Source organism: Lissotriton vulgaris, chromosome 10 (assembly GCF_964263255.1).
Source record: "Lissotriton vulgaris chromosome 10, aLisVul1.2, whole genome shotgun sequence".
NCBI classification, from domain to species: Eukaryota; Metazoa; Chordata; class Amphibia; order Caudata; family Salamandridae; genus Lissotriton; species Lissotriton vulgaris.
The window spans coordinates 45,835,814-45,907,902 of record NC_141698.1 but is presented as its reverse complement, the minus strand read 5'-3'; the positions used below and the strand labels follow the sequence as shown (position 1 = coordinate 45,907,902).

At 43.6% G+C, this 72,089-nt stretch overlaps 1 protein-coding gene across 1 annotated transcript; it reads right to left on the bottom strand.

The window, feature by feature from the left end:
• Positions 1 to 31,099: 31,099 nt before the first annotated feature.
• LOC147684542 (extracellular calcium-sensing receptor-like) lies at positions 31,100 to 61,472 on the bottom strand. The gene is made up of 6 exons (XM_086939701.1): positions 61,306 to 61,472; positions 57,095 to 57,386; positions 44,304 to 45,131; positions 39,259 to 39,486; positions 33,828 to 33,951; positions 31,100 to 32,019 (listed from the first exon to the last, which is right to left on the bottom strand). The coding sequence occupies exons 1-6, from the start codon at positions 61,470 to 61,472 to the stop codon at positions 31,100 to 31,102; spliced, it is 2,559 nt and encodes an 852-aa protein (XP_086795827.1).
• Positions 61,473 to 72,089: the final 10,617 nt, after the last annotated feature.

The window sequence follows — 72,089 nt, the reverse complement described above, 5'->3', positions numbered from 1 at the left end:
AGGTATCAAATCAAATTGAAAAGTAAACAAGTCATTATAATTTGCTGGCGAACATTCCAAGGAAGAGGTTGGCCACAGTTTTCAATAATCACTTGCTTGCCTTGTGACTTACTGCTCATCAGACATAGCCCAATGACAGATTGTATCGATTTATAACAAATACCATTGCACAGTTCAGGCATATTTACAAAAGAATAAACTACCACTACAGATCTAGTGAGATACAAATGCTCTAATTGACTTGCTTGCCAGATCAGTTATGGCCGGGCATAAGAATAATAATAACCTTTTTTTTGTGAAATTCGAAACCCCACATTTCTGCTTTATCTACGTGTTTTAAACAACTAATGATACTTTTAGCCTCGTTAGGGTCCTTATCTGAGGATGCAGGAGTTTACAGTGGTCCACCCTTCTTGGTTTACAGATAAACATGCCAGTCAGTGCTACGTATTATATTTTCAGCGTTTTAGACCCCATGATTATTTATACTGATCGGGGTCACATGACCAAAGGGGTGATTTATCTGTGATGTCCTTTGGTGAACATTTCAAATCTCGCCAATGGATCTGTGGATGGATCTTTAACTCAAACTAAGGTATACCATTGACAGTTTGATAGCTTATCAATACCAGTAATGCTCAGAATCTGCCCCTGTGCGACCGGTATTTTTGCATTTGGGATGCATCATCCAAAATACAAAAATCGCAAATTAAGAATTCGCTAAATTGCGATTACTTGCATTTAAGGAATCTCAAATTGAGATTCCTTAAATGCAATACATCAAAGTTAAAAAATTAGCGATTTCGCTAATAGGAGTGGCAAATTACCATGAAGTTCAACTTCCTGGTAATTTGCAAAAACTTTGAAAAATGCACTTTTGTGCGCAACACATGTGCACAGATCAAATTCAGGGGTGCAACAGGGTGTCCTTTGAACACCCCTGCACCCATGAAATCGCATTCTCAATTCGCTAATTGCGATTTGCAAATTGAGAATGTCTTCCCATTAATTCCTATGGGCCTCTAGGCCCATAGGAATGAATGGGGAGGTATTCCTTATTTGCGAGTCACAATTAAGGAATTTTGAGAATTCGATATTTTTTGAGCAAGTTCTTCTTACATAGCATTTTGCTATTGCTTATTAGTGATTCCTTATTTTTCGCTAATAAGGAATCGCAAAATGGATGCTTGATGCATCTGGGGGTAAGTTCGCTCAAAACTCACAATATAAGCCCTGTTCTCATACTCATACATACTCGACTCATACAATGGAAGAGTTAGGTTTTGTGGCCTTAATAGATATTAAACAAAGTGAGTACATCTCAACTGCTCCGTCTCATATGCTGGTGTTAAATTTAAATGTTCAGCTTCTTAAAAGATACATTCAGTGGCCTTCAATGAAAATCTAATAACAGTACAACTTTAATGATCACACTTGTAATCTTTGGCTTTGGAATAGAGAAAAAGAATTACGCAAACAAGCAGAATCATAGCATTTCAGATAAAATGGGCCTTTCAAAATGAGGGCTTTAGTAAGTATAGCTAACTTAACATGAACACTCCCTAACTATGAATCATATACAAAGGAGTAACAGAAATGTTAGCCTGTTGCTTTACTTCTTGATCACAGCTTAGCCAATCAGTATGGTATATATGTTCAATGTAAATACAAATACCTGAAAAGATGAGAAATTTGCTTCAATTTGACTAGTCTTTTGTTTCTCTGTGTTTCTCTGTGGCCAAAAAGGCTCTTTATTAACTTGATAACGTTCATTAAAAATTGCCACAATATTGCATTACATTAAGTAAAGATATGTAGTGGCCCAGTAAAGGTAAGCAGAGAGCAATGAACTGACACAGTGGTCAGCAAGAGGATGCCACAGACAAAGAAGAAAAGAGTGAAGGGAACCTGTAAATGTATTCAATTAAGTGAGAGTTAATTAGTGAGACAGCCTAAAAATCCAGTGAAAAGAGTCACAAACTCACTTTATAGGAGCAACCCCAGAGAACTAATCCAAGTGAATGTGACAACATGTCACAGGTTAACATAGTTTAGTTTTTTGCTGGCTTCCTAATCTGCAACAGGATATATGTGAGACATTTGTAGAAATAGAAATTCAAATATCACTTGAAACATGATAAAGGTTTTGAGTGTATTCTAGTTGCAATAATCAATAACCATTAATCATTATCATTAAGCCTGCTCATTACAATATAGAAACTGAAAGAAGTGGCGTTATTTTATTTAGATACACGAGATAGTTCAAATTCATAAAAATTGACTGTATTAATTCTTTGATAGCCTGAAACAGCATAAGATTCATGTATTAAAAAGTGTAAAATATGATGGAGCAAATGCAATTGATTTTACACACCCAACCATTAATGGAAGAGACATCATTCAGGTGACTTATTAATGACAGCAGCCTGCAGGTACTATTTTGTCACTACTGTTTGGGGAGACAATGGGTCCTTCACTGTACTCATGGAACACACAAAAAGACATCCAGATAGGATCCAAAACACTCTTATGCCTTTGGTATTAGTGCTCAAGGATTACTACCTAAGCATTTATGTCCTCTCAGACTAGCAAAATGGACACGTGTATTGGGCACATTCTATCTCTATTCACAGGTTCCATGTGACATTAGCATGATCTCAGTTGTGGATGGAACACAATTTGCTGGATGGCAGAATAGAAGTCTAAATTGACATACGTCATCCTCTACCAAACATAACAGAATAACTTTTATCTTCTCTCAGGATTCAGCAGTGGCTGCTGTATGTCCAGTGTCAGAACCAAGAGCTCTCTAAACTCTCTTTCCAACTGTGTGCAGGAATCATAAAAACAATAGCAAAATCTGTCCTAGAAATATATTTGGGACTCCTTACCCGTCATGTGGAGATTAGTAGGTAGGTCTTCATTAGAGGGCTCAATGCTTCTATAGGTGATGTGGATCTTTTACAGATAGACAGATAGACGTAGGAAGATGACCCTCTCACAAATAATAGAAACCTTTCCTGGCACCATTCTGGAGGCAGCTTTTATTCTAGGTTCCTCACCCACCCCCTTCTGTGCACATGCAGCTGATTACAGTGACATCTTGTCATGTTCCCTTGACAGCCCCTCCTCATTCCAGGATTTAATGACTTGCTCCATCCTCCTAATTGGTGTAGAATATGCAAAGTAACAATTATAATTAAATTACAGGCTTTGTAGATGTCGTTTACAAATAAGAGGTGCACATTGATGTGTGCAGGGTAAAATAGCTATATGTTGTAGCATCGCTTTCTCTAAATATTATTTTCCACACTCCAGGTATGCTATAGCTTCATTACTGCCTGTATCCATACTGAATCCATGCAAAAAGAACAATTGATGGACAGAATACTGATCGATTTCAAACATTCACCCCAGTACAGAGATCCGGGCCTAAATCCTCTCTTTGTTTGCTCCCTATGCCGTTCCAGTTTAAATCAATCAATCAATCAATCACTACATTTGTAGAGCGTGCTACTCACCTGTGAGAGTATCAAGGCGCTGAAGGGGAGGGGGGCGGAGGTGCCACTACTGCTCGAATTGCCAGGTCTTGAGGTGTTTCCTGAAGGTGAGGTGGTCCTGGGTCAGTCGTAGGTGTGCGGGGAGGCAGCTCCATATCTTGGCTGCCAGGTAATAGCACGATCTTCCTCCGGTGGTGGCTCTGCGAATCCATGGGATGGTGGCGAGGGCGAGGCTGGTGGAGCGGAGCTGGCGGGTGGGGGTGTGGAACGAGAGGCAGTTGTTGAGGTATTCGGGGCCCATGTTGTGGAGTGCTTTGTGTGCCTGAACGTGATCCTCTTCTTGAGGTGGGCGGATGTGTGGTTGCGGCGAGAGATGTCGAGGATGAGTCATGTGGAGGCGTTCTGTAGGCGCTGAAGCCATTTCTGAGATTTGGCTGTGGTTCCTGCGTAGAGGGCATTCCCGTAATCCAGTCGGCTTGTGACGAGGGCCTGGGTGACCATCTTTCTGGTTTCGGTGGGGATCCATCGGAAGATCTTACAGAGCATTCGCAGGGTGTTGAAGCATGAGGACGAGACTGCGTTGACTTGCTTGTTCATCGTGAGGGAGGAGTCCAGGATGAATCCCAGATTGCGAGCGTGGTCCATGGGTGTCGGTGCGGTGCCCATCGTTGTGGGCCACCAGGAGTCATCCAAGGCGGATGGGGATTGTCCGAGGATGAGGACCTCCGTCTTGTCCGAGTTGAGCTTCAGACGGCTGTGCTTCATCCATTCTGTGACAACTTTCATTCCGTACTGGAAGTTGGCTTTGGCGGTGAGAGGGTCTTTGGTGAGGGAGAGTATCAGTTGGGTGTCATCGGCGTAGGAGATGATGTTGATGTTGTGTTTGCGTGCGGTGGTGGCGAGGGGGCTCATGTAGATATTGAGGAGGGTCGGGCTGAGTGAGGAGCCCTGGGGTATGCCGCAGATGATCTTGGTGGCCTCGGAGCGGAAGGGAGGGAGGCGGACTCTCTGGGTTCTGTCAGGGAGGAACGATGTGATCCAGTCCAGGGCCTTTCCTTGGATCCCAGAGTTGTAGAGGCGGGTTATTAGGGTGCGGTGGCAGACGGTATCAAAGGCTGCCGAGAGGTCCAGGAGGATGAGTGTGGCTGTCTATCCGTTGTCCATCAAGGTCCTGATGTCATCGGTGGCTGCGATGAGGGGGGGTCTTGGTGCTGTGGTTGGCTCAGAATCCAGACTGGGATGGGTCGAGCGAGTTGTTAGCTTTGAGGAATGAAGTCAGCTGTTTATTGATGGTCTTCTCGATGACTTTAGCTGGGAAGGGAAGAAGAGAGATGGGGCGAAAGTTCTTGTGGTATTTGGGGTCCACTGTTGGTTTCTTCAGGAGGGCATTGATTTCTGCGTGTTTCCAGCTTCCAGGGAAGGTGGCTGACGTGAAGGAGCTGTTAATGATGTTCCGGAGGTGGGTGTCGGCTTTGTTGAAGTTATGATGAGGGCATGCGTTGGAGGGGGAGCCGGAGGGGATGGTGTTCATGACGCGGGTGGTGTCTTCAGTGTTGATGGGCGTCCATGCGCTGAGGCTGGTGGTGGGGGTCGTTGGTTCGGGGGCTGGAGGCGGAGTCTGGGGTCCGAAGCTTTAGTGTATATCTGCGATCTTGCGGTGGAAGAACGCGGTGAGGGAATCGCAGATGTCTTGCAAAGGTGTGATGTAGTTGTTGCTGGCGCTGGGGTTGGAGAGCTCTTGGACGATGCTGAAGAGTCCTTGCTGATGTGGGAGTTGTTGTCAAGCCGCTCTTTGAATGATGTCCTTTTCTTGGTGCGGATCATCTGGTGGTATTCGCGGGTGGCGCTCTTGAGGGCTGTCATGTTTTCTGAAGTCCGTTCGTGGCGCCAAGCTGTTTCGAGAGTTTGGCAAGCTTTCTTAGCGATTTTGAGGGCGTCTGTGAACCATGGGGTTTTTCTGTTGCTAATCTTGCCCGGGGGTTTCTTCAGTGGAGCGAGGTCGTCGGCGCCGTTGGTGATCCACTGTGCGAGATTGTCTGCTGCGCCGTTGGTGTCAGGGGTGTTGGCAGGTGGGTTCTGGCTCAGTGATGTGGTCAGCTGGTCTGCGGTGACTTTGCTCCAGCATCTGCGGGGGATCTGTAGCGTGTGGTGGTGGGATGTTGTCTTCTTGAAGGTGAAATGGATGCAGCTGTGGTCGGTCCAGTGTAGTCGGGTGGAGTGGCTGAAGGCAATGTGGCTGCTGGCAGAGACGATGGGGTCGAGCGTGTGGCCGGGGTAGTGGGTGGGGGTGTTCACCAGTTGCTTGAGTCCGAAGTTGTCGAGGTTGTCGAGCAGGGCGGTGGAGTTTTTGTCGTTGTTTTTCTCCAGGTGGAAGTTCAGGTCCCCTAGGAGGATGTACTCTGGTGAGGCTAGGGCGTGTGGGCTGATGAAGTCGGCAATGGTTTCGCTGAATTGTGTCCGTGGGCCCGGCGGTCTGTATATGAGCGTTCCTCTGAGGGTGGTCTGGGGGTCGGTGTGGATTTGGAAGTGTAGGTGTTCAGTGGCGGTGAGTGTGTCTTCGGCGTTGGTCGTGATGCTGATGGTGTTCCAGTAGATGATGGCGATTCCTCCTCCAGTTTGTTGACAAGGTCCTTCTGGGTGATTTTGTAGCCGTCCCGGATGGCTATGGCGATGTCAGGGGCCGAAGAGGCGTTCATCCAGGTTTCTGTGAGGAAGGCGACATCTGGTGCTGTTGTATCAAGGAGTTCCCAGAGTTCAACGGCGTGTTTGTGGACAGAGCAGGTGTTGAGCAGGATGCACTTGAGGTGGTTGTTATTGTCGTTGCTGTGTCCGGGGTGCAGGTTCAGAGGCAAGAGAATTTGCATGCTTGGCAGGTGAAGGGTCCGTGGGTGCGTTTCGGGTGGCTTGGTGGCAGGCGGCAGCTCGTCCTGTGTTGAGTGCAGTGAGGTTGGTGGTGTCGTACCTCAGTCGGGTACCCTGGCAACGGCTGGGGCCAGGGGTTCCGGCGCTGGGCGCGTTCGAGGCACGGACGGGCGCAGACAGGCTTGCTTTTTGCGCGTCTCCGCTGCGCTTCCGTGCGGTGCCCTCCATAAGAGGCGAAGTGGGAGGGAGGAGCAGCTGGGAGGCGGGAGCGGGGTGGCCAATGGGCGACTGGCATGGGGAGACATCATCTCTGTACGAGGCACATTGTTGGAGGCGCTTACCTTACCTTGACCTGCACCAGGACCTCGCCGCACCCGCTCCGCGGGTGCCGCATCGCCGCTTTCCGAGTGGGGCAGAACCTTTGAAGTTTGCTGGGAGTAGAAGTGAGCAGGACTTGTGGCTAAGGGCTCCAGCAGGGCTGCGAGCGTTGCAGGGACTCCATTACCCAGGAGTCCCTGCATGACCGTGTGACAGCTTCCGGTCCGCTCTCCCTGTTGGCCCGCCCCCCGCCCACTGGAGGGCTTCTTAAACTCCTGTCACTCCCTATATCCTTGGGACATCATCTCTGTACGAGGCGCATTGTTGGAGGCTCTTACCTTACCTTGACCTGCACCAGGACCTCGCCGCACCCGCTCCGCGGGTGCCGCATCGCCGCTTTCCGAGTGGGGCAGAACCTTTGAAGTTTGCTGGGAGTAGAAGTGAGCAGGACTTTTGGCTAAGGGCTCCAGCAGGGCTCCGAGCGTTGCAGGGACTCCATTACCCAGGAGTCCCTGCGTGACTGTGTGATAGCTTCCGGTCCGCTCTCCCTGTTGGCCCGCCCCCCGCCCACTGGAGGGCTTCTTAAACTCCTGTCACTCCCTGTATCCTTGGGACATCATCTCTGTACGAGGTGCATTGTTGGAGGCGCTTACCTTACCTTGACCTGCACCAGGACCTCGCCGCATCCGCTCCGCGGGTGCCGCATCGCCGCTTTCCGAGTGGGGCAGAACCTTTGAAGTTTGCTGGGAGTAGAAGTGAGCAGGACTTGTGGCTAAGGGCTCCAGCAGGGCTGCGAGCGTTGCAGGGACTCCATTACCCAGGAGTCCCTGCGTGACCGTGTGACAGCTTCCGGTCCGCTCTCCCTGTTGGCCCGCCCCCCGCCCTCAGCAATTCTTCCCTATATATAGGAATGTCCCTCCCGCAGCGCGGGACGCAGCTCGGGGCGAAGACCGGGCTAAGAGCGGGCCGTTTGAGGCCGTTAGAGGCTGGGAGAGACTGGACTGGGCCACTCTCTTTTGCCCTAACCCTCGGTAATATCTGCACTGCCAGTTTGAATATCTGACCAGCCACCATGTCAACCCATGAGTACAAAGATAGGGCAGCTAAGTCCAAACTGAAAAATGGTACACTAGATGACTTTATCACCAGGACCCACACAGCCATTGACACGGAGATTGCCAAAATGCAGCACAGAGTGTCCATCGAATTAGACGCTGCAAGAAGATTATCACAGGAGTTAGCAGAGGCCAAAAAATCTTCCCTGGGGTCTATAGCTTTCGCTAAAACACCTGACCGTCCAATTGGTTCTGCTCCTACCCTGATCTTAACCGAGGCAGATATTCACCAGCCACTAGTACTCACTACATCTATACCAAAGGGGGGGTCGTCACTAGTATCCACTAATTCTTTAAAATCTTCAATGGTCGGGGCAGATGGGGAAGAGAAGGAGGGTTAGGGCGGCCCCTTGGGAACGGCGCCAACACCCAAATCCATGGAATTGGGCGGGGAGAATTCTTGTACCGTACAACAAGGGCCACACAATAAAAGGAAGCGTAATAACATAACAGCATACGCAAGGAAAAAAGCCAAGATTGCGAAGGCACAGCTATCCACCAAGGCACCATCTTTGCTACCCCTAGATCCATCCCCAGTGAGTAACACACAGCCACCTGAACTAAGACCAGAACCCAGCCCTGAATCACTGGCAGTAACTCATGAAAATAATAATCTCGTAATAGAGAGCGAAACTAGTGGGGTTCCACTTTGCATCATAAAAGGGAAAGATGTAGAATTTTTGACTGTTGTGTGGGAAACACTCAAAAAACTGTTAATTCCCCTTGAAGTGAGACTTTCACATATAGGATCTCAGCTCTTGGAGATGGAAAAAAGTATTTCGAACCAAGACAAAAAACCAACCTATACACAAGATAAGGATCTTATGGCCAGTCTAGAGAAGCTGGTAAAAAGCCTGCTGACTCCCCTGATGGAAAAAACCCAAATTATTAACCTAAAACTAGATCAACAAGAGTTCTTAACATCTAAAAATACGGCTCTACTGGAGAGTCTTGTAGATAATAGTAAACAACCTGCTGCTACTGGGGGTAATAACATTACTACAGTAAAAAAGAGCGCTAAGAAAAGCCAGCCACAATCTCAGCAACCGAAAACTGCAGTATCTGCAAATCCTAACGGTATTTCCCCACCCTTATAGTGCCAGCTACTTTGTCTAAAACTACTGTGGGATCTCAGCTAAAGAACACTTTGGCGGTAGCAACACCAGTAAATACAGCTGCCCCAGCCCTGCTAAATGCTGAGGGGAAAGAAACTCCAGTTAGCAAACCCTTAGCCCCTAGTAAAACACCCCTGCCTGGTAAACAAATCTATGTAAATATACCCCCTGAGGCTGCTCCCCATATGGCAATTTTGACAGGTGTTCCATTAATCGCAGCGAAGAAATATGAGAAAATGGAGGACCTTCTAAATAAAACAAAATTTTGGATAAATAATAACAGGCCCCTTTCCCAAGACCCTGCTACAAAAATTTTAAGTGTGCGGAGGGTCCCCTGGGTTGGGCCAAGCAAGAAAGATCTGGAGGGAGATTGTATCCTGATTAATTTTAGAGACATCTGGGTTAAGGATATGATCTGCAGCAAAGCAAGGTTCGGTAGGATGGGGGACATCCAGTGTGTGGGACTTGAATATTTTTACCCAAATCTTTATCATACCATCTCAAACCCCAACCACCGCGGGCAAAGATCACACGGCAGTAATCACTCGGGTGGGCGCATAACTTGACCATGAACCAAGGCACACAAAATTATTGTGGCCCTTGGCATGAGATAAATGGCCCCTTTATGGGACCACCGAGTATGGGTCCTTTTACACAAGTCCCGTATAATCCACGAAGACCAAAGTATCAGGGTGAGGAACACCCAGGATGGATCTCAAATAATAATATCCCATTGAGAAACCGCTTTGATCCATTAATGGGTATGGACGGTGTAGATTGACCATCATCTAGGTCTGAGGGAAATGCGCCTTCCGCGCTAGACTTGGGAAAGAGTAAAAACACAGGGATAGCCTGCAAAATTAACCAAGTTGCGGTGACTGGTGATTGTGATACTGTGAGTATCGGCCCCCCCATGTGTAGAGAATGATGTTACTTGTGGAGGAGATACCATCGTGGGTCGTGAGAATCACACACTACTGTCTGGACAAAACCTTTCAAATACAAGAGACACCCTGGGAAGCACTCATGGGAAACCAGGGCTGTCTCTAATATCTTGGAACATTGCTGGACTTGCAGGAAGATTGGAGGATGATGTGTGGTTGGATTATGTAGGAGCCCAGGGGATCCTGTGTCTAGAGGAGACTTGGACTAGGACTGCCTATGACATTGAGGGCTTTCAATCATTCAATGTTTTGGCCATTCCATCGACATCTGGGAGGGCAAAGGGTGGCATAGTGACAGCGTTGTCCATAAAACTACAGAAGTTGACAACTTCGAAACTGGTGGACACAAATTGGTATCAATTGTTGTTATTAGAGCATCTTTTTCCAGAACCTGTGTTGTTAGTCAATTAGTATCACAATATCTTTAATGGTCGTGATACATCGATAATCCAAGGTCTGGAGGACGCAGTGGGTAAAGTACGAAGCGAGCATCCTTTATCGTCTATCATTTGGGTTGGCGATTTTAACTGTTCGTTGTGCAGTTTTGGAGATTCGAATGTGTGTGGACTGGAGGACTTAAACACACAGCCCTTGATCCACTTCAAACACACACCCCAGGGGGATGCTTTCAACAATATTATTATCTTGAATGACTTGTGTGTGGTGGAACCTTGGTCAGCCCCCAACATACCGCAAACACCAACTTTCCAGGGTACAAGGGGAGAGATGAGTACCATTGATTTTGTCCTGGTATCCAGTAGCTTTCTTAAATATGTTGACAAGCTCGAGGTGGTGGCCAATCCCGCAAGTGACCATAACCCCCTAATGTTGTCATTGTGCCTCCCAGTACAAGAATCACCAAAGACCTGGGACCAGTCAATTAAGTACAGCAAGAATCAGGGAGTTAGTTTAAAATGGGGGAAGGTAAATATGACAAAATTGGAGGAAGATATTTTTGTTAGCTGTAAAACGGAAATGGAATCATGTCTACTCCCGGCACCTGACCCCCATAAGGTTATTGAGAGTTTTGAGAAATTGTGTGGGCATGTAGCAAAGCACCTTAGGAAACCCAAGGGAAAGGGTGGCTAAAAGGCCTTTAGATGGTTTGACTCTGTGTGTTCTGCCACACACCAATCCCTAAAACTAGCCTTTCGCCAAAAACCAAGAAACAGGGAACTTGTAAGAACTAGTAGAAAGACTTATAAGGAGGCTATTGTAAAAAGAAAGCAGGACCTAAAAAACATTGCTTGGGAACACCTTGAAAAGGCTGCAGAACTAAAAGACAGTAGACTCTTTTGGGAGGTCCTAAACCGCCCCCTTTCTAAGAATGACAATAAAGAAACTATAGTTATGCAGGTCACCGCTGAACAATGGGGACTACATTTTACCAAGATTTTTAATCCTAATTCTATTCCAATAACGGCAAGTTCGGATAGTACAGGGGAACTGGCGTCATCTCCCTCGGCTTTGACCCTCAGCTCTTCACCTACACTGACAGAGATTGAGGAAGCTATAGGGAAGGGTTTATCACTAAAAGCTCCAGGCCCAGATACTGTCCCCTTGGACCTTTTTAAACATAATGTTAATTTGTGGGCACCCTTATTATTGAATGTATTTAAGGCTGTTGTGGTCGGGCGCATCCCTGGTTCCTGGAAGGAGGCAATTGTAGTGCCGATCTTCAAGAAGGGTGATAGGTGCGACCCATGTTGCTATCGTCCTATATCCCTAATAGATGCTTCATGCAAAATCTTGGGCAGGGTTATCCTAGCCAGATGAGAAAGCTGGGCAGACTCAACAGGTCTCATAGTTGATTCCCAATATGGATTTAGGCGAGGAAAGGGGACTGTCGAGCAGTGCCTGAATTTGGCACTAATTATAGGCAAGTACATGAAGGCAAAAAAGTCTGCAATACATCTTGCCTTCATTGACCTGTCAAGTGCATTCAACACTGTTTGTAGACATAAGTTGTGGCAGATGATGGATGACATGGGCTTCGAGGAACCATTGGTCACATTGCTTCGGAGGCTACATGCAGCAACAACTGTATCAGTTAGATTTGGCCCTGGAGGCGAAATGACAAAATCGATTCCATCAACTGAGGGTGTGCGTCAAGGATGCATTTTGGCGCCTTTTCTTTTTTTGGTATACACAAACGGGTTAGAAAAGTACTTATTAGACCAGGGTTGCGACTTTCCAAAAATTTATGGCAAAAGTATTCACATGCTTTCCTATGCAGACAATACTTTCTTAATGACCTTAACTGGGAATAGCATGCAAGTATGTTTAGATGCCTTTAATGCTTTCATGCTGGACCTCGACTTAAAGGTAAACTTTGACAAATCTTTTGTAATGTGTTGTGGTCCTAAAGGGTCAAACATCAGGAAGTTTGTGGTAAATAATCGCACAATTGGAAAGGTGGAGAAATTTAACTATCTAGGTAATTTGTTTAATAGCAAACTAAGCTGGACTCCAGTTATGAAGGTTCGAGCCCAGAGTGCGACCCGGGAAATAGAGGGCATCTTCCGTTTTTGTAGCAAATTGGGCCAAAAACATGTTAAGCACCTCAAAACCCTCTATACATCTAAATGTCTATCGGTGGCCACCTACGGGGCAGGGGTGTGGGGGACTGAAACACCAACTGTGATACAGGTGGTGGAAAATAATTTCATTAAACGGGTTTTATCGGTCCCCAAAGGTTGCTCAAACATCTTTTGCCACAAAGAAATGGGAATGGTCAGTGTTTTTGATACTATTCGTTTGTCCCCTTTATTGTTATGGGGCAAAATATGGCGATCTGAAGACTTGCAACTTACTAAAGATATCATCATGGATTGCATGGCCTTAGAAAATACAAAACAGATCCCTTGGCTGTCCTACGTTTGTAACATGTTAAATAAGATTGGCTTGGGTTCCTTTTATGACAATCCAGAAAAAATAGAGGGAAACCAAAAGGCGGACATAAAGACAATGTACTAGAAATCATTGAATTCACCATCTTTGGACGATCGATGTCAATGTTCATGTTCGTAAGCCCCAACCTCAGTTCTATTTAACATTTACTCTCAATGTTCAATGGCGATTCTTACTAACAAGGTTTAGATTGGATATTCTGCATTTTCTGCTTGCTTTCCCGAAACAAGGGGGTTGGTGTGAGAGGCTGCCCCCTTGTCCATGTAATAACAGGGTTAGCCAAAGCACCATACATGTGGTCCTCTTTTGCTCCTTATACCAAGAGCCAAGAATCCGGTTTATTAAACCAATTCTGAAGGGGCGGCAACCTTGCACTTATAAGGAAGGGTATGATTACCTGTCATCACTATCCTCTGTTGAAACCTGCTGTGCCATGTTAAATTTTATCAGAGTTTCGCTAAAGATTAGGAAGGGCTATGGCTAGTACCAATATGTATATAATGTTCTCTGGCCAAAAATGATGCACTTATATTTTTATAATGGTCCTTTTATTATGTCTTTTATGAATGTTGGTAAATTGTGTACTTAAAATGCTCTTTTCTTTTATGAGGTACGATGGTTTGTATGTTCAGTACTTTTATGATCCATTTTATGAATCGAATAAAGTTTTGAAATGTCAAAATGACTGGCATGGGGCACAGAAGGCAAAAGGGGCGTGACGGCAGGGGAGTAGCGGCGGGAAGTGGAGAGCGGGGGTGGGGGGCACAGAGCGGAAGTGCGCAGAACGGGCGGCAAACAGGGGGCAACCAACAGTTAAACAAAGCAACAATCAGCAATAAAAAATAAAAGGAACAAACAGCAGAGACAGGTACCGGGGCACACCAGCGGCGAACCCTTGGCAGCAGCAGCAGGGGCAAACACGGGCAGTCACAGGCAACCAGGGGGAGCCATGCGGCGTGGGGAGTGACCAGAGGTCAGGTCACACTCACTGCCGTGCGGCGCCCTCCATAAGAGGCCAAGTGGGAGGGAGGAGCAGCTGGGAGGCGGGAGCTGGGTGGCCAATCGGTGACGGGCATGGGGCACAGAAGGCAAAAGGGGGCAGGCTGCAGGGGAGTAACGGCGGGAAGTGGGGAGCGAGGTGGAGGGCACACAGGGCGAGGGCGGAGAACGGGCGGCAAACAGAGGGGCAACCAACAGTTAAACAAAGCAACTATCAGCAATAAAAAATAAAAAGAACAAACAGCTGAGACAGGTACCGGGGCACACCAGCGGCGAACCCTTGGCAGCAGCAGCAGGGGCAGACATGGGCAGTCACAGGCAACCAGGGGGAGCCCTGTTGCGTGGGGAGTGACCAGAGGTTAGGTCACTTTGACCCTGGTCCCCATTGGGGGAACAATGGATAAAACCCAGATAATTGTGACTGGGGTGAATGTTTGCATTGTTCAGCATTTCGTAGGTCATTTGTCCCCATATTGTATCCACACAGTTGCTGTCCCTGTTAGTTGGTGTGCAATATTCGGGGATCCATCGAGATATTTATTCATCCTTTTCTAATTTAACAAATGCTGCACTTCCTTCTGAGTACGAACCTAATTTTTTTTTCTGAAACCATGTAATATATTTTGACTAACAATTCTGATTCCTCTCTAAGCTCTCCAAACTCGCATACCACTCAATCAATGACTTAAATGGCTAATTTGCACGGAACATGTTTGCATATCTTCAAGTTGCTGCTATGTAACCTTATTAATATGGGGGAAGCATTTGCCAATCATGAGGTACCATCACACCTAAACTTGTATGGTCTACTGGTGGTATGGCCAATGACCCAGTGATTTAGGTTTGTGGTCACAATCATTGAGGTGGATATTGCTGCGTTAGCATTTAGCTTCCTGTTCATGCCCTAAGCACTTTACAATAAGAGACCCTTAAAGTGTATGGCCTATATACCTCACCTACACAACAGATGTTTACAATTCAAAGCTTTGAAACTTTAACTTGCTGTACAAATCCTTTTTTTCTTTTTAGCTCCTCAAATATAAGCCAAGGATAGTGGTAGGGTTTTTATCTACACTTGAAGCAGTATCAGTACAATCCAGCTAATATGGCATACCATTAAAGTACATCTGGACAATGGTTCCAACTATAAAGACTGACGGATTTCACTGCAGTTTTAAATTAAGAGGTGGTTCACCTTCATTGTTTTTTAATTGTAAGTTTTATTTAACTGATCAATAAACTACTCATTCATTCAATTCGACTAACAACAAATTTCTGTATTACATAGCATTAGTAATTGACCAGTAAAGCAAATGATGTCTGCTGGGCACTGGGATGTCCTCTGCCAGCCACTTTCATCTAATGACTCTCTCATTCAGGCATTGGTACTAATCCGCCTAGACTACTGCAACACCCTCTTGGTCTCAGCCAATGAGTCCTTATTGAGCGGGCTGCAGGTAGTCCAAAACACCATTGTGCGCCTTGTCTCGAATGCCCCTCCAAGAACGGCCTCTTCCCCAAGGCTGTGAATGGCAAGGGCCCAATTTATCTTGCAAGGAAATTCAACCACTACATTCCCACAAGGTCCCTGCACTCAGGAACTAAATCTCTTCTCCTTGTTCCTGTTAAAAAAATCAAGGATGGGTGGGAAAGCTTATTCTCACCCTGCCCCGATCTATTGGGACCAGCTCCCCACCCACCTGCGACAATGCTCTGACCACCTTCAATTTAGAAGGCTCCTCAAAAGTGTGTTATTCTAACTTTTTCTATGTTTCGGCCAACTGCTGCACGTCGACAGCACAGAGATACCCCTTCAGGCGCTCTACAAATAAATAAATAAATAAATGAGTCAAAGCTTATTTTTTTAAACACTGTTTTCATCTTGCAGTAATGATGTGCATTGTCTCCTTATACAAGATGTCAGCCAATCTCACAATATGAGTGGTTTTGTGAGTGTTATTTCACATTGTTTCTGCTCTGGATCTGCCAGGGACTGCCAGATATAATATTTCATGTGCTGGTATGCTTTAATGGTCTGGAGATGTTGCTTCCATCTTCATGTCCTCTTGCCTTGAGGAATGCAGATCTTACTGGTTCCGTTACAGCCAGGCTTCTTTGCCAAATAACATTGCTCAAAAAGTGGCCACCAAGAAATAATTGTAAAAGTCTTGTGGATTTCATTTTGACTCTCCAAAGGATGTCTTAGAATTCAGCAAATGTGCGGGACATGATCAGTTCAGTAAATATTTCTGCAACAGTTTGTTCATATTCCAGACTGGCAACTATCAGCATATAATAATGTTGTATCCTAATAAGTAGATATGTGGCGTGAATTGACGCCGGACAAGATGGCGGTGTCCTGCTGAAGCCTCGGGAGTTGGCACACTGAGCAGCAGCAAGGATGCGATTTCCCTCCTTAAGAATGCTTTCTTTCCTGCTAAAGGACCTTCTGAAAAGAGCGCACTCTAGGTTTCGCCAGCAACAGGCTTTGGCAGAACATGAAAGCCTCATTTTAGTGAAGCACTCCTGTACCTCACACGAGGCCGCCATGTTACGAGCGAGAGATGCACGAAGAAAGAGGACAGACGCATTATAAAAAAACAAAGGGGCAGATTTACAAGCCCCTTGCGCCTCTTTTATGCCGCCGTTGCGTCACTTTTGTGATGTAGCGGCAGCGCAAAAGATGCGCCATGGTGTGGGGTATTTACAACATGACGGATCTCCCAAATGCGTCACATTGTAAAGCCCTGCACCAGAAGGAGGCGTTCCTGCGAAGGGGGGGGGGCGTTCCGGGGCAGGAACGCCTCCTAAAAGTGGCTGAGTGAAATCTACAAGATTTCACTCAGTCACTTTGGAGCCCATGCTGCGTCAATACCCTGCGCCTGCTTGAAGCAGGCGTAAGGATTGACGCAGCATTGTTAAGATAGGGCCCTCCAGAGCATTGCTGGTGCTGCCTTTACGGCCCAGATGCATCACGCATCTATGCCGTTTTTGCCCAATGGTGCACCGCTTTGTAAATGCAGCGCATCCAGGGTGGCGGAGCTGTGGCACACAATAACTGGCGCATCCCTGCTGATATGCATGGATGCGCCACTTATTGTAAATCTGCCCCATAATTTTGCCCAATTTCAATGAACACGGAAAGCAGTACTACATTTCTCATTGTTTTTTAGGCTTTTCTTTATAACACTATGAGAAGTCGTTCCTTCCTGTTTAAGCTGTTTATTCGTATAAGGTGTTGCTATCCTAATAAAACACTTATTCCAAGTGTCAGAGGAACAGGTGCTAATTATCTCGGTACACAGTCAAAATATCGAGTTACTTATGTCAACTAGCAGTAATATCGAGTTTTTAACATCGAAGGTAAGAAATGTCGATGCAGTAAATATCGTTGTTAAAAATATTGATTTGTATGTTTTGTAAGTAATATCGAGTTAAGTAATGTCGACATCAGAAATATCGATATATATATTATCGAAATGTCAAAATATCGACATGTAAAAATATATGTGTTTAATATTTTTTTAATTAGGAATGTTAAATATTTTTGCAATAATATTTAATAATAATATAAAATATTTTTATAATGTATTATATATTTTAGGGGCGGGATGTTGGGTTTATCGGGGATAAGGGTGGGGAGTGTTTTAAAAATATATAGAGAGAATTTAATAATTATTAAAATATTAAATAGAAATAGGACATTTAAATTAAAAAATAATTAAACATTTTAGGAGCAGGATGTTGGGTTTATAGGGGATAAGGGTGGGGAGTGTATTAAAAATATAAATTGAACATTTAATATTTTTTAAAAAATGTAAATAGAAATCAGAATTAGAAATTAAAATTTAGAAATATGAAAATGAAATTAGAAATTAGAAATTATATAAAAATTTTAGGAGCGGGATGTTGGGTTTATAGGGGATAAGGGTGGGGAGTTTTTTAAAAATATACGTAAGAAATATAATAATTTGAAACAAAATGTAATACAAATAGGAATTAGAAAATAAAATTTAGAAATCGGAAATTGAAATAAGAATGTAGAAATTATTTAAATTTTTAGGAGCGGGATGTTGGGTTTATAGGGGATAAGGGCGGGGAGTGTTTTAAAAATATACATAGAAAATGTAATATTTTGTTAAAAAATTAAATAGAAATAGGAATTAGAAATTAAAATTTAGAAATAGGAAATTGAAATTTGAATTTCGAAATAATTTAAAAAATCTAGGAGCAGGATGTAAGGTTTATAGGGGATAAGGGTGGGGAGTGTTTAAAAAATATATATATAAAATTAATTTTTTTGAAACATAAAACATTTGATTAAGGAATTAGAAATTTAAATTTTGAAATAGGAAACAGAAATTTGAAATTTGAAATTAAATTTAATTTTTTACAGTGGGATGTTGGGTTAAATGCGTTACGGGTGGGGAGTGTTTAAAATATATATACAGAGATTTTATTATTTAGTCAAATAATAAAATAGAAATATGATTTAGAATTTAAAACTTAGAAATAGGAAATTGAAATTTGAATTTAGAAATTAAAATAAATTTTTTGAAGTGGAATGTTGCATTTATAGGGGATAAGGGTGGGATGTTTTTAACAAAAAATGTACATAGTTAGAGTGTCCAGCATCTACCCTAATTAAATATAGATTGGAGTGGGAATAGTAAATTAAATAGGTTCCGTGTCCAGCACCTACCATAATTAAATGTAGATTGGAGTTGGAATAGTAAATTAAATAGGTTCAGTGTCCAACACCTACCCCAATTAAATGTAGATTGGAGTTGGAACAGTAAATTAAATAGGTTCCGTGTCCAGCACCTACCATAATTAAATGTAGATTGGAGTTGGAATAGTAAATTATATAAATTCAGTGTTCACCACCTACCCTAATTAAATGTAGATTGGAGTTGGAATAGTAAATTAAATAGGTTCAGTGTCCAGAACCTACCCTAATTAAATGTAAAATGGAGTTGGAATAGTAAATTAAATAAGTTCAGTGTCCAGCACCTACCCTAATTAAATGTCGATTGGAGTTGGAATATTACATTATATAGGTTCAGTGTCCAGCAACCACCCTAATTAAATGTAAAATGGAGTTGGAATAGTGAATTAAATAGGTTCAGTGTCCAGCACCTACCCCAATTAAATGTAGATTGGAGTTGGAATAGTAAATTAAATAGGTTCAGTGTCCAGCACCTACCCCAATTAAATGTAGATTGGAGTTTGAATAGTAAATTAAATAGGTTCAGTGTCCAACACCTACCCAAATTAAATTTAGATTGGAGTGGGAATAGTAAATTAAATAGGTTCAGTGTCCAGCACCTACCCTAATTAAATGTAGATTGGAGTTGGAATAGTAAATTAAATAGGTTCAGTGTCCAACACCTACCCAAATTAAATGTAGATTGGAGTTGGAACAGTACATTAAATAGGTAAAGTGTCCAGTACCTACCCCCATAAAATGTAGATTGGAGTTGGAATAGTAAATTAAATAGGTTCAGTGTCCAGCACCTACCCTAATTAAATGTAGATTGGAGTTGGAATAGTAAATTAAATAGGTTCAGTGTCCAGCACCTACCCCACTTAAATGTAGATTGGAGTTGGAATAGTAAAGAAATAGGTTAAGTGTCCAGCACCTACCCTAATTAAATGTAGATTGGAGTTGGAATAGTAAATTAAATAGGTTCAGTGTCCAGCACCTACCACAATTAGATGTAGATTGGAGTTGGAATAGTAAATTAAATAGGTTCAGTGTCCAGCACCTACCCCAATTAAATGTAGATTGGAGTGGGAATAGTAAATTAAATAGGTTCAGTGTCCAGCACCTACCTCAATTAAATGTAGATTGGAGTGGGAATAGTAAATTCAATAGGTTCAGTGTCCAGCACCTACCCTAATTAAATGTAGATTGGAGTTGGAATAGTAAATTAAATAGGTTCAGTGTCCAGCACCTACCCCAATTAAATGTAGATTGGAGTGGGAATAGTAAATTAGATAGGTTCAGTGTCCAGCACCTACCCCAATTAAATGTAGATTGGAGTGGGAATAGTAAATAAAATAGGTTCAGTGTCCAGCACCTACCCTAATTAAATGTAGATTGGAGTTGGAATAGTAAATTAAATAGGTTCAGTGTACAGCACCTACCCTAATTAAATGTAGATCGGAGTTGGAATAGTAAATTAAATAGGTTCAGTGTCCAGCACCTACCCCAATTATATGTAGATTGGATTGGGAATAGTAAATTAAATAGGTTCAGTGTCCAGCGCCTACCCTAATTAAATGTAGATTGGAGTTTGAATAGTACATTAAATAGGTTCAATGTCCAGCACCTACCCAAAATAAATGTTGAGTGGAGTGGGAATAGTAAATTAAGTAGGTTCAGTGTCCAGCACCTACCCTAATTAAATGTAGATTGGAGTTGGAATAGTAAATTAATTAGGTTCAGTGTCCACCACCTACCCCAATTAAATGTAGATTGGAGTTGGAATAGTAAATTAAATAGGTTCAGTATCCAGCACCTACCCCAATTAAATGTAGATTGGAGTTGGAATAGTAAATAAAATAGGTTCAGTGTCCAGCACCTACCTCAATTAAATGTAGATTGGAGTGGGAATAGTAAATTAAATAGGTTCAGTGTCCGAGACCTATTCTAATTAAATGTAAAGTGGAGTTGGAATACTAAATTAAATAGGTTAAATGTCCAGCAACTACCCTAATTAAATGTAGATTGGAGTTGGAATAGTAAATTCAATAGGTTCAGTGTCCAGCACCTACCCCAATTAAATGTAGATTGGAGTGGGAATAGTAAATTAAATAGGTTCAGTGTCCAGCACCTACCCCAATTAAATGTAGATTGGATTTGGAATAGTAAATTAAATAGGTTCACTGTCCAGCACCTACCCCAATTATAGGTAGATTGGAGTGGGAATAGTAAATTAAATAGGTTCAGTGTCCTGCACCTACCCTAATTAAATGTAGATTGGAGTTGGAATAGTAAATTAAATAGGTTCACTGTCCAGTACCTACCCCAATTAAATGTAGATTGGAGTTGGCATAGTAATTTAAATAAGTTAAGTGTTTAGTATTAATTTAAATGTTATTTATATTGGAGTTGGATTAGTAAATGTATTATGTTCAGTGTCCAGCATCTACTTAAATAAAATGTAGATTTATGTGTGAATACTAAATTGATAACAATAGTTTAGTAGATATGTTAAAAATTATAATATCTATATATCAAGTTTAAAATAATTTATTTTTATATATTGGTAGTCATGATTTTATGATAGGTAGTAGACCAAAATTACACAGTTTTAAAAAAGAACATTTCTTTATTGGTTCATATAGTACAGAAAGCAAATAATACATGTTTCATAAATGAATGTATACAATTTCAACAAATAAATAGAAGTAAATTGTCAATACTGGTAATTACTTTTAGAGCATACCACAAAAAAGGGCCTAAATATCTGCTCCCACGGTTCAAGCCGTACATACCAAGTCGGAACTTGAGGTCATCAGACATGTGTCTCCTAACAGTCCCCAGATTTAGACTAGCCACCAAAGGAGGAAGATCTCTTGCCGTCCTTGGTACTAAAGCCTGGAATAAACTCCCACAAAGCCTACGGCAAATCCCCACTGAAATCGAATTCAGGATAGCCCTGAAAACCTGGATTTTCAATTTACCAGACACGGCTAGTAAACAGTTAGTCTAGGCTCAAATAAACCTTCAGGTACTTTGAAAGTGATGTGAGTAGTATTTCCGGCCCACCATTCTAGGCTACGGTTTTTACAGCGCCAAGATGCTCCGTGGAGCGATAGCATGCGCTCTATAAAAACTATTTTACAATTACAATTACAATTACAATTACAATTACAAATAATGTTTCATATTTTGGATAATTTTCCAGTAAAAAATGTTTTTGGTATATGTAAATAATATAGTAAATGACAAAACATTGAAGAATACAATATATAGAGTATATACATTTTAAGAGAAATAAAAATAAATCCAAATTGTTATTAAATGACATAGTAATACATTTTTAACATATAAATGTGCAGTTCAATATATCTTATATATGTTGATATATTTTCAAATAACAACATAGATATTATTTATTGTTAATATCATACAATAAACATATTTTTATAACATTTTTTAATTATAATATCAGTTACATATTTTTAATTTATTAATATTAATGTTATAATATTAATATTAATAATTTAAAAACATTAGTAAATTTTTTTAAATAAATACAGAAAAAATAAACATTTATTTTCACCATTTTTAACACAAAGGGCTCCATTACGATGTGGGGCGGATCGCCACCGCCATGGTGGCGGTGGCGATCTGCCCGACACAAATGCCCACCCGCCACCCTTTTCCCCCCATCACATTACAATGGCGGGGGGTCGCCTTGCGGCCGGGGCGGAAAAGGAATAATATGCTGGCGGTGTCTAATAGACACCGCCAGACATATTATGGTGCGTGGTGTTCAGTGCCTTTCCGCGGCGGCGATGCCGCCACGGAAAGGAATGCGGTCTTCCCTTTGGGGGCCCCCTGTGGGCCCCCAGAGTGAAGTACAGGTGGGGGGTGCACGTGGGGGGTACCTGTGGTGCCCCCCTTCATTGTCATTTGCAAAGCGGCAGGCACCGCGCGGTGCCTGCCGCTTTGCAAATGACAATGTTAAATTCAATTTTCAGCATTGTGGCGGGCGGTGCAGAGAGCACCGCCCGCCACAATGCTGAAAATACAGGATGTGCCCGCCACTGTGGCGGGCACATCCTAATGGCACCCCCGGGACCCCCTTATGGCACAAAAACAAAAATAAATTGCAGAGATGTGAAAAATTAAATTATACAGTTTTACAAATTTTCTACTAGTAAAATAAATTTAATTGACATTTATTTCACTATTTCTTTGGTAATACTATCATTTGGGTCTTTTATTTTGTAACCGCTCTTAGTCTTTTTGGGTCATTTTAGAAGATTCAAGCTCGCGGTTGGAAGCTACTTCATGTCTGAGAAGGATTTGTGAAGAACCAAGACTTTCCATTAGTCATGACCTTGTGTTTGTCCGGAAAAAACATCAGGTATTTAATGCCCATATCCCTTAGAGCTCGTTTCACTCCTTCGAAGGTGCGTCGCAACTGCTGCATCTTGAGGGTATAGTCGTGGAAAAAACGCACTGACGCGTTTTCGTATAGGAGGTCTGAATGAAATCGCAAAGCTTGCAGGATGGTGTTCCGGTCCCTATAGTTGAGGATTTGGCAATGATTGTTCTAGGGGAGGCCAAAGGATTTGGTGGGGAACCGTGGCCCTGTGCACCCTCTCAACAGTAAAGAAGGTGGAAAGCTGCTTTGGTTTGAGGTGATTCAGGATTAAGTCCTCGAGAAAAAGGTCCATTCTAGGCATTTGACCCCTTCCGGGACCCCCATCACTCTGGCGGGCCCTCCCCTCCTGATCTTTGAGCCTCAGAGCCACCTGGCAGTGTTGGTGAGTCAGTTGTTGAACTTCTCCCTCTAGCGTACGTATGGCAGTTTGCAGATCTGTAATTTTCGTCTCCGCCGTTGTAACCCACTCCAACGTGTTGTTCATGTCTTCTCTTAGGAGCTGCATTTCAATCGAGACTTTGTCAATTTATGTTTCCAACATCATTCTCAGGACCTGTATAGCTGTCATGATGGAGCTGAGCGATGGTTCGGAGGCTTCAGCTGGACCTCCCGAGGCGTCGTCATCTGTGGCGGACCATTTCTGAACCGCATATTTCTCCAGTTTGTAGTATTGCAGCGGGAGGAGGGCTCTTCCGGCTTCATCGCTGGAGTGTGCCAAACGCTTTGCAAGCAATGTTTCAGTAGTTTTAAAGTCTCTCTCAGCCCCTCCGGGGGAAAGGTGGGGGTAATCAATGATACGTTATGTTATGTTATGTTATATATGCTTGTATAGCGCACGGCTGCCCCAGCCAAGTGGCGTCCCGGCGCTAGCTGTTCGTATCCAGAGGAGGCTGCTGCTGATGGAACTGCAGGTGAAATAACATAACTAACGGAAGAGGTGAGTTTTGATGGCTTTTCTGAAGGATAGAAGATCCTTCTGTCCACAAATCTGGGCTGGAAGTTCATTCCAAAGTTTAGCTGCTAGGTATCTAAATGAGCGACCGCCCATCCGAGCTAATTTGATGCGGGTATACCTTGCGCACTTAGTGTCTAGCCAGTTTGTACGAACGTGGTTCATTCCTCTTCCAACTGCATTGATCACCCCACTGAAAGTTCAGGGAAAGACATCATCCACCAGGCTCAGATATGTTCCCAGGGGCCAGGCAATCGCCGTGGATCGTTCCGACATGACTCTCTTCCATGCAGCCGGGTGAGACCACCCTGGCCGTCCGGCCATTGTGGGAGTCTGGGGTCCTTTTAACAAGGACTCGAGGCGCGAAGTCAGGTATGTCCCTCAATTCGGCCACCCATGTAGGCCTCAGCTCACTTGCCTTGCACCGTAACACATTCAGGGACATCACCGCGTGTGATGCCTATCAGATTCTCCCTGCAGTGTCGTCAATAGTTCAGGGCCTTAGCTCTGGGAGTATGTATCCCCTGTGTACCGTTTTTTCGGGGGCGCAACAGCAGGGTGTTCACTGAAATGCTGGGTGGTGGACCGGTCTTAATTATGGGTGTCTTTGATGCATCCCCCTACGGAGAGTTACAGCTTTCTTTGAACGGCTGCACCCCAGCACGACCACTTACCCGTATTCCGCTGGTGTACTGTCTGTGGTTGGGGTCGGTCCCGATCTGTGGACGCATCTACTCAGGAACACCGCTGTGAGGTCGGTAGCACGCTCGCAACATCTCCCTTGGCCCTCACCCAGTCGGGCTCCTGTGTAACATCCGCTCATCAGTTCCCCCGTCTCACACCGCTCCCGCTGGCTTGCACTCGAACTCCGCCCCTCACCTCCGGAGGCCTCCACACACGTTCGGCCGCATAGTTTCACATTCGGCTATCTCAGCCATTACCGGTTACAGCTTGTCGCAGGTGGGTGCATTTCAATTCGGTTGATTTCCGCTGGCTCTGCGGACAACAGCAACCACGTTGGAAAAAACAATGCTGCCCTGCGGTACTTTGTGTGGGGGCATTTATGGCTGGAGCATGGGCATTCACATGCATCCATCCATGTATTTTGACACTATCCAGATTTACGAAATAAGTTTGCAACAAAAGTATGTGCCTATCCATCAGAAGCATAACAAGGAGAAATACCTTTATTATCCTTGCTACTCCTTGTATTCTTCCTTGCACATGTCCTGTATTCTGTAGCACACATACAAACAGGAATACGCCACCAAGAATAGTTTTTGTGGAGGGAGTTATCCCATCCTGCACACAAACTATTCTTACCACAGGCACTCTTTCATATTGGCGTAAGGCTGCCTGTGTTGGCTCTAGGTTTCCACAAGGGTACCAGAGAAAGGAGAGAGCAGGAGTGCTCCATATCTTAATGATGCCATATTTCTGCACTCTCCCTTTCATTCAGTGCAGCAGCAAGTTCCCTTGCTCTGCTGCATTTCATAAAAGATTAGTAAATTTGGGTCTTAGTATTCAGGTTCTTATAGACAACTAGTATTTAAAGAAGCAAGAACCATTTAACTAGCTGGTTATAGTGGTATTATAGGTACTCAACATTACTAAGTACCCCACCTCTTGACACTCATGATCAAGCCTGCTTAAAAATCTCACCTCTGCAATTATGCCCAAGTCAATTTCAGGGGGTTTAACCTGCAAATGTTAATGGGGGGAAATGCCAACTAGTTAAAGGTAGAGATGGATTTTGATGCTGACGTTTGCTTGCCATTCACCATTTTGGAGAGGGGAACTCATGATAGAGTTTTCTTTTATCTCAACGACTATTCCATTCATCCATTTTTATTAAGGTATAGATCTCAAAAATAGGTCCACCTAAAAGGTTAAAGAGAATCACACTATGAAGTAAAATGGTACACTATGCAAATAGAGACCTTTACCATAAAATATTATTTGTATAATCAAAAGAGACAAATCACTCAATTTTTAGAAGGATAAAAATAAAAAGTGTAGCAGCATACCATGAAAGCACAATTTTTTAACACATAAAATCACAGCCATAACATCGTCAGGGGATATATCTTGAAAAAGAAATAAGAAAATGCTTATAAAAAGATAACTGTACATCCTTCGACCTAGCAGCAATAGTTAAGTGCAAAATTCAGGTAATAAAAATAACATTAAAGAGGAAAAGATCAAGTATAACAATGAGATTGGATTATAAAATACAGTTACAATTCCTTGATCGCAAAAATAAATAGAATTACTTAGGTACACAATTACAATCAATACAAAAGGAAAAGAGGAAAGGGATCTAATTAGTCAAACCCACAAAAGGATGACTGCATTAAGTCTAGCAGCAACAGTTCAGTGCAGAGTTCCACAACTAAATCCATGACTAATGTGGGACTCTTTAGAATCGATCAAAATAAAAACGATAAAGAGAAATGAAGAGCAATAGAATGATAGGCTGGATACAATTAAACTTAAAGCTCCTCTACCGCAGTAACTAGTTATAAATTATTTGAGTACATTAATTCTACTAGAAATAAAATGGGAGCCAGTAATTGAATCTGTAGTTAGGAAAGAGCATATAAAATCCTTGTGCCCAGGCCCCCCTGTCTAGGCAGAAATTTAAGATTCGACTAGAGCACATTAAAAAACAGTGACTAAATTCAGAACCCAAGAGTATTACATTTTACCGTATGTAAAAAATATCGATCACCAAGCTGTGGAACTTAAAAATAAAAATGGTCAATGTTGCAAACTCTGATTGGCAAAATGCGTCTGGGACAAAATAGAGTTTTCTGTGTAGTTACAGGCAAATATTGCAGAGAGAGCAACACAGAGGTAAGACTGTGATTAAGGAAAATGTATGCTATGCATGTTGTGGACAAACATTGTCAGCCACTACTTGGCCGCCAGATCCCTGAGGTCATCCTTCATGGGCCCAGGTTGCGTCCCCAGAATTTGCCTCGCCCGGGCTGGGGGCAGATCTTTCAGGCTTCTGGGAGCTGAAGCGTGGAACCACCCCCAGCTTCTCTCAGGTCTAAAGCTGACCTGACGGTTTTTAGGAAGCTTCTCAAAACCTGGCTCTTTCAGTGCTAGGTGTGTGTGTCAGGTCTGTTAGTTTGAGGCCCTTAGTGCTGAGACACTCTTGCTGAGTAGCCGTGCGCTCTATAAATGTGTGTCATTTATTCATTCATTGTTTGCTGGTGAGGGGCGCCAGCACTCATGTTTGGAGCCCAGAATGTCATTTTCTTCAACAGACTTTAATCCAGAACAAGGGAAAGAAATGCAAATAAGGAAGGGAGGGGGGAGATTGTGAAATGGTAACAAGATAAAAAACGGTGTCAAAAATAATCCTGTAAGAGACAGGAAGGTTGGTGGAAGAAAGGAGCATGAGGTGGGATTAAGGCTATTCAAACTTGATATGCAGCAGGCCTGGCATTCTGGTATCCTCTATTGCCAGCAGCTGACTCTTTAGGGAAATGTTGGACCTTCACACATTTATAAATAAACTCTCGACCTAGGAAGGAAAACCCAAGTACAGATTGTTTGCAGTCTAATAAATCAGAAAGCATCAGCGCAACAACAGCCTTTTCCATTGGAGAAAGGCAAAGATTAGGACCAATGCTTCTTAAACATCAAAAACAAATTAAACCAGCCCAATGTCTGCTAAGGGTTGGGGTATCGATATAGAGAACCTCTGGATACATCATCATCCTCTTTTTCACAGTGCATAGTCACAGAACTGGTCAAAGCCTTTGCCCACCCAGACCACTACCGCAACCTCAGCATCATCCTGAACAGTAAGCTATCTATGAAGAAACAAGTCAATGCAGTCTCATTTGCCTGCTCCCACACCCTTAGCATGCGCTGCAAGATCTTCAGGTGGCTCCCAGTCAGCACTCAAAGGGCCATCAGGTAGGCCCTTGCAATCAGCAGACTGGACTACAGAAACACACTCTACATAGGAATCACTGCAGGCCTCCTGAAGAGACTCTAGACCGTAACAAACTCAGCAGCAAGGCTCATCCTCAAATTCCCCAGAAGGACCCACTTCACACCCCATCTCAAGAAACTTCACTAGCTTCTGATGAAGAAGAGATACCAGTTCGAAATGCTTACCCATGGCTTGCCCAACCAAGAACCAGCACAAATAAAAAAACAACTGACCTTCCATCAACCAACCAGACACTTTTGATCTGCCTCCCTCTCCCTTTTGAGACACCCTGGGGATCCACGGAACCAATGTTTCTTCTTGCACCTGGCGGCCAAGAAATGGAGCAATATTCCCCTGCATCTTAGAACCGCACTGTCACTCCATCCTGATCCTTTTTGGTGTTTCTTCAGTAGTCGTTACGTAATCAGGCAGAAAAGCTTAGAGCCTAATTATAAATTTTGGCACAGTTGCACCGGGTCTCTCCCAGCGCGGCCACACTAAAGCCATTCAAAGAACCCGCCTGTTACGGATTATTCTTGTGCAGGCGGACAGTCATTTTGCCGTTCCTATGGCAGTTCCAGAAAAGCAGGCACCCCAATGAAAACTGCCAAAATATTCCAGCACGTAATAGACTGGGAAGTCCATGTTGTGCTAGAGCTGGGGGTGCAAGCAGACGGGGGACACATGTTGTGCCCACCATGCATGCATCCCCATGGCGGGGGCATGAGGATCCTGTAGGGCCCATTTGTTTCCCCACCACCAGCCTTTTCATGGTGGACTCACTCCTAAGAAAAGGCTGGTGGTAGGGAAACTCGTAAAATGCACAGAAAAACAACATCAAGAAGGATGGCTCCAGCCTTGGAAATGTATAATGTGAAAGCCCTAGGGGCTGTTTTATATGGTGTCGAGTTGTGGGGCTAGTCACATATCGATTGTATTTCAGTACACCTTTTTCTCCTTTAGGTCAGGAAATGGCCCAAAAGAAAATTTGCCATAAGATTGAATGTAGAATTCTGATTTATTGGTATTGGTAATGGACAACCCCTATATTGGAGTCCTACCGTGAAAGTATCAAAGATTTTTTGACCTCACAGTATGCCCGGAAAATATCATGGCTCTGTGCCGTCAAACCCCTACTCTTGAGATTGAAATTGGATGAATATTCAACCTTACAGAGAGTATATGTCATATTGGTAAGGCGAGCCTAAAGGGACGATTTTGGGAAAGTGTGGCAATTGATAATATTAGAGAGTGTAAGGGCTCCTTGCCAGTGTCTTTTATTGATCGGAAACCAATAGCCGCCTATGAAAGAACAATTGACAAAATCATCCCCCCACTGGCGAAGAAACTTTACCTCCAACTCAAGAATGGCACTCTACCTATATAATCATTTATGTGCAGATGGCAACAGGAAAAAGGCTAATTTTATGAACTGTATGTAGGCTGTGAAGGGTGTTCTGAATTGCTTATCCATGTCTTGTTTGTTTGCTCCTTTTACAAATGTAGATGTGCAAAATGCAATGTTCCCTTACGTAAAAATCTGGGTTGTAGGAAGCGTAAGGAAGCATTTAGAATACTGCAGAGTGAGACTGGTCAGATTGTAATTTTTTGGTGTGGCCATGTTTTTAAAGTCATTTTGGATTAGGCGAACCAAGATTCTACAGTCTGCTACTGGTTTTTTATATGAATTGTTTGATGTTGATGAAGTTTTGTGGTGGATATTTATGCTGCACATTTTATCTGTGGTTTTAGTTTCTTGTTATTTTAGGAAAAAGGTTATGACATGAATTTCTGTGGTTTTTATATTGTGTTTTTAACCGTTAATTTGTATCTATTGATATTTATATGTGTATTTTTAATTATGTATATGTGTAATGTGGTTTTATGATCCTTGGTCAAAATAAAGTCTATGATGTTGATGATGAATAGCAAAAAAACTGTAAACTTATGCAAAAGTGTAAGTTTACCTGTGTAAATCAGGTCCTTGGTTTTTATTCGGAAGGAAGATGGTATAGTAGTCAATCCGCCTTAAAATGTACAACAATATAATAATATTTTTTACCATTCTGCTTACTGTCTTGTCTATCTTATTGTGGCACTCAGGGTGAGTGGTTGGTGAATATATTGCCAAGCATTAAAGTGTTCCTGTTTTCCTTCCACACAGTTTCTTTCGTTCACATGGACCTTGTGCAGATTTTTCTAGGTTCAAGTAGAAGCAGTCAAGTTCCTATATATATGCTGTGGGTGTTTACTTAGGTTTCACCAAAGATTCACAGACTTTCGTCTAGACTAAAAGGAGTAACTGCATTCTAGGAAAGTTTTCAATTCAGGAGAAAAGTCTTCCAGGCTCTCGTGAGCATGCCTCTCCTCTTCTTTGTTAAAATAGTCTGTGAAACAGTAATATACCTCTTCTGGAAACTGGTTTATATGTATGTAACTATGTATGTATAGGTATCGCCAATGTCTGATTACAAGGGTAGCATGTTTTGAAGAACAAGAGAGGACTGCATTGTGCTGAAGAGTCCCATAAAGAGATTAATCATTAGCTCTTTTCTAAACTGTAACATGTGTTGGGACAGTACTCATGGACACAGGGATATGTTTCCAGTTGTGGGGTTCATGAATGGAATTGTCATGGTATATTGTTTTCTACTTTTTTGCACTACTTAATCTCCAGTTTGATGATGCTCAAGCTGCCGGTGTCAAGAGAATCACCAGAGATGGTAAACTTTTGAACCAGACTGTTGTTATGGCTGTTTACATATGCTGGTCCTTTAGAGTCATGTTTGTGTTGTTGTTTTTGCAACTCTCGATTGATTTTTGGGTGCATACTATACATTTTTTTTATCTGCTTTTGATACTCTGATGTATGGTTTTGCTCCCAATAAAATCAGATTGAAAATTTAAAAACATGAAAAGAGAATTCTTAGCACAACTTTACCTGACTTGGGAAAATACATTTTGGCCTAACCTTTTTTCCATTGTTTGAAAGTTGCAGACCCTCAATAGTTTGCCCTTTAATTGCCATCTGGGACAGCTTAACAAACACTCTTTCATGTAGAATCCTCTTTCATTCCATTTTCAAATTTCCTGAAAATAACATTTATTTAAAGCAGAGATAGGACAGCAAGCGGCTGAACAACATTCACTGTGACAAATAAAGCTTAATTTGGAAACCAGAAAACATGCTTGAAATAAATTAATTGAATTTCTATTTACATATAGTTGTACAGAACATCAGTGGTACAAGAGAAACCAAATGTTCAGCTCTTAGGTTTAATCATAAGACAACTTATCCAAAAAAAAACTATTTATTTTTATTGGATAAGGAAGATTTTGAAATTAGATAGGCTTTTGTGTTCATTTCTGGTCTTATGAAAATGATGTATATTTTGGGAGTAAAGATGCAGTACAAAAGGCCAGCTCCAGAAGCCAAGATTGCAAAAATCTCAACCGCAACAAGGTATTTTCCTTTTGTGCTGAGATAGGCTGGGATAAAAGACAACCAGACACTGACAAACACCAGCATACTGAAAGTGATGAACTTGGCTTCATTGAAGCTGTCAGGCAAATTCCGGGCAAAGAAAGCAACCACAAAACTTATACAAGCCAATAGTCCCAAAATGGTCAACATGCAGTAGAACAGTACGATGGACCCTTCATTGCATTCTGCTATTATCTTCCCATTCATAGACTTAGTGTTAAGTTGAGGGAAAGGAGGGGATGTCACCAGCCAGATGGCTCCGATAGCAGACTGGGTTAATGAAGAAACCAGAACAATGGAGGAGGAAGTTCTGGAGCCAATCCATCTGCTTAAGTTGCTGTTGGGTTTGGTGGCCCTGAAAGCAATGACCACTGTTATTGTTTTGGCCAATAAACAGGAGACACAGAGGGAGAATGATATTCCAAAAATTACCTGGCGGAACATGCAGGTCACCTTTCTAGGCAGACCAATAAAAACCAAGGGACAGATGAAGCACAGCATAAGGGAACCAAGGAGAATGTAGCTGAGTTGAAGGTTGTTTGCTCTCACCACTGGGGTGTGACGATACCGTAGGAAAATCCACATGACCCATGTGGCATTGAGGAAAAAGATGACAGAGATCAAAACTAATATTAGTCCCAGGGGTTCCTCAAAAGAAAGAAATTCAGTTTCCTTTGGGATACAGCGATCTCTTTCCAGGCTTGACCATTGATCATCTGGGCACTTCATACAGTCTAAGGAATCTGAAGAAGAAAAACAATATTTTGCTTTTATAGAAAGATAAATCTAATGCCATAGAGAATATATAAGTAGCTAAAACTAACAAATGTACAGACAATCAAGAAAAGGTATTCTACATATAAAGGGCAATGTCGTGTAATTACATTCATGGCTATTTTCACACTGACTAAAAAAAAATGGCTTTGTCTACTTGGTGATTTTTTGGTTGCAAAGTTTGCAATTCACAAACAAATCACAGGCTTTGAAATTTCAAAAACATAACTCTCAATTACTAAAGGTTCTTTTGAGTTGGAAAGGTATTCCTGACTCACAAAGTGTCTTTTGCAACCCAATCTAAATTGAAAATGGTAGTGACATAAAAGGGGAATCCTCCTCCTCATTTCAAATTGTAATGAGATGTAAATATTCTTTGTGAATCCAAGTGCACTCACAAAAGAGCAGATAGTAAGACTTCACACAGATTGGTGTCCCACTTGCAAACTGGAAAATGTACTTTTGTGATCTCTTCAACCCTGCAAATCTTGTTTGCGGGCCTTGGGACTTATCGTGGGCTAGAGGACCAGTATATGCTCCCCTTATGTCATTCCATGGATGCCCTATTTCACTTTTAAAAACTGCTTAAACATTTTGGCCTGCAGGATTTGTAAATGTTGGAATGTAGGTCTACTGTTCACTGCAAGTCTCTATCCCTGCATTTCTATCTACTCATAGGGCGTTTCAAAATGCCTCAAGCCTCATAAATAGTAAGGAAGTCCACATTGGTTCTTTCAGAGTCATTCATGAAGACATATTAAAACTGAGTTGGGGATCAATAAATGTATTCCCAAGAAAACTACTAGTCAGACGTACATATGCGATAATCAGAAACGTTTCTGAAAAGATTTTGAGTAAACATAATGGTGCTCCAAAAGAAGACAGACAGCACAGTGCATATATGTTGTGATAAAGTTTCTGGTGAAAATTAGTAAAAAGCCACAATTTTCAAGTAAATTCCTGGCATTTTCCTCCTGACAAATATAGGCAGGGTTAACCTGCTGATACTGATCACAAACCTTATAATTGTAATTGTGTGGTAGCAGTAGTTACTACTCATATCATCATTAACGAGCCACTTATAATGTGGGCTCTAATAGATAAAAAACACCTTTGCTGTATTGTTGCATTACGTTGAGTTGATGAGTCACTGATTGCGAAAGGTCAAAGCTCACCTAAGAGCTCACGTTCCCTGAAGATGGCAAGTAGAGATTGCTTCAAGGCAAGCCGAGTAGCTGATTATAATGTACACACAGTTTATGAATTGCCTACTGCCTCATTTGCTCTTGAAAGATGATACTGTCTCACTAGTGAGATTGATTGGTGAGTAGTCCTCTGATGCTGAAGTCTATCTATATTGTAGTGAAATTCTTATCTCAATGTAAGAACTTTTTTCAGAGAGCTTTAAATCATATTAGAACATTGGAATGTTGAGCGCTCCATTGAAGACAATGGAGTTCTCCAGGCTTCTAATGGCAGGTAGAAGCCAGATGCATCAGCATTCCCTTGTGTTGTGTGAACAAAGGCCTCACAGAGCCCAACGGGATTTCAACCCCTTCAGTTTCCGTGAGGTCTTTGTTTTACCAATTAGAAAATTCTGCCCTCTAGGAGCGAAATGTTCTAATAGCCTTAGAGCCCTCCGTAGCAGGCTCTACCTGCCATTACCGGCCCTCACCTTTGGCTGAGGCCTTTAACGCTGGAGCGGGCCTTTGATGGCCAGTAGAGCCCGTTACAGCAGACTTTAAGGGTACATTAGTAAGATTATGATTACACTCACCTGTATAGTTGGTGATGCTCCCATCAGAGCACGTTAAGCAGTGGAAACAACAAGGAGGACGTCCTGAATCTGCTGATATCCGATGTCCTGGAGGACAACTTTCACTACAAACTGACCTAGGCACCTAAGAGAAAGAATGATAGATATGTGTGAGGGGCAGAAAGTAGAGGAGGAGACAGAGAGAGAAAAAGACAGCAATGAAGAACAAGCAATAGATGTAGAGTCAGAGTCGGAGAGTCGGCCTAGGAGTATGTTTAAGCAGGGAGTGAGAAAAAACAAGGTATTTGGAGCCAGGCATAAGGAAATTCTATTCACATAAAGTGGTCACACATTACATACTAACTTTTTGTGAATTCAAAAGAATTTAGCTAACCTATCTATGTATTATTATGTGGGTTTGCAAAATTCCCAGTCAGGGTGGGTTGCAAACTAGCCTACCTCATTACTATTCTAGAAGTAGGTCGCAAATTGCTACTCTCTTAAGTTAGTGGACATCACAGGCAGTGTGGCCAACAGACCACCGTGTCTACTTTCTTTTAAGAAGCAACCTGTTTTCCTTAAAACAAGCTTGGATATGTTTAAAGTAAAATAATATATATTTATTTGTTTAAAAGTTGTCAGGGGCCCCTGGGTCACTACCCACTCCCAAACAAACATTTCTATTACATTCACAAAGGGGAACATGCCCCACGGAACACTGTATGGCCCACAGAGTGCTTGGTTCAGCGCTTGGATACCTCAAAGTTGAGTTGTGACCTACACAAATACATGTAACTTAACATAAGATAATGATTAGTGTCTTTATCCAACTCAAATAAGTTCTTGTTGATCCTGATTTCTTTTGCATTGTCATTTCTTCTCCCTTTTCCTCCGCATTGTCTTCATTTCTCTCTCTTGATGTAGTTCAAAGTCTGACGAAGAAAAATGTGCCCTCCTCTCCAAAATTAAGTGTTGGTCCTCCAGCTTTATGCAAAACTGGTTTAAGTACTGCTTGCCTAATTGAGGCACAACTAATTTGGTTTTCAAAGTACTCACATGAAAATGGTCAGTTTTTCTGTATCCAACAGTGGACTTTGATAAAATGTATTCTCTGTAGCAACATTTTGCCTCAATGTTTTTGTGCTGCAAACTTTAAGAGCATATGGGTCTCATGGGCAAAAGAGTCTGCTTTTGCATTCCGATTCACTCCCACTTTACCTTAGGGGGGATTCTCTAATTAATTGGCACTCAATTGTCAAAAAAGTCACAACACTCCCACCTATAAATTCATCCAGTTGGTATCATCTTGTCACTCCTAACAGATAGTTATGAGTGCTAGAATAGAGTCTTCAATGAGCCAGCAGACTTCCATCCTAGTAAAAAGTACCTTTCTTTGTAAGGGATTAGAGAACCCTTGCAACACTAAGGTGAGGCTGATGGATGTGAAATGTAAAACATTGTGATGTGACCAACTTTTCTGGTCATGTGATGAGCCTGTTTGTGCATGTACAAGGGGCTCCTTTAATAGCTTGTTCTTTTTTGTCACCTAATTGGTCCTAGTTTGAATACTATGTAGTAGCAATACAGTTGTTTCAAAATGTTCCAGGAGATGGTGAACTACCAACCCCCTCATAAGAGAGTAAGGCATTGTTTAGGACACTATGAAAATAGTGGCATGTTTAGTTAGTGCCCATTTAGAACTTCATGCTTTTTAGAAAAGATTATTAAAATTACAATATATATCCATCATGCATTCAGTCTCAAATTGCGTAGGAAAACAAAAGGGTGTGTTAGCTTTAGGGCTGGGTATTTACACATGGATGTCATGTAGGGGTCGCCATCGGTGTTTATTTAGGATTCATTGAGGCCCATGCCTCTGCCTTTGGAACCACTGGCCTCAGATGTTTACAACCATTGAAAGTAACAGAATGTAAACAGTGTCCTTATCAGCACTGTTTACTTGCTTCAGCTCCCAATTGAGATATAATACTTTGAATGCTATTAAATAAATACATTTAACAGTGCAATGCCCTCTCTTTAGGATATGTCACAAAATTAAATGCATTTTAGAAAACTTTAAACATTTCCAACTTGTTTCAATTTTTTCAAAAAACAATAAAACGATGATAAAACACTCCTCCCCAGTAATTCACAGGACTGATAGTGCCCTACATGCAATCACAAAACAAAACTAATTAATAATGATGTGGGAAATTGGGTTGCTGTTTGAGGGGGATAGGGACCATACTGAAGCAGCAATCCCAGTTCCTGTCAGGGTGAAGCCACAAGTAGATACCAATTTAACCTGTGCTTAACCCTGTTGTAGCAGTCAGGCCTAATTTATAAGCAACGTGTAAAGTATTTACAGACTACTTGAAACGGTAATGAAGTGAAACAAAACACAAGAAAAATCCCAGCCCATGGTAAAAAAATAGAGTTAAATGTATTAAATTATTTGAGATCAAAATGACAAAAATCCAATCAATAGAGCTGGAAATATACAATGTAAAAAATGTAAGTGAATATTGTGACAAAAAATACAAAGAAACAACTGGGGCTAGCTGGTAGTGCCAGACTGGGACGAAGTTCCAGTTGCAGGCCCACAACAATGTAGCTCGGACCAGCTACTGGGACCCAGTTAGGCCAGCTGCAAAGGAGTACCATAAATCCTAGTTGCAGAGTCCTGCGTAGAGGATACGTCGTTCCTGGGTGATTCCCGGGAGGTACGAAGCTGTGATGGGAGGCCCTGCATCCTCATCAGGGATGCTTTTGACAAGGACCTTGTGGTGCGAAGTCCTGCATTGATATGCATTGTGCACCAGCTTGTTCCTAAGAATCTGTGGGACTTGCAATGAGGATCCCAGAAGTGGCGAGGCTGCCATCAACAAGGAACTTACGATGTAAAGGCCTATGTCAATAATGTGTCATGCAGCAGGGGTTTCCTGAAAGCTGCCGGCTCTGCAGATGAACGCAGCAATCCTGAGGGAAAGTCTGATGAAGTGATGTATATCACAGTGGCTCCTATGTTGAATTTTGGGTCTGCAATGCATTCCACTACGGCTATGATGCATTAGTTCTGTTGGAACGCTGTTAGGGAGACAGAGAACCTTCAAGTCTCCTCCCAAGAGTCCAGGACTGGGGTGGCGCCACCTGGGATGGTAGGATGAATAGGACAATTTACCCTGCACACTTTTACTCCCTGTGCCTACCCCGCAGCTTTTGCACCGCAAAATATTATACAATGCAGGGCTTTACAATGCAATCCAACACAACGCATTCCCCATTACAACGCAATTTAGTATTCTAACTCCACAGGGGCGTTACTTTGGGTAATGCATTGTAATAGTTTGCGGTTTAAAGCCCTGTGTTGTAAGAGATTTTGTGGTGTGAAAAAAGTGGGGTAATGGCATGTGGAGTAACGCATGCGGGTTAGAGGATGCTTCCTGGTAGGACTCATAGCAGACAGAGTCCACATGCTGAGTTCAAGGTGGATGGAGTCTTCGATCCCTGAGGCTCTGGTCAGGAGGCCAGCCAACTAGCCCTTGGAGTCCCTCTGAGGCCCTGAGTTCAAGAAGTAGGTCAGTCTTTCACTCAGGCCGCAGGGCAGCAGGCAGCGGGACAGCATGGCAGGATAGTGGTAGACCTCCTTGTAGAGCAGCACAGCAGTCCTTCTAAGTTTCCCTACAGGTGTACTGGAGAGCTGTGTCAAAGGGTCCAATATTTATACCTGGTGCCCACTTTGACATTGGAGAAACTTGCAGAGGTCCCCCTCCCCCGCCCACAAGGTGATAGGAATCCCCTTTCTCCCTGCCCTGGCCCAGGCCAGTCTAGGATCAAAGAAGGTCAGTGTCAAACCCTTTGCGAGAGTGCTAAGGTAAAGCCTTTGTGATGTGTAAGTGTAGTAGGTGACAGTTCCTCCCCCTAATTAAGTCAGAGTGGCCCATCCTACCAATACGTAGCTTCATTTGTCTCACTGTTTAGGAGCAATACATGAAGCCCAACTGTCAGCTACACCTAGTCTTGTGACCCAGGACTGGCTGTAGTCACCAAATGCATAGGACAAGGAAATACCAATGTTCTAAAAGACTCATTTTCAGAATTGTGACTGAAAATCTAAGTTTACAATTAAAGTGGGCTTTAAATTGTAATTGCTTAGATACCAAACCCATACTGTCGACCTTCTTCCAGTTGAAAGTTATACCATATCAAATCTAATGAGGTGTCATCCTATGGTAGAGGTAGACATTGCAGTAGTGAAACATTAATTGTAGAATTTGTCATTACCATGGCATGTAAAAGAAGTACATATCCAACTTTTTAAATACACTGCACCCTGTCCTCTGGGCTATTCTAGGCCTACCATAGGGCTGACGTATATCTATTAAAAAGGAAGGTATGGGCCTGGTAAAAGTTTTTTTTGCCAGGTCTAAAGCTGCACACAGATCCTGGAATGTCAGGCCTCAAACATGTTTAAAAATGCTACTTAAATGGGTGGCACAATAAGCGCTACAGGTCCACTAGTTGCATTTAATTTACAAGTCCTTGGTAGATCATTTAACTAGGGACTTACAAGTACATTAAATATGGCAATTGGGTGTAAACCATTTATACCATGTTTAATGGAGAGAGCATAAGCACTTTACCAGTGGTAAAGTGCCCAGAGTCCTAAAATCCAACGGGTTCAGAAATCACGGGATGACCCTACAGAAGTCCAACACATTAAAAGGTGAAATTCAAGTTAATGAAAGAGTTATTCCTCAATATATGATCCTATGCATTAATAATGATGACCATTATATCTATGCTTCTCCTTGTGATTTAGCAATACATTATTTTTGCAGTATACATTAGGGGTGGTTTAATCCAAAATTCTCAAAAAGTAGTGTAGTAAGGCAAGTTGCTGCTCTGCCTTGCAGGAATGGAGAGAGCTGAAAAGTGAAATATCTGCTAGGATATGGTACTCTTCAGCTCTCTCCCTGTGCTGTGACACCTGTAGGCTTCCTAGCACCAATATAAGCATCCTTGTATCATGGTACAAGGATGCCTGTGTCATGGGCAGGATTGTTTTTGTGCAGGAAGGGCTTCATTTCTGCACGAAAACCATCCAAAGAGGCATTTTCTCTTTCTATATGTAATTCAGAGTGCTTAAGTTTGACTATTTGTCCCCTAATAGGCCACAAGGTGCAAGGGCTCTGACTGGTCCCTTGTTAAAGACTGCTTCACCAGACAGGGTAGAGTGGTCCATAATGGACCTTTCCAGTATGCAAATCAAGACGCTCTAACTTCACAGATACCTACCCTTTGTATAGCAGAAGCTGAGCAATTGCATTCTTAAAATGTATGTTTAGCAGTGTGTATGTGTGAGCAAATGAAAACAGAACCCCAATAGATACTGTAATCTGTTTAGGCCTCCTCAACAACAAACCCATTAATAATGCATGCACATTCTGACCTCAGTGTATTTTCCACCCCAGTTAATGGCGCTGATGTTGACTATGAGTTGCTGGCCAGCTGTGGCACTGGCATCATAGATGCCCACTCTCTCAAAACTGCTGGTGTTGCTGGATGTCATGTGCCAGTACAACACATCAAGCGATGGTGGGGAGTCTCCATTGGCATCGAAGAATGGCTCATTTCCACCAGAGTTCTTCATGCGAGCATTCTTCACATAGTGCAACATCTGTGCAAAAAATAAATCATATCATTAGCAGGAGCAGTGCTTTTTTAAATGTTGTTCAAACTGCATTCCTGTCTTTAGAACTTCACAATATACCAATATGGAGAAAGAGTAAGCCCAGATAGCAATAACAAATCTGACCCTATAACCTTCATTAACCCACAGGTTGTTGTCGCTCTCTCCTGAAGGCTACAATAGTTATTGTATTCGAGAATGTATGTTGAGTATGCAATGCATTGTAAAATGTGGTATGAGCCATGTATAGTGTATCTCATCTGTATGATTTTTATCAGATGATTAGATGCAAAAATAAACAGTGGGATTGGTGCTGGGTACCCAGGAAAACATTAACGGGGACCATGGACTCAAAAACTCACAACCACATTGCAACAAGACATCATCAGGGAGGAGAACATTATATAGGACCTGATTCTTGTGGTCCGTTTATTTTTGATATGTGAGGTAAGTCTTGTTATCAAACTTATAAAAATCATGAGTTTTGCAATAAGCACTGTCTCCTCTCCTCCACCATTCACTTCAGTAGACAAAATCCACTGAAATGTAATAGTGGAACGATCCCAATAAATAAAACCCTCATGCAGATTCTAGTGTGGTCATCACTAAATCCACATATTATGCTCCTTTGTAAGAATATTAATCGAAATTGGGTGCTCTTTATCACACATGATAAATTCCGATCTGAAGTGTGGCTCAATGGTTAGAGCGGCAGACCCTGATGTAGAGGTCTGGCCCGGGACCAGGGTTCAATTCCCCGCCTCGGCGGGTCTTGGGCTCAAACATTCCACGGACCTGATCATTCTCGCCTCAGTGCCTATTCCAATCATGGAGTCCCACTCTGCAACTCTGGGCAATAGCTTGCTTAATCTCCACAATGGCCCCACAACGCTAAGGATGCCTGGCCTCCACCTTGGGGGTGCCCAGGAAAGGAGGCCTCACAGGGAAAGCCAGGATGGGTTCCACAGCGGTATTCATACAAGCGCTTTGAGACCCTTGCGGGTGAGTAGTGCGCTATACAAGTATCAATTTACATTTACAATATATCAGGTGCAATTTCGAAGCCACTGTCAATCAGGGTTGAAGTGTCTTCTAAGTACACTCCAAGACATTAACCGCATCGCTGCGGTGGTGATTTCCGCGCTGCGCGGCTTTTTTTAAAAACCGCGTTACATGGCGAGCTCAGCTCGTCATCAGCACACGCCACCCGTGGCTGATGACGAGCTGAGCTCGTCATCAGCATCGTAGGGGTTAAACACACACTTCTCTGCTGGCTGATTGTAATATACATTCTATACATGTGCTGCCAACAAGTGCACTGTATGTCAAGTAGCAAATTGCAGCACTGGCAACAGAGCTGGGTGTCTGAGGCTCTGGAAAGCTTACAACACACCTTTGGAAAGATGGTGTGAGTGAAATCTGAACCACTGAGGTCTATAAATGTCAAGTTACAAAGTCTATCACTGTCTCTCTCATTCTGGTATGCCTCACGTCCATTCAATCTTTAGTCTCAGACCTCCTGGCACCATGTTGTACCTCCCAGTATCACAGATGGCCATCAGACACTCTTCATATTTTCACATTTGTACGTCCTTTTCCTCCCTTTCTTAATGAAAGGTCCAAAACGTAAGATCCCTCTAATCTGTTGGCCCCTGTTAGCTGAACAAAGGATCAAATTGTGGCTGGTTCACTCAAGGTAAATAAAATGAGTATCATTGACTTGGGTAACAATAAACATCTCATTCAGTGCCAAAATGCAGATAGGGAGAACCTGATCTTTATGACTACAGGTTGTTATTCTCCTCCCATGTATAAATGTTACCAAATACAAGTCTGCAACATACAAATATATATGCTTCACAGGTCTTGCACCTGCCAACCTCGCCCGTGAATGACCATCCCCTTAGATTTCTGACACAGAATAAAGGACATACAGCCCTATTACACATAGGGTGCACTTTCCCACTATACACCCGGTGCACCTTAACACCATGGTTTCTGCAGCAATTCCCCTGCCGTGCTGAAGAACTCAGAAAACAACGCAATCATGACGAGCTCAGCTCGTCATGAGCGTACGAGAGGGGTTAATACAGGGACACCGGGAGCAAACGGGTAATTTGTGCCCTATCATGTTAAATAGGCTGCCCAAAGGACAGCTACGAAGCTTTGCTGCCCTGTGGGCAGTGCATTAAAGTAAAAAATGGAGCAGCTTTGAAGCAGCCGCTCTGTGTTGCATTGGGCAGGTGGCAAACTGCACAGTGGAGAGAGATCCTCTTGCGGGCGGGTGCTGTGATTAACGGCAGCTGCCTGCAAGGGGTTGACTGAGTGGTCCTTAGGTCGCCCTTTACTCCCTCCACAGGGCTGCCATCAGGGGACGCAATGAGGTGATGCACTGTTAATGCACCTCCTGACAGCTTCTTTGCCTCTGCGACTGTCTCTATAATATACCAAAACAGAACAACTAGCCAGTCAGGTTTACTTTTTTTGTGATTTAGAAGACACCCAGCCTGTATGTACTGAGTGTTCCACAAATTTGTTTGTAAAAGTTTTTATTTTATTTTATTCAAATTTTTCATTAACTTCTTTGCATGTCATCAAAGGCTCATTTATCAAAACAATCGAGTAAACATTCAGAAAATAATGTGCGCAATATATACAAGTGTTGGATCTGTACACAGCCAATACTAAAAATTCAGAGACACCAAAAACAACAATATATACAAATCAATTGATACATAAGAGACATTTAACACAAGCACCAGTCCTTCAAATTATATACCAGAAGACAGGCGGACACGGGGATTCAAGGATACTGCCTGCCTGTCTAGAAATGCCTGTGATTGGGTGTTTTGAGGATTGACCCCAGCCTGTGATAAGGAAGAAGGGTGCAACTAGGGACTAAACAATACCACTTTTATTACCCCTAGTTGTTCAATCCTCAAAACACCCAATCACAGGCATTTCTAGACAGGCAGGCAGTATCCTTGAATCCCCGTGTCCGCCTGTCTTCTGGTATATAATTTGAAGGACTGGTGCTTGTGTTAAATGTCTCTTATGTATCAATTGATTTGTATATATTGTTGTTTTTGGTGTCTCTGAATTTTTAGTATTGGCTGTGTACAGATCCAACACTTGTATATATTGCGCACATTATTTTCTGAATGTTTACTCGATTGTTTTGATAAATGAGCCTTTGAGGACATGCAAAGAAGTTAATGAAAAATTTGAATAAAATAAAATAAAAACTTTTACAAACAAATTTGTGGAACACTCAGTACATACAGGCTGGGTGTCTTCTAAATCATAAAAAAAAGTAAACCTGACTGGCTAGTTGTTCAGCTTTGGTAGTTAGTTGAGGTCCAAGCCGGTCAGAGACAGCACCCAAACCTTTCCTGTTGCCCTTCTTGTGTCTATAATATGGCACGGTCACAGAGGCATTGGGATTCCCCCACTTGAAGGAGGCCATGTCCTCATGCAAATGAGGGAACACCCTCTGGTGATAATGCTAGTGGTATGTGTGCTCCAGCTCTATCTGTATTACAGAAAGAGCTTAACATTTGCCTGTGGCACTTTCTGTAACACCAAAGTACCCCAGGGGCAAGCAAAGCAAGTGCATATGCCTTATGCACCACTGGGGGACTTTTCAATTTATGGCCCCAGAAGTTGCAAATGCCCCAATTTGGCGTATGCTACAGAAAAAGCAATTCAGGTGTACTAATCCCATTCTGGGAGTCAAAAGATGTTTTCCAACTCCTAAAACGCGATTGTGAATGACTATTGAATGGGAATCTGGAAGAGCCATATCATAGATGAACCTTTCAAATGCTGATTCAGTACACTATGTATCAATGTTTTGTGACCACAATTTATTTGATAAACGTTGAGAAGTTACAGACTCATCAAAGAAGATGTTAACCCATTTGCAAAAGGGAATTGGTTTCTTATGTGATTTAAAAATAAAGATTTTGGGGAATAGCCAGGAGTCCATGGGGACAGTGACAACTCTCAAAAAGAAATGCATCCCGTTTCATTGAGCAGAATTGGCAATATTAAAAAAAATGTAACTTCAGAACAATTAAAGACTTGGTTATCTGCTGACCCAAGCAGTCCGCCATCCCTGTGATGGCCTCTATGTATATCATAAGTAAGTTTTATTGTTTGATTAATTAAAATCTTTACAAAAACCCCCCAATGTCCATAAAAGCATAGTAAAAATATAATTACATTTATAAATACACCTGATTTTACCATGGTTCCATAATTGTTCAAAAAAGGTATTGTTGCTTTTCATTAAAAACTTGTAAGGGGCTACAATTTGAAACTAGGAACAGCATAACTAAAAAATATGGGGACCTTTTAGGAAAGATGATTGTATTGAGTAAGCCCCAGTGTTCCAAACTTTAATGTTCTTGACCGACTATTTTCGGCCTGCAAATAGTCGGTCAAGAACATTAAAGTTTGTATAGTTTGTCACCACTGTGACGTCAATACTCATTTCTTGTGAAGTTCAACATAGGTGAAGATATGCAATATTCATGACACAATTTCAGGCTATCATCATCAGAAAAATGTATGTCAATTATTATATTCAATTAATGTAAATGTGATGGGTTTACATAGGCCGCTATTAACACCATAAGAGTTAGCAAGGACCTGTTCCTCCTACACCTAAGCTGAAAATGTCTGCTCTAGTTATTTAAATGTGCAAAATGTACTAGTAAATCAACACAGATATACTATAAACAAAAATACACCGGTGGCTCAAAAGCAAAGAAATCTCATTCACACAGTATACGTGTCCTCACCTGCCATGGTTGAAACATCTGAGCATCTGCACACGAATTGTTGACAAAGGGACCTTCTTGATGTTTGCAAGAAATCAGATCATCTAGTGCTTGTGCCAAAGCATAGATTGCATTGTATGCAGAAAAGGTAAATCTTGTGTTATATACTGAAGGATCCAGACCTTGCAGATTTTCCAACCCAGAGCAGAGTCTTTTCCCCATTGAAGCATTTTCTACACCTGTGGTGTTCAGATTCACCCCCCAGATGCAGCTAAATACATGCTCCCAGAACCTTCTCAGAAAAATGTCCTGAGAGTTCTTAGATGGATGAATTCCATAGATGAATTCTCTAAATCCAGGGATTTCTCTGTTGGACACTGCCATGCCCAATGTGCCATTTAGCATTTCCCATAATTCTCTTGTGGTAAACATTAAAGAAGGCATCAAGCTTGTTATTCCAATCCACATTTTGCCATGGAATCCCAGCACTGCTAGTTCCTTCATTAATGGGACAATGTGAGCCTCAAAGGCATAGCAGATAATGACAGTGGCCGTGGATCGATGCATTATCCTTATGACATGGTCTAAGGAGGAACGGTTGGGAACAGTTGGCAGGGTCTCAAAGAACTCAATGCAAATCCTCCTTTTCTCTGCTTCTTGCTTTAGCTTTTGACTGCCTTGGAGGCAAATATCATTGTTTGAAATCAAGATTCCTATCCATGTCCATCCAAATAGGAGCAAAAGCTGCACTAGTGCCAGAGGTTGGATGTCGACACTTGTCACAGTCCGGAGGAAAGACGGGAACTGCAATTTGTCACTCAGAGTGGGGAGTGCCGCTCCATGGCTGATCTGTTTAGAAGAGACAAAGTGTGTTATCCCAATAAACTGTCAGAATAAGTATTTGGACAATGTAAATTAGTTATCCGTTGGTTTAGTAAAATAGATGTAAATGTGTCATGCTTCCGGAATGGAGTTCAGCCACTTCATCATATCTTTCTTATCGATTCTGCTGTCTATTTTAAACTGTCACATGTTCAATGCCAAAATGCATTGCATCGAGCAACCCTGTTCAGAGGCAATATTCTTCAAAGCTCTCATGCATGCATTGTATCACTTTATGAGGATGTATTACATGCAGCTAATTGGCAGCAAAATAAAATGTAAACACTGTTTTATTAAACACCTTAGATACTGCACCATAGTATCATCAGAAATTTCAACAGCATCCACGTCTTATCCCTTAGCCTTCTCAGAGCGTCCTTTCAAGATCAAAATGTGCTTTAAAACGTCCCCTCCTACCTTACTACTAACCCTCATGGATGGGGGACACACCTTCATCTGCAATTGGTAAAATATCTTTTTTTCCAATTAAACCTTTTGATCATGGGAAACTAGTGTGCCCTCTCCATGCACAGTGTTGTCATTAAAAATGTGTAATTTTAGATATAATTAGATGTTATTAGGGATGTTATCAATGCAGCAATGGAAAAAGTCATGAGTGAAGTAATATGTAAGGCTAGAAGCAGTGCATGATGCGGGTGTGAATTATAGTTACTTTAGATAGCTATAACTGATGAACAGCATTGTTTTTTCTAGTTTAAAAGTGGAATTCTGTATCTGACATATTAACCTAACTATAACATTACTTTAATATTAATTGGTTTCAGTGGATTTCTACTTTTTTAACGTCACTTTACCCTTTGGAAATTCCTAGGGTTTTTAATATAAGTCACTATCAATATATAAAAGGCAGGCCTGTTGGCTTTACAAGGGGTGACTATATCAATTTACAAGACAAGCTTATTGGACACCTTAAAAAGGCAACCTGAACATATTAAGAATCATCATTATATCTATTATATTCCAAAAACCAATTTAAAGATACATATCATTAACAAAGAACATTATAAAAACCATCAATTAAGTTCTTAATAAATCATTTATGTTCATAACAACATTAAACATGTGTTAAAGGTTTACTCTCATTATGCTGCCACAAGACCAACCATCAATGGTCACTGCATTCCCTAGCTATAGAACAAAAGCTCGAGTTCTAGGAATGCTTAAAAACATCATAAGCTTTTCCTAGGATCATGCTCTATAGACCCAATGAAACTTAGATTTAATTTTTAAGGGGGCTGTGCAATTCCTGCAGCTTCCACAACACATAAAAAACAGACTGGTGCTACAACAGCCTAAGTATGGGCCACAAATGTGTCCCGTTTGCGGATTTGCGGATGTTGATGCAATTTCGTGAAATTGCAGCAAAATCCGCAAAATCCGCAAATCCGCGAGCAGGACGTATTTTGTTCCCGAAGCACTTACAGGGTTACAGCAGGTGCCCAAGTTGAAGCTAATTTCGTTACAAAGAAATTAACTTCAACTTGGGCACCTGCTGTAACCCTGTAAGTGCTTCCTGAGCGGCGCCTCGTTGCCTACTTGCAACTATTCTCTGACCCTGCTCTGACCCTCGAAGCAGGGTCAGAGAATAGTTACAAGTAGACAACGAGGCTCCTGTCATAAAAATTAAACGTCAACAGGAAGCACTTACAGATAAAGAGAAAGCAGGTGCCTGAGTTGAAGCTCAAATACAGTAACTCCTTAATCATCCCCAAAAAATTGTGCACTTTGTCGAGGCTGGGCAGGTGTGCTTTCTCCCAATATCTACAGTCGAAAATTAGCTGATGCTTGATGGAGGCCTATGCATCCCTGACTTTCACAGGCGCAATCCCCGAGACCAGGAGCTTCCTTCTCCTCATCTGCTGCTCTGATTGGTGTCTTACCTTTTATACGCAGAAGAGGCATGTGAACTCGCATAGAAGCCCCCCCCCCGTTTGCCCCCCAAACACTAGCGGTATGCACCGTCTTCCCGCCCTTTACACTCTATTATGGACAGCTCACTCGAGGGACCCCGGCGCCCTTTGGCGCGATGGCAAAGTTACACACACATGGACACTGGAGGCAACTCTTCTGGCCCTACGCAGCTATAGTGCAGGAAAAACACTATACATTTACCCAACGAGGCAGCACTTACTGGTTAGCCAGTAGAAAGTACTCCAGTTGAGTATGGTGCAAATCGCAAAAAAGTCTGCGATTTCACTGGGAAATCCGCGAATTTGCAGATTTATTTGCGATTTTGGCGAATTCGCGGACCGCAGATCCGCAAAATTTGCCCATATTTACAACAGCCCAGTTTGGGAACCACCATATAGCAAACGCTATCCAAATTAGCCCTTAAAGTGCAATTTGGGGTGATTCTTGGCAGGAACAGTGATTAATAGATGACCAGCTCTTGATGTTCATTTAATATTATTCTTTCACCCTATTTTATCATTTTTAGTAATACAGTTAGTCTACCAGGCCAGCCCAAGACATCCATTGATTTTTTTTAATTGGGGCCTTCCAGGGGAACCTCAAGGCCCCCAGGCCTGCTACCCCCTTTAGAGCTGGCAATTCTTTTGAATGTTTTTCTATATTGGGTAGGATGTCATGCAGCCCCAACCCTGAGGGATTGCTGGTACCAGGGACCCCATACCTCAGGGAAAAATCTTTCTTTTCATGGGGAAGGGGGCATACACCTCCCAACCCACAGCCTTAAAAAACTTCAGGGACCCCATACCACGGAGGTCAGCATTCATTAAAAGGGTAGGTGGAGACCTGGGGACCCTATTGGTTGAGACAATGTTGGATGCCTCTGTCTGCAAGGTCCTCACAAGACATACAGTGTTGGCTGCTAAGGAGGGAGGCCTATCACCCCCATAGCCCAATCGGCTCAACCGCATGCACCTATCCCGGGCCAAAATATACCTTTGATCCTGCTTGGGTGGGAGCATTAAAATCATCAGCCCCAGCACATGTAGAAGCAAAGCAGATTAGTACCGGCTCATGCCAGCAGCAACATGGGTGCTGGCTGGAGAGTGGGCTTGGGCCACAGGGTCCTTGAGGCTCTCACTGCGGCCCTCTTTGATGGTTGCATTATGGGTGTCACAGTTAAGCACTAGTAAAATTATTAAAAGGAATATTAGTAATAATAAATGTGGTAGGAGCTGCTTATTTATCATTCTCTAGTCCTTGCAAGGAGTGCCCCATAATGCCATGTGAGGGCTTTTAACTATATGTTGTGGAGCCTGATGGTGCTCCTCGAAAGGACAAGGTCACCACTAGACATTTCTTTGATGAAATGTGGGGGGCTACAGGGAGGGCAGCAGTCCCCCAGGTGCAATAAAGGAAAGACAGTAAGTCTCCTGCATCAATAAACCCATGACTGCAGGATATTTCTTACCATAATTTTTAAAGCACTCCGAGTGGAGCCGTATGCTCTTCAGCTGGAGTTCAGGGCTCCCTTCAGGTGGGTTCACTTTATGGACTAAAAAATGTTAAAAGCAAAAACTGAAGTTCTTGTTGGTGTTTAATTTTTTATTATGGCTTTATTAAAAAAATGATAAATACTTTATGCATTATGTGAATATATAATGCATATTTGAGGATACTATTGGTGAATTTTGACAGATAATAGTTCTGATTATTACATCTCAAAATGCTGAATAATGAACACCCTATGGAGATGCCTATCTTCAGCTGGCGAAGTCTCTCTTAAAGGGACTCTGACTTTATTATATAAGATATTTTCAAGCTTTTGTTTGGAATCCATTATGTTTATTAGTGGGAATATCGGTTTCTACATCCATACATCCATAACGTTTGCTGGTGGCTTAGTACTAAGGCGAAGCCTTTTGGAAATGTCACTTCAGCTGGTTAAAGTGTTTGAAAGGCTAATGTTTTCTACTGTGCAATACTCTCAATAGTTTTCTCCATTTTTAAGTTGCCTGGTGTTGTCTGCTGGTATTAATGTAGACATTAGTCACTCTTTAATCTTGTCCACAATATCCCATGAAATGGTCCCAAGCATAGAATAATGTATCCTTGATAGTGGATCACTTTTAAAACATGTCTTTCTATGGCTGAAATTCACTTTTAAAAACGACAATGCCTTCTCACCTGTCTTAATTCTGAGGTTTACAGTGTGTAGTTGAAGAAAGAACATAGGTACTCAGTGTGAACATATGAATTATTCTTATGAAAATGTTGCAATACAATGTGCAATTTGAGAGGGCAATGCATCTTTTCTACTACAAAATCGCCTTAGTATATCATTGATACTGTGAATATCAAAAATATATTTTTGTATTTCTGAATGGCAGAAACATTTTGATATTTCAACTTCATGAGGTATTTGGTATTTTTAACTTAAATATTGTATTTTAAGGCTACTACAACTTTCCCAAGTCCCATTTATCGTGATGGAGGACACACACCTGTCATCAGTTAAAAAAACAAAATGAAAGTGATTTGTTGCATGAGTGCACCCAGCACTGAATTGGGGATTTCTTTTTTCTTTTATAAACTTTGGGACAGTTGTGTGCTCCAGAACAGCGATTGTTAACCATTTGACTTCTGTGGACCCCCCCCACTGAATCATTACTGAAATCTGGGGTCCCCCAGCAACAGGAAGGTCGAGCATTTGAACACCAAAACAATACACAAAAAGACAAAGACAAGTATACAAGCAACAAATGCTAAAATATTGACATATTTAGTTTCATTCACAACCAAATAGAGAAAAGGTTTCCACATTTTACATTTTGCTTCTTTTTTTATACATATAGTTCTGTAGTTTCAACGTATTCATTTTAATATTGTTAGTTCTGACATTTCGATGTTACTATTATTAGTATTACTAATTATAGGTCAAGCCTTTTGATTTTACGAAAATAATATGTATAATGTACTTACTTACCAGAGCTTTCAGCCTCAACTCTTCACCCATTGGTCTGCTGTTGTTGATATTTTACTTCTGCCCACTACAGTGTACGTCATTGGGCTGCCAACTTACACCTCTAGTTAACGCCAGTGTGAGTGACTGAATTGTGCCCTTACACAAGGTGCAAATCCGCACACAAAGAGTTCCCTTTAGTGCCTGGCGTGATAGGAGGACCCATCGAAATTGAGCACATGATAATCCCTCCTTTATCAGTTCCTGTCTCCTTCCAGTTCATTTTGCAGTGGACTGCTGCCTTTTCTCAGTATTCCATGTTGTGTTCCGGGATGCAGTTTCACCAATGTTTTTCGGATAAAATTTGCCCAGGAAGAAAACCATACTTGATGGTGTTTCATTTTCAGCATATTTGTAACAGTTTGATTTAACCATAGACGGGGTGTAACTTTGGGTTTTAGCATTGAATATTTTATGCTGTGATCCCACTTTTCTTCCTTCTTCCTGTCTTTCAGTCTTTCCTGTTTTTTTCTCCTTTCTTTTATGTCTTTTTTTCCTTCTTTCTTTATCTTTTTCCCTTGTTTCTATTTTGTATCTTCTTTCCTTATTTGTTCCTTTTTCCTTCCTTTTTCTTGTTTGCCTTCATTAAATTTTTTCTTTCCTTCCTTTTCTTTTCTTTCTCTTTCTCTTTTACCTTCTTTCGTTCTTTCTTTCTTTCATTTTGTCTACTCTCCTTTTTATTTCCTTCTTTTCTCTTTCTCTCTTGCCTTCATTCCATATTTCATTCCTTTTTCTATTGTATTTCCTTTTCCTTCAAATCTTTCTCTTTTCTTTCCATTTTAAACCACTTTTATTTCTTCCGTTCTTACTTTTTTCCAAATTTTTTCATCTTTATTTTTTGCCTTCTTGGAGAGCATAGTACCCACTTCTGGGCATACTCGTCCCACTCGGGGTGATAAATGCAAAAACAATTGAGGGATAGAATGCAGAACAATGTCATACATTCACTCCAGTACAGAGAACTGGGCCTAAATCGATCGTTTTTTTGCTCACCATGCCATTCTACTTTGAACACAGTTATATGCAAATCAGTCTTGACACTGTGCCTAATGGGAACAGCCCAGCCTGAATTGTCAGGCCAGGTCCTCCGTGGACTGGAAACAAGCATCCTAGGACCAGTTTTGGGGTTTCAGCCCTCATCAGCCAGGATAGCTTGACTCCAGTGGCATGGAGAGCACGGGACCCGCTTCTGGGCATACCCGTCCTACTCGGGGTGACAAATGCAAAAACAGCAATTGATGGACAGAATGCAGAACTATGTCATACATTCACCCCAGTACAGAGATCTGGGCCTAAATTCATCGTTTTTTTGCTCACCATGCCATTCCAGTTTGAACTCAGCCATATGCAAATCAGTCTTGACCCTCTGCCCAATGGGAACAGTCCAGCCTGAATTACCAGGCCGGGTCCTCCGTGGACTAGACAGAAGCATCCTAGGACCGGTTTCAGGGTTTCACCCCTCATCAGCCAGGATAGCTTGACTCCAGTGGCACAGAGAGCACAGGACCCACATCTGAGCCTTCCTGTCCCACTCGGTGTGATAAATGCAAAAACAACAATTGATGAACAGAATCCAGAACAATGTCATACATTCACCTCGGTACAGAGATCTGGTCCTGGTGATCAAAATAATGATGGATTTAACCAGATCCTTGTGACGGGGGGTGAATGCTTGCATAGTCCAGCATTCCGTCCATCAATTGTTTCTTTTGCATATGTCGCCCAAAGTGGGAAGGGTATACCCAGATGTGGGTCCTGTGCTCACTACACCATTGGGCTGGATTAGAGCTAGCCTGGCTGATGAAGGGTGATTCCCTGAAACCGGTCCCGGATGCTTGTTACCGGTCCAGGGAGGACCTGCCTTGGCAGTTCGAGCTGGAATATTCCCACAAGGAACAGGGTAAAGACTGATTTGCATATGGCTGGGTCTAAACTGGGGTGAATGCTTGTATTGTCCAGCAGTCCGTCCATCATTTGTTTCTTTTTCTTTCTACCACTGTTCTTTCCTTCTTTCTTTATTTTTAACTTATTTCTTTCTTTAATTCCTATTATGCTTCTTTCTTTTCTTTTGTTGTTTTACTTCTTTCTTTTTGCCTTCCTTCCTTTGTTCTTTCTATTTGCCTCATTTTCTATTTTCTTTCCTTCTTTAATTCTGTTTCGTTTTCTTTTTCTCATTCTTTCTTTCTTTCTTTATGCTTCCTTTTATGTTTTTGTCCACTTTTTATTCTTTCTTTCTTTTTACATTCTTTCAATTATGTATACTTTCCTTTTTTTCATTCATTTTTTCTTTTTAGTCATCTTTCTTTCTTTTTTGTGCCATTTTCTTTCATTTGTTCTCTCTTTCTTTACTTCTTTCTTCCTTTTTTCTTTTCTTGTGCCCATTTTTGTCTTCGTTCCTACTTCCATAATGCCTTCCTTTTTGCCTTCCTTTCTTTTCATCTGCCTTCCTGCCTTTCTTTCTTTTTGACTTTCTTGTCTCTTTCTCAAAGTCCCATTTTTCCTGGATTGATGCTACTGGTTTTATGACTACACACACTGGAACACTTTGAACCTAGCCCCAATGCATGTGCTCTGACTTCTAAAAAGAAGTTAAAACTGTCTTCATTCTTGATTAAACAAAATTAAATAAAAAGAGCAGAAAGGGCCTGGAAGCTCAATGTCACCACCAGCCCCTTTTGTACCGCATTGGTAGACTGCAGCACATATTGTGCCACCATTACATGGACAATGCCAAATATGCCTCCAAGCCTGACCCTGTATACTGGCTATGCAGTTTTAAAAATGCCATTTAGACCTGGCAAGGAAACCTACTGCCAGGCCTAAACCTTCCTTTTGAATAAATATAAGTCACCCCTAGGGAAGACCCTGGACATCCCAGAGGGCAGGGTACAGTGTATTTAAAAGGTTGGACCTGTACCTTTAGGTTTTACATTGTCCAGGTAGTGAAAAGGTCCTAAATGCACTATTGCACTACTGTGAGGCATGCCTCTCCAATAGGACAATATTGGAGTTGCCTTATTACATTTAATATGCTGCACTTTCCAAATCAGAGTAGGTATCCTGTTTATGTTTGGTGTCTGGAATTTGGAGGAAAAAATCCTAATTTATGGTGAAGTCAAATTTCTCATTCCATTTGAAAAATTGCAATGTTAGAAAGTATGCATTTTCCCACCTTGCCCATTTTTTTTATTTTTTTTTATTTAGCTGTTTTATAACGCGCTCTGTTACTACCAGAGTATCCTGGCGCGAAAAGGAAAAACATGCAGGTGGCCAAAAGGAAACAGAAGAAAATTTAAAAAGTTTAATAATTATTACCTTTAAACTGTGCCTGGGTCACATGATTGTGTGTAGCTGGCAATTGAGCTTTGTGTATTTCTCCTAGACAGCCATGTACAATGGGGAACTTAGGGGCACCTTTATGGGCTATCACTGGCAGGACATGAGGGAGGAATTGACACATCCCCACTTATACTAGAATAGGCCTCCTCACAAAGAGCTTCATACCCGCTGTACCGAGTCTGGAGCCAGGAAAGGGGAGGTAGGATGCCATGGGACTTCAAAGGAAAACCTCCAGAATCTTTTCCTCCACTTCAAAGGCACAAATGGGAATTAATACTGGACCTCAGACACAACCTCTTCATACACTTCTGGGCCTGGGGATTCTCTGCCAGGAAAAGGATTGCTCTGCTGATGAAAGGGCTGCCACTCTGCTGGATTGCTGCTGTAAAGGAACTGCTGCCTTGCTGTGCTGACCTGCTGCCTACAGCCCTCTTGCCTAAGTGAGGCGATAACTGGATCTACAATGCGACCTTGAACTCAGAACACCAGAGTGATTCCAAGGGCTAGACTGCTCACCTCCTGATCTGAGCCTCAGGGACATAAAAGGTTCTCCAACATCCTAAGCTAGCCCCTGGAGCCTGCTGCACTGAGTTCATGACTACAAGTGGTGCAGCTCAGGTTGGGGACCCAGGGAGCTGTATTCAAGCCTTTGGGCTCTTCGGAACCGCAAATGGACCTGTTCGCACCGAGACCTCACCACTCGTGGCATAATTCAATGCATAGCTCTGGCAGCCACTTCTTCGCACTACAATATCAACTGCTAGTGGGGGATAGGCAATCTGAAGCTCCAACAATGCTCTCCCACTACACCTGGCCTACTCTTAAAGCTACTCCAGCTGCCTCTCATAATGCTCTTCCTACTCCTTGTGGCCCCTCTACATCGAACAGGACTTTTTCATGCATTTGAGAAGGCAAAATTCAGCGGGCCCGAACTAGTGACTGTACCTGGCCTGCTCACCGTCACATTCAGCATGACTTCACCAAGTCCAGAATGACCAGATAGCCACGGTTGGCGCTTTATGCTTTTTGGTCCTTTTTTTACTAAATCTTGAAAAATGTGTCACTTCAGTTCTACTGATTGTACTTTTTTGTTTTGGTCTTGTTTCATCTAAACTACAGTGTGAAATCCTTTTTGTCATTGTGTTACTGTTTGAAGTGTTGCACAAATACTTTACACTATGCCTCTGAGTTAACCGTGACTGCGCTGTGCCAAGCTACCTGATGGTTGAGCACAGGTTAATTTAGGGTTGCTTGTGACTTCATCAGGAGAAAAATTGTGGTTTCTGCTTGACCAGGGCTCAAACCCCAGACAAACAACTAACCAATTTCTTACAGTCACATCGGATTTTGAATAACTATTTTGAAAATAACACTTTCAGAAAGTTTTAATTTTCCTGACTGAGCCAAATGTGCATTTCAGCCAGTGTTCACTTTCAACCAGCAGCTGAATCACTCATTAATTAGATGTGAAGTGTCTTCTAGAGCGAAACCAACAATAGAGGAGCTGACCTCCTTCTGACAGAATGCCCATCTGGGCCGTTCCCAGCAACGTAATCAACTGTAAAGGTTGTCTAGCCTGTCCAAGGCAGATATAGCTCACACTTTGGGCTGTCCCTTCTATTGTCATGTCAGCCAGTCAGGCTCCAATCCCAATGGAAGTGGAGATGCCCCCAGAACCGGTTTTGATTGACAACAAGGGAGGGTTGGCCCATTATCCTAGCCACCCCTGTGGGTGGCCACAGGGAGCTCTCGAAAGGGGAAGCAAGCTTATGCTATCTTGCTTTTAAGTAGAGAAAGGCACTGTGGGAGAGGTAACAGTAAAACAGCCAGGAAGTGCTAACTATATGTTTAGGGTCACCTTTACCCCATTGGTTAGGGAGTAGACAAGAGTTTCACCCACTCAGAGGCTGTCACTGGGCATAATTATGGCATGCCTAGTACCCTCTTCAGAACACTAACACACCTGTGAAGACAGAAGAAGGGCTACTCCTGCTGTTGTGACCTGTGAGGATACCCTAAGGGCTGGACCTTCCCCTACTTGCAATCTGGACCAATAACTGGAAGCCAAGGATTAGTTGGCTAGCGTCCTGTTAAGCTTCAAGATCCAAAAGCTAGTAGAACCCAACTTTCCTGGAGAGGCCAACTTTCCAGCCCAAACTAGACCTTCCCTGGACCCTGCTAGTGGCTACTATTAGAGGGAGTCCTGACCCCAACGTGGTGTCCCTAGGGTTCTGGGATCCTTAGATATTTGTCAGAGTGTACTCCTCCTGCCTAAACTTCAGATGCTGGAACAAAAAAATGTTCTGCCAACTTTTTCTCAGAGAATAGGTGGACCCAGGACATCCATCAAGCCAAAGCAGTCAATGTTGAATTGTGAGTTTCGTTCAACTTAATGATTTGCCCTACTGAAGGAGATCTGATTTCCAGAAAAGTTTTCAATTTATAGTGTGCACAGCGCACACATTTAGAAATGAACTCACACCTAAGATTTTGCACACAAATAATAGAGCTGGCAGAATAAACGTGCCATAAAAAAGTCCTGCTCTTGAGAACAGACAATATATTACTTCATATTTAAATCACACACACAGTAGATACAACTTAAGCGCTGCACGCAGTAACCCTCTGCTGCATGACTTCACAAATTAAGCACTGAAAAAAACATTTTACACATTGGAAATCACCACTGTGTACTTATTGTTTAGTGCATTTTGCATTGAAAAGGAACTTTTTGATTTGCCAGTAACATATGATCTCCGTACAGATTTGCACTACAATTTTGAATTTGATTATGTAGTCAACTAATAAGGTAAAACAACCATATAAAAGGAAAGATTTAGCAGAAGCATGACAACATTTTGGTGAAACAAAACATGTACCAACATTGTTTATCAAAAAAAACAATTGTTATCTCTCTCTCACTCATCAATCCATCTCAAAATATTTAGATGTGAGCTTGATGATCCGCATTTGTCATGCATATTCTTGCAGCTTTTTACTATGGATAATTTGACACTTGGGAAGGAAAGGTAGGCCAAATTACTGTCATGTCCAAAATGGTCAAAATGTGATGTATGCGGTGTTAATAGCATTGTGAAAGTCCTGATTGTCAAGTGAAAGCTCAATACGAGATAACGTTGCGTCTTACTTGTAATTGTTTTTCCAGTAAATATTTTGAGGGTTTTTCAAAGATAAGGTTTCTACTTCTTCCTCAATTAATGATTATGTGTAGCCTACTGTCATTGTGAATTTCTCTTTAGCTTTAGTTGTCTTCTACACTGCTATGTGGTTAATATTTAGTGCTGTCTGATTTGCATAGTGTTGTGAATGTCAGTTTTTTGGCTCTTCCTTTTTAATATTCCTTCCTCACTAGATGTTGTGTGAGGCCCCTGCCCTGTAATGACTTTCCTGGACAACCAGATATCTGTCATATAAAAACTGCATTCTGGAAACTAGTCATTTTTTTAAGACATGGCTTAGAAAGAATAAATGGACCTTATGTTCGAAAACTTTCCCAGTTCATTAAAAATGGTCTTCATGCTTCTATACGAATCTCTGCCCTTCTAATGTATATCCATTGATGTACTCTGTTGCAAATATCATTATGTTGAGACTTATATTGCATCGACTTGACACATACGTGAGGGATTCTGTTGACCCCGAGTACTCCAGCCATGGCCACAGCTCCTGAGGAAGGAACGTCTCCGATGAAGCCGGCCAGCTTGGGCCTTGAGCTGCAACTGTAGTTGGGAATGGTTTTGTTTTGACCAGTGAGCAGCCACAGTGTCACTTCGATGGCCTTGGCCTCTGAGTGGCAAGAGTCAAAAATCTGGAACCCCAAAGTTGTTTTGGGCAACATCATGGTATTCCGATTGATTTCATTAGTGGCGAAGACCATGGCCAGGGCAGACTGGTATATATCAACAGAAATTCTATTGATGAAATAGGAGAACAATTGATAATATAGTTAGAATCTGCAGTATAAAAAGAAATACATATTATGTTGTACAGCAAAACATCTTATGTTGTCTATCAATTCGTATTAGGTTGATTATCTATAAATATTATGCTGTATATAAATACACTTGAAGTTGACCGGAGTTCTGGATGTCCATTTAAGTGCCACTGGAGCACATTTATGTGCTCACATGCTTGTTCAGTATCTGGTGTAGCTTGGCATGTACCTCACTCTAGGTCCGGTTCCTCTAGTACTTCCTAGCTCATTCCTGGTCTGACCCAGGTTGTAGAAGGGGCCTGCAGGAGCTTCATGCCTAAGAGTGTTTCATTTAAAATGATGGACCAAACCCCCTCTCGTTCTAATGGTAAAATTATTGCAATAACTGGCATGGATTTTACATGGTGGGTATAATCCTTTCAGTGGATGGTTTACCTTCAATGTTTTATTATGATTGTTTTATTGTGAATGTTCAATTGTGATAGTCTCATGTTGATTCAACTAGCAAGGAGTCAAGAATGGTGCTGTAGACTCCCATCATATAGCGCCGAGACACCCAAGGGTATTTGTGCGCTTAACAAATTGCATAAATAAATAAATCAAGTCACATTTCATACATGCTGCAGTCTTAAAACTGGTCGAACTTTTCAATCAGTGCAGGTATTTTAATGAGACCTATGACTACTATTCTTAACCGGACAAAGGAATCACACCCATGCTTCTGACTACTAGTGTACTTAGGCATTCATGAATGTTTGGTCTTCTCCAGGCAATTATTGAACATGACCTGAAATAATAGTGACTCAATGATCATTTTTATACCTAATAATTATTCATGGCCCAAATACGTGTGATAGGAGTAGAATGTGAAGTCTGGAAAAAACGCTTGCTCAAATACTTGTATCTTGGTGCATGCTTGTTTAAGAGAAACTTACTCTGCACAAACCATAAAATGATATATATTTTTTTTACCCTAGGTTTCAAATATATTGCATAAATTCACTAAAAACATTGTTCTTAGTAAACTATGGATTCGTTTCCTGCAAATACATTAACATCTTAAAAATACCTCAATCTCTTGGTCAAAAAACACAGTTAAAGTGATGTTATGTTTATGAAACCAAATGTGTCAACAATACTGATATGTGCAAACATAAATTAAGCACATGCCGTGCTCCGCTCATTTACAAGTTATATCACCAGTGACATCACTGATGCCATCTCAAATGACATCACTGATGAGATAATATATGACAACACAAATCACATCATAGATGACAGTGTGTACATATTAAGCATGCACATGAAAGAACTAACACCCACTGTATATCTCTACCAAAGGTTAAACAAACCCACAGTTTATACCTTCAATGCAAGGGAAAAGGGTTGACATATTTCTGAGTGTTAAAAAAATTAAGGGGCTCATTAGGATTGCGGATAATCCGCATCCTACGGGCCGGCAGAAGCCACCGCCGGCCCGGAGGATGCGGATTATCCGCTGCGGCATTTCTGCCATGGAAAGGCATACGGTGTTGTCTTCGGGTGCCCGTTCGGGCCCCAGGGGTGAAGGGGGGTAGGGGGTGCACATGGGGGGTACCTATGGTACTCCCCTGTCTTTGCGTGCATGAAGCGGCAGGCACCACACGGTGCCTGCAGCTTAGTGCACCCAAAGGTAAACATGTTTTTTTTTAACATTGCGGCATGTGCTGCTTCAAGCAGCACCCGCCGCAATGTTAAAAATACAGGATGTGACCGCCAGGGTGTCGGTCACATCCTAATTAGCACGGAGGGACCGCCGCTGCCCCTGGGGACGGTCCCTCCTCCTCTGGGGTGGCGGACGGACGCAGGTCCGTCCGCCATCCTAATAGGCCCCATAGTGCTTGTATACCATGTACTAAGCAAAAATGGATTCTGTGTACCCACGATGCAGGGGATGATCAACCTTATTCTGTGGTATGGACACTTATTATGAGAAGGGGAACTCAGAGATAATGCTTAGAGTAGTCAAATAATTTTAAGATGTTATCAGAGATGATTGTCTGAGTAAGTCATATACTTGCTAGACTGAATATGGACAAAATACAGAAAAATGTACTCTATCAATTGAAATTGTCTTGTGTGTATGCCAACAAGAGAGTTTGCAAATATCCTTTTTCTTGTGGCTCAAGCGAGAGAATAAAAGGTCTTAAATGAGACCTTCAAAAAACTGTTTAATATGTATGTATTAGTAACATTGTGGACGTATGTCAAAAAATCATTTGGGAATAAAAACAGTGATGTCATTGAAAGTGTGACTGGTGATGTCATATATGGTCTCATCTGTTATGTTATCAATGCATCTCTTACAATGTCAACAGTGAATTCATACGTGAGGATATGAGCAGTGCACAGAAATGCATACATTATAGTTTACACAGATAGATATAACTACCCAAACTTAGTGATTTCTAAAATAGCTTGAATATTTTCTGAAATAATAAATGCAAACAGTCTTCACATCTTTGGTTTTGTAGAAAATGAACATCCTTAGAATCTTCGACATCTGTTGTTTTTAATTGCAGTTTCAGAAAAAAAACTTTTTCACCAAAAAGTTTCACTCTGTATAGCTTTCTCAATGCTTATTTAATTCCACAATACTTAATCTTTATATAAACTCCAGGCTAATCGAAAAGTCAAACCAGGGGCACAAAGGCATAGGAATTTAAAACTGTTAAATTGTATACTGAGAAATAATAAGATGCAACGAATCTCAGTAGTATGAGACATGTTAGCTGAATATTGTGGGAAAGAAACAACCATAATAAACAATCAGAAATCTCAATCGCATTAAACACTGGACTTAGAGTTTGGTGCATTTGGAGCCATGTACTATAAGGTGTGGATGTATCCCCCACTCCAATTGGAGTGCTTAGCCATCCGTGACCTCTGAATTGGGTGAACAGAACATTTGACTGCTAATGTTGGATATCCCACATCTGACAAACTCTAAATCCAACCTTAGGAATCTTAATTGTTAAAACATGACATGAGATATCAACATACTATAGATGCAACTGAATAAAAATGGATGTGTTTATAATAACAAGAACAAGAACTGTAAAATGATTTAAACTTGAGGAAGCTCAATAGTCTCTGGTAATGTACATTTTAAAAAATCAGTAAAAAAGTATTTATGATAAAGTAACTAAATATCTTTTTTTTCTGATAAAAAAACATAATATGGATGTAAGTACATAACATTAAAAAACTGTTGAAAAATATGATAAAACGAGCCATGGCTTTTGTAAAGGCCTTTGTTCCATACAATCTGCACTTGGAATTTTCATGTTTCAGGTCCTTCCTAAATCTTCTACTATACATTTTTGGGAGTAATTAATCAGGGCTCCGAGAATTGCAACAGATGGAGGAAGGTATTCTCATATATCTCTCAGAGTAAAGACATATGGCAATACACTATCTCTCTGATAACATGTGTAGCTTAGTCAGTGCCATATACCTTGTGTGTAGAACAATGGAAGTTTGGTAGGTTCCCACTCAGCTTAAATCCTTTGCTGGTTGCTAATTGAGGTCTCAAAATTAGGCGCTGTCGTCTATTACAAAATATGGGTTGCTGCAGATCAGGAGGACACACATATTCTTACTGATACCTAGTTTATGAGACCTAGAACAGCCTCTTTCATTCATAATATCAGACAAAAAAAGGAAGCCTTTATTTATTAGTGCAATTTGATTTCGGTTTATTTTCAAATTTCACCCCAAACGGTTGTGTTGACTAATGTGTTAAATGTAATGAATTACATGTTTTAATTATGTGGAACAAAAACCGAAGAACAGCAAGAGCAATGTAGTCAATTTATCAAGAAAGAATGAAATATACAATCTAAGACTGTCTTTACTTTTGACATTGTCTCGGAGTTGGGGGTTCTGAGAATCGTAAGTTTGAAGCAGGGAAAAAGCTCTCCAGATGAAAGGGGATGATCCCCCCAAATATCACATCTCCTTTCACTGCATATGCATCCAGGGTGGGGTGGGAAAGCTTGCAATTTGGTGTGGGTGCCTCCATCGCAGTCAAGCAGTGTGCCCAGATGAAATGAAATAGGGCAACTTTAGTCAGTGCCATGCCGAGCTTCTTTCTAGACATGTAGAAATACTGCATCTAGAAACGAAAAAACACAGATAATGTAAGTGTATTACATAATTTATTTTAATATTTGGTTTTGAACAATACTAGCACAGCAGTCATGTCCTTCTAGGCACTCATCAAATTGGTGGTAGTGGAAAGTAAGCAGTGAACACAGATAAAAAAGTGATACAGAATCCAGTCTTCACTCTTTGATGAGGAGTTCAAGAAGTTGCAGTATTTTACGCAGTCTTCATCACCATGAGGAATTCAAATACGATTAAAAAAATTACTGAGTACTTTGCATTATAATGTATTTTCCCAACAATTCACTGAGCCAGGCAATCTATGTGTTTAAAGTGGAGCTGGGTAAATATGACACTAAATCACAGAAATTCGTTGAATAAAAAGTGATGTTAAACTAAAGTGTGTTAATGAGATCTTACTATAGATTAAAAAAAAACAAAAAGCAGTTGGGTTTTGAAATAACCACAAAAACTGCAATGCAATGCTTATGACCTTCCATATTAGATCACTCATGACATGTTAACTGACATTATTAATTATGGTATCATTTATGATCGTCCTATGGGGTTTTAGGCTTGAAAAAATCAGCAGTACATGTGTGGTTAATTTGTTTTCACCCTAATGGAGTTAGTCGCTTAAATGCTTCACATGACCTGAATTGTTAAGTCAAGAGGTTGACAGCTATACTGTAAAGACACTTTCTTGTAGGCCCTTTGGACTACACTTTGTAGTTTAATAAGATACATTACACATGTTCCTAAGAAGGGCACAGTGTCATGCTACCTTATAGCCAGGATTACAACACCAGTGAGAGATAAACCACTCCTTTGTAGGACACCATTACATCTATACTACTATTATAAAGCAAGAACTTTGAACCTTTGAGGTGGGTAAACTCGGGAACCACAGCGCCAATCCACACACCCGATACATCATTGTAATCGCCAGGGTGTGCAGATGGACATAGGCTATATAAACTATAAAAATATGCGTTATTAAAAAAATGTACCTTAAAAAAAAGTAGTCGGGGCGTGGCCAAGATGGCGGCTCGGTAGGACGTGCTCCGCGGTGGCTCCCTGAACCCGATCCCCCGACAGGGATCTTAGCGGACCATCGCTCCCACCGAGCCAGCCACCGTTGGCGGACAGTGTCCGCATCTGCCGCTGGGGCACAGGGGCCGGAGACGAGGCTCAACGAAGGCGAGAGGCGCCGGGGAGCGGAGTCGACCCGCTGCCGCTGGAAGGCGCGAATGCAGTGACCCGGACCCCGGCGGTCAGCGGCCCAGGGGGGCCTCCCACGGCGCTTCCGACATAAGGGCTGCGGAGTCGGGTGTTCCTGCGGCGATCGCGGAGGCCTGGGTGCGGTATCTGGCTGCAGCAGACGGTGGGCCCGGCAGATCTGAGGCGGTCTGCGGGGTGCCGGGTCCGCCGGCCCCCCGAACTACGCGAGGCCCCGGCTTGGGCCTGGTCACGGAGGATGGGGCCTAGTCTTTTGAACGGCCGGAGTGGCCGGCACACAGCACAGTGCGGGGCCCGAGCAATAGCCTGTAAGCATACCGGCGGGGGTCAGGAGGGTGGACACCCCCGCCATACGCAGGAGCTGACGTGGCCCAGGTAGAGGGCTGAAGACACCAGGCAGCAGTGGGGCCTTGGCGATTTGGGCGTGGAGGTGCAGGGGGAACAAAAAGCGGCCAGGGAGACACTGGGGGCGCGACGAGGAGCCGACCACCTCTGACAAGCGAGAAGCGCCCCGCGAAAGGTGACCTCACGTGGCCCCACACGGCGGGGCCTCGCCCGCAGCATTGCCCAGCACCCCACACGTGGACTGCAACATGGTGCAGGGGGGAGATGGAGGCCCTCGGAGGAGGAGTGAGAGTGCGGACCACCGGGGGGCCAAAGAGACCGGGGCCACGGCTGGCAGCGGAGTAATCGGCTCAGCCCACGGCGTAGGGGCACCTGGAGCCAGGGAAGTGCGACGCAGAGGTCCCTGGGACTTCGGGGATGCGCCCGGGGACGCACGAGGCACCCGGCCAGGCCACAGCAGGGCCTACGAGAAGGCCTCAAGGAGGCAGCGAACCGCAGGGTCGACCGGCCCCTGGAGGCGACAGCCCGGGCAGGTCAGTGGAGACCTGGGAATCAACCACGTGCGCCACAGCACGCACAGCACACAGGTGGGGGCTGCAACACAAGGGCCTACAGCCGGGGCACGGGGGGCACGGAGACTGACGGAGCGCGGAACTGGGGCGCTGTGTGAGCACGGGCCGTCCCCCCCCACCCGGCTCAAGCACACCGAGGAGTCCTGCAGTCTTACCAGGGATTACGACCCAACTGAGGCCTCCAGCCGGGACTAGGCGCACTATGGTGTCCCACAAAGGCAAAGGGAACCGCACCATCTCTGATATGCTGGCCAAGGGATCCTCCAAGGTCGACAAAAGCCCGGACAAGCCGGCCCCGGTGCCCCCCCCCCCCCAAGGGGAAGGACCACATGGAAGGCGAGCCCCCGGCGACCAAGGAATTCATGGAGGCCCTCTTCACCTCCCTCAAGGAGGACATCCAAACCTTCCGGCAGGAAATGACCGGGGAGTATAAAGAACTGCGGCGAGATGTCGACGATCTGGGGGAGAGAGTGGCTGCCAACGAGTTCTCAGGTCAAGCCAGAAGTGAAGAAATAGAGCTTCTCCGGCAAGAGAACGTTCGCCTCCATGACCAGCAAAAAGACCTCCAGTCCCACACGGAAAACCTGGAGAACCGTTCCAGACGAAATAACATCCGCGTCCGAAATGTGCCACCCAAGGCAGAGGGAGACGACGTGGCAGGGTACCTACAAGCGCTCTTCCGGATGGTGCTGGGCGAGGATGATGACTTTGTGATTCGCATTGACAGAGCCCATCGGTTGGGCCTGGCCCGCCGGACCCAGGGCCCCCCACCGGATATCTTGGCCTTCCTGCCGGACTACCCCCTAAAGGAGCGTATACTGAAGGCGGCGCGTCTCAAGCAGCCCCATCGTTTCCAAGACCACAATGTGGAGCTTTTCCAGGACTTGTCGGCGATCACCCTACAGAAACGGAGGTCATTTAGGGTCGCCACCGCCTTCCTGCACAAGAAGGGGGTCCCCTACTCCTGGGGGCACCCTTTCCGTCTCATCTTTAAGCGGAATGGCGCCCTGCACCAGCTGCGCTCCTTACGCGACACCTGTGCCGTACTGGGCATCCCACATGAGGAGACGCTACAGGAAGATGTGGACGAGGGGCGGTCTTCTGGGACAGCGTCTGGATCCCCTCGGACGACGGGGGACGGCTGGCAGAAAGTGCGACGAGGCAGGCAGCAAAAGAAGACTCTTAAGCCTAACCCCAAAACAGTGGCCCAGGAACAGGCTGCAGCGATCCAAGTAGTCTCCAAAGACACTGGTGCCGACTCATGAGACGACTTCAGCGACGGTCTCCATCAGCTAAGTTTTTGACTCCTTGTCGGGGGGAGAGTCGGGGGGCCAAGAGCCGCCACTGCCACACACCCATACATTGACTCATTTACCACAGGCCTAGACTGTCAAATGATTGGCCTGGGACTATGTTCACCTGTTGGGGGGGAGAGGAGGGGGGGACGAGGGCAATGGTTGAGGGGGGAGTTGGGGTTAGGGTGGGCACGGGGGACCGGGGAGGGGGACCCAAGGGTGTTTGTTCCACAGAGGCAGGACGATAGGGGACACGTGAGGGATCTACACAAAGGTTGGTGGAGGTGGTCAAAAGGGCTCGAGGGCACACCTGGGGCAGGCGCAGCATTAGCAGGGCTGAGCCTACGTTTCTAAATGGCATCTGACACTCTAAAGGTCCTAACGCTCAACGTTAAGGGCCTCAACAACCCCATTAGGAGGCGGCGGTGCTCTCGTACCTAGAGAACTCCGGTGCAGCTATCTTCCTACTACAAGAGACACATTTGTTGGCAAAAACTGGCACCGTATGCGGTGTAGAGCTTTCCCCACACAGCTTTACTCCTCCACTATGGAGAAAAAGGCAGGGGTGGCCATTATGTTCGCTAAGCACTTCAAAGGCCAAGTAAGGGACAAAGTGGCAGAAATAAAGGGCAGACTGCTGGCATACACTGTTAGCATTGGTACTGTGAGTTTTACAGTGGGAACCATATACGCACCCAACACTAAATAGGAACCATTCCTCATGGGGGCATTGGCGGAGGTTCTGGGGGCTGCGTCCAAGTACACCCTGGTGGGAGGGGATCTGAATCTGGTGATGGACAACGCGCTGGACAGATCGGGGCGCAGATTCGGCGACTCGGGTGCCCTGTCTCCACAAGGGAAGCAGTGGCTCGCCAGTAGGTACTCGCACGTTCATAAGACATACGCCAGGATTGATCACTTCCTTGAATCGGCGGATATAGCTCCCATGGTAACGGACGTGGAGGTCGCCCCAGCGGCCCTGTCCGACCATGACGCCGTCCTTCTGCACCTGCGGGTCCCCCGCACTCATTCTGGTACCGGGAGATGGCGGCTCCGAGAGTCCCTGCTCACGCGCAAGGTAGTCACTCAGCAATTGACCCAGACGATATCTGACTATCTCAGCAGGAATGACACGGGGGAGGTGGCCATGCCCACGGTGTGGGGGGCGCTCAAGGCGGTGGTCAGAGGGGAATTGCTGGCGATCTCGGCCGCGGACAACAAGATAAGAAAAGAACGGTGCAAGGAGTTGTCCGCTCAGGTGCTGGAACTAGAGCAGGTGCACTGTCGGACGGGGGCCCCCAGGATTTGGCGCCAATTGAAAGCTGCCAGAGCTCAACTGGCTAACCTAGATTTAGATAGGGTGGAATATGCGGCTCTACGCCTCAAGCACACCTATTATGTGGGGGAGGACAGAACTGGTCGACTGCTGGCCAGCAAACTTAAAGCGCAAACAGTCAAGGCCAAGATGCAAGTCATATGCGGGGACGACGGTCGAGAACACTGTGACGACGAGCACATTGCCGAGGCCTTCAGGGCATTTTATGCTTAGCTGTACGAGGCCGAACCGGTGGTGGATGCGGAGGTTGGAGCGGAATATCTTGGTGGGGCCAACGTGACCGCTGAGGCGTTGGAGGTGGTGGTGTCTGCCATCGCGCGCCTGAAACCACTCAAAGCGCTGGGCCCAGATGGTTTCTCTGCGGGCTTTTACAAGACCTTTTGCCACCAGCGCTGACTAAACTATTTAAGTCGTTCCAGGGCCCGGGCTCGATCCCGCAAGAGATGCTCGAGGCGGACATAATCGTCCTGCCGAAACCTGGAAAGGACGCTTCCCTATGTGCGGCTTACCGGCCCATATCACTTCTGAATGTTGATCTGAAGCTCTTCACCGGTATCCTAGCAGCGAGATTGGGGCCCTGTCTTCCAGGCATCATTGAGCCGGACCAGGCGGGCTTCATACCCTCCCGCCAATGCGCGGACAACACCAAGCGCCTGATGCACGTCATCGACAAAGCCCACTATAACGATTCGAACGCTGCCCTGCTGTCGGTAGACGCTTAAAAAGCATTTGACAGGGTGGATTGGTCCCACCTCGACCGGACCCTGTCGAGATTCGGGCTCGGGAAACGATTTAGAGCCTGGGTGGCAAGCTGTTATGCGGCCCCTCACGCAACTATTAGAGTGAACGGGATGGGCTCCAAGCCGTTGGACATACGGCGAGGCACGAGGCAAGGGTGCCCTCTCTCGCCAATGTTGTTCGCCTTGCATATGGAGCCGTTCGCCCAGCGAGTGCGAGATAACCGGAATATAAAGGGCATCACCTTCGGTGGTGAGGAGCAGACCATCAGCTTGTACACTGATGACATTTTGGTCGCGGTTGAGATTCCGGAGGTGTCGATCCCTGCATTTATGCAGGAAATGAAACGCTTCGGGAAAGTTTTGGGCTTTAAAATGAACATTCAAAAGTCTGTTATTCTGCCACTGGGGTCCAATGCGCGTCGGCCTAACAGAGGATCGCTCGTGGTAGGGGAGCTGCAGGTACAGCCGGAACTACCATATCTAGGCATTAACTTGTCCCCCTCGACGGCCCAAATGGTGGAAAACAACTATAACGCACTATATCACCGTGTCCAGGGAGACCTCTCCAGATGGCGTCATCACCCGCTGTCCTGGCTTGGCCGGGTGGCGGCCGTTAAGATGTCTGTGCTGCCAAGGGTGCTTTACCTATTCCAGATGATCCCGGTTACTCCTCCGCTGGGCATGCTCAAAAAACTGCAGGACGCGATACAGCAGTACATCTGGGCCGGGAAACGCCCTAGAATGCGGCGTGACCTCATCTCCAGATCACAGGCCGAAGGGGGGCTGGGGGTCCCTGACCTGCATCGCTACTTCCAGGCTACCCAGCTGCGTTACCTTCTGGAATGGTCCAGACCGACCACCGAGAAAAGGTGGCTCTTTCAAGATAGAGCGATGGCCGGTATGCCGCTGTGGCAGGTTCCATTCCTAGCACGCCGCGACAGACCGGCGTATACCAAAAAATCTCCCATTACTAGGACTCTCCTAGAGGTGTGGGACGCGGTAGCATCATCCAGAGACCTTACCTCCTTCCCATCGCCGATGACGCCCCTATTTGATAATCCGGCGTTCGCCCCAGGGAGGGCCCCTAACGCCTTTTCGCAGTGGCAATCCACGGAATGAAATTCGGCGGGACATATGATCGACAGGCAGGGCTTGATGACACTGGCGGCTCTTAAGGAAAGCTACGGGATAGACCGGCCGCATGCCTTCCAGTACTTCCAATTAAGGCACTGGCTCACCCACAAAGACACCGCCCTGCAGGTGAGCCGCTTCCTCACACCCTTTGAGAAGTGGCTTTTGGCCAAATCGGACGATAAGAGGGCGATCACGGAACTCTACAAATTCCTAGCCCCGCCAGCACCGGTAACTAAATCCGCGGGGCAGACCAGATGGGAGAGGGAGATCGGGCGGGAGCTATCGGACAGGGAATGGCACGACATATTTTTCAGGGCCCACCACACGGCTAGGAATATGGCAAGCAGGGAGGCCGCGGTCAAAGTGGCCTGTTACTGGCACCTGACTCCGGAACGCCTCCACCAGAGCAACCCCCGGCGCGACCCTAAGTGCTGGCGGGGCTGCGGTCAGACTGGGACCATGCTTCACTTGCTGTGGGAGTGCCCGGAGGTGCAAGACTACTGGGAGGACGTACTGAAAGACATATCGGGTCAATTTATATGTAGCTCTGATGATAGTCCCAATACTATTCGCCTGGTTCTTGAAATGCGTTGGCATTTTGGTAGGCATTTATTTAATTCTGAATGCGGCGAGTGTTGTAAGGAAACTATTGGATTAAGGACTGATACACTATTCAGATACTCTTTTGATGCTGGAGCTGAAATAACATATGCGGTTCATAACATTGGATATTTTCAGGTTTATTACTCAATTTTTTATATGATGTAAATTTTTCTAAAAATGTGTTTTGCATCAGATTAATGTATGAATTCATTTGCTGATTCTGTCATGTTGCAAGCTGTTGCTAATCATTTTTTTACAGTGTCTAAGTCCATTTTTGTCTTTAAGTGTATGTTACTGTGAATTGTATATACGTGTGAATTTGATAAGTCTGTGTTTCTCTTTCAGTCCCAAAAAAATGTTTTGATTAACTTTTAAAGAAACAGGAATGGTCTAAGAATAATTCCTTTCGGACAGATAAAAGAGTTGACTGTTCGTTACTCCATGAGTAGTAGGAGTGTACAGTAGTACGGAGCCGGGTTCATTGTTTTGTGGTCTGAATTTTCAGAATGTTGGCATTCTTTTTCCCTAATCCACTGTGCTTTTCTGACAGTAACCTGGGTCACATGACTCTGCTGTTGTAGGTTGTGTATTGCTGCAAGACAGTGAAACAAAGGGGCCTGGATGTGAACAGGATGGGCCATCCTACTAAGATGGCTGGGGGCAGAGCAGTTCCAAGCAACACTTACACTTCAATCAATCAATCAATCAATCAATCAATAAATCAATCAATCAGGTGTTTGTAAAGTGCTACTAATCACCCGTGAGTGTCTCAAGGTGGTGGGGGACGGGGGTTTCGCATGTTCCAGTCCATCAAGGAGGGGGTCTGTCGAAGAGCCAGGTTTTAAGGTTTTTTGTGAAGATGAGGAGAGATGTAGTCTGTCTGAGGTGGAGAGGGAGGGTGTTCTAGGCTCTGGTCGCGAGGAAGGAGAAGGAGCGGCCGCCTGATCTGGTTTTCTGGTGCGGGGGACCACAGTGTAGGAGAGCTAGGCTGATCGTAGGGTCATTTGAGGTGCGTGGAATTTGAGTCGGCTGTTCAGGTATGCTGGTCAGGTGTCGTGGAGGGCCTTGTGAGCGTGGGTGAGCATCTTGAAGGTGACTCTAGCTTTGATGGGGAGCCAGTGGAGTGTGTGCAGGTGTTGGCAGATGTGGCAGTGTCTTGGCAGGTTGAGGACCAGTCTTGCAGCGGCATTCTGGATGTTCTGTAGCTTGCGTGTGAGGTTTTTGTTTATTTCGACATAGAGTGCGGTGCCGAAGTCGAGTCTGCTGCTGACCAGGGTGTGAGTGACGGTCTTTCTGTGTTGGAGGAAGATCCATTTGAAGGTCTTGCATAGGAGGTGGAGGGTGTGGAAGCAGGAGGATGAGACAGAATTGATCTGGCGGTCCATTTTGAGTTCGGAGTCCAGGATGATTCCCAGGTTGGGTGTGTGGTCTGTGGGGGTAGGCGGAATTTCACCAGGTATAGTTCCAGGCATCAGGGTGTGTGCCCATGATGAGTACTTCTATTTTGTTTGTGTTTAGTTGAAGGCAGCTGTTTTTCATCCATTTTGTGACAGCTTCCATGCCTTCTCGAAAATTGTGTCTGGCGGTGTTGGGCTTGTTTCATAGGGAGAGAATGAGTTGGGTGTCGTCTGCGTATGACACAATGTTGAGTCAGTAGGTTCTGACGTTGGGGGCGAGTGGATCCATGTAGACATTGAACAGCATATGCTGAGGGATGACCCCTGGGGCACTCCACAGGTAGTTTGTGTAGGGTCCGAGAGGAAAGGGGGGAGTCTGACCCGCTGCGTTCTGCCGGAGAGGAAGGAGCGGATCCATTTGAGGACCTTGTCTTGAATCACTGCATCATGGAGTCTGCGTATTAGGATGTGTCGAAGGCCGCTGAGACGTTGAAGAGGATGAGGGCTGCTGTTTCTCCTTTGACCAGTAGGGAGGGGATGTCGTCTGTTGCGGTAAGGAGGGCTGTTTCCGTGCTGTGTTTTTTTTCTGAAGCCAGATTGGGAGGAGTCGAGGATGTTGTGCTCTTCGACGAACGTGGCAAGTTGGCTGTTGATGTTCAAAGGGCTTTGCCTCCTGGTCACACAAAGGAACCAATCATTAGCTTTTTGTCATCCAAAACATTTGGGGGACAAACCCACGGAGGATAGTGGAGTGGGTCAGGTGTTGCCTCCCGACACAAAGACTGGGGATGAGATATGGCACTCTCAGACCCCAAATCAAATCAGTTATGGGCCTTTGGAAGATTTGAAAGAGGGACTGCCCTGCTGCTGGAAGGGATGTTCATCTGCCCTGCTGCCTGAGGAAGGAAGGCTGGACTTGCTCCCTTGTACCCAGCACCACTAGAATGACTCCAAGGCCTTGTTGATTAGCCTCCTCTGCAATCTACAGGGAGAAGCCCTAAACCCTGCTGCTGGCCTCTGCTGGAGTGAGTCCAATCCCGCCAAATGGTGCCCAACAGGACTTTGTCTCTGCGTAGTGGTATTGGTGTTTCTCCTACCAAAACTCAAAACCTGCAACTTAGAAAATTGTTCAGCAAAAAACGGCTCTGAGGACCGACAAGAGTGAGGTATACCTGCAAGCCATTGCGACGAAGGGGCAACGCCTGTCTGCTTGACTTTGACCCGGCTTCCACTGTGTTCTTCTTCTTTGCAGCAAATCATTTTAAGCTGGGCCTCTCAACGAAGGTATCCAACCTTTACCCTGCTGCAAACATTATATGGGAAACCCTAGGTAGAAGTAGTAAACAATTCACAGTTGGATGGTTGTGTTATAATTAGAAGAGGTAAAAGACAGAATTGTCCCATGTCACCACTCCTTTTTGCTCTCTCTGTCTATCCTTTAACTGTGGCAAGTAGACAGGATCCTTCTATTGAAGCCCCTCTGGGGGGATCACTTAAACTAAAGCTTTATGCAGGCAATATGATTCTCTACTTACCAGCCACTAAACAAAATATATTTAACACATTTGCCAAGCTCCAGACATTTACCAACATTAGGGGGGCATAAGGTTAACAATAGCAGATCAGAAGCACTACTCTATCATTGCTTCCCCGAAATACTGCCCATAGAAATACAGCAGCATTACTCTACTAGTCGCCCAATAAGATACTTGGGTATTTATGTCTCCTGTGATGTCACAGAACTTTTTACCTTAAAATATATTGAGACACTTAATAAAGCACAGGCACTTTTATAATCTACCACTTTCCATCATCGGCCATGTAACCCTAATTAAAATGGAGCTATTGCTGTTGTTTTTGTTTATAATTTTGA

What these genes read in the sequence shown, in the direction of transcription:
- LOC147684542 (XM_086939701.1), bottom strand. Translation starts at nt 61,472, where the DNA reads ATGGAGGCACCCACACCAAATTGCAAGCTTTCCCACCCCACCCTGGAT. An exon ending in GGGTCAACAGAATCCCTCAC is followed by an intron (nt 45,132 to 57,094) that starts GTATGTGTCAAG and finishes TCTTCTAAACAG; the next exon opens with ATCAGCCATGGAGCGGCACT. An exon ending in GAGCATCACCAACTATACAG is followed by an intron (nt 32,020 to 33,827) that starts GTGAGTGTAATC and finishes TTTCTTCTTCAG; the next exon opens with ATTCCTTAGACTGTATGAAG.